Source organism: Cololabis saira, chromosome 20 (genome assembly GCF_033807715.1).
Source record: "Cololabis saira isolate AMF1-May2022 chromosome 20, fColSai1.1, whole genome shotgun sequence".
Classification (NCBI taxonomy): Eukaryota; Metazoa; Chordata; class Actinopteri; order Beloniformes; family Belonidae; genus Cololabis; species Cololabis saira.
In genome coordinates this window covers 6,952,732-7,013,987 of record NC_084606.1, presented here as the reverse complement: position 1 = coordinate 7,013,987, position 61,256 = coordinate 6,952,732, and the positions used below count along the sequence as shown (strand labels likewise).

General features: G+C 41.6%; 1 protein-coding gene across 1 annotated transcript; it reads left to right on the top strand.

Annotated features, from left to right (window-relative positions):
* The first annotated feature begins 524 nt into the window (after window positions 1-524).
* On the top strand, window positions 525-50,388 carry LOC133420388 (uncharacterized). Its single transcript, XM_061710077.1, has 18 exons — window positions 525-758; window positions 3,495-3,595; window positions 6,377-6,446; window positions 6,526-6,656; window positions 7,242-7,330; window positions 7,405-7,504; window positions 7,646-7,689; window positions 9,786-9,863; window positions 10,919-11,115; window positions 21,088-21,152; window positions 21,298-21,405; window positions 25,429-25,531; window positions 28,635-28,734; window positions 32,994-33,033; window positions 33,118-33,169; window positions 33,961-34,072; window positions 47,432-47,515; window positions 50,337-50,388. The coding sequence occupies exons 1-16, from the start codon at window positions 605-607 to the stop codon at window positions 34,065-34,067; spliced, it is 1,539 nt and encodes a 512-aa protein (XP_061566061.1). The 5' UTR covers window positions 525-604; the 3' UTR covers window positions 34,068-34,072; window positions 47,432-47,515; window positions 50,337-50,388.
* Window positions 50,389-61,256: the final 10,868 nt, after the last annotated feature.

Genomic DNA, 61,256 nt, shown 5'->3' with positions numbered 1-61,256 from the left:
ATTATGCACTTCGAGAAAAAAATCAAAATGTCGAGAAAAAAGTCGAAATGTCGAGAAAAAAGTTAAAATGTCGAGATTAATGTTGAAAAAAACAAAAATGTCATACATTCTGGATTCATTACAAATCAACTGAAATATTGCAAGCCTTTTATTATTTTAATATTGCTGATTATGGTTTACAGTTTAAGATTAAGATTCCCAGAATATTCTAATTTTTTGAGATAGGATATTTGAGTTTTCTTAAGCTGTAAACCATGAATAGCAATATTAAAATAATAAAAGGCTTGCAATATTTCAGTTGATTTGTAATGAATCCAGAATGTGTGACATTTTTGTTTTTTTAATTGCATTACAGAAAATAAAGAACTTTATCACAATATTCTAATTTTCTGAGACAGTCCTGTATACAGAATTTTGTTGAATAAAGTTTGGAAAAAAAACAAAAAAACAAGCAACTGTTGCTCCGCTGTAAGTGGGTGAAAGGTGGCGGAACGTTTCTCCTCGTTGTTCGCCGGACGGTTCTCGCAGGAGCACCGCCACCTTCACCCCCCGGGCGAGTTTTTGCAGAGTTTTCTTCAGAGTTTTTACAGAAACTTCACTAACGATGTCTGCTCGTGCACGCACGGCGGTGGCGCGCCTGTCCCGGGCCCGCGGGGGTCCGGGCCCGAACCCGGACCGGGTCTACTCATGCTCGGCCGGAACCAAACCGGTGCGGATCGGCTGCGCCTCCGGGTTCTGGGGCGACACCGCGGCCTCGGGTGAGATATGCCCCCGCGTTCCATTTACCTCGGAAATCGGAACTGGGAACTGGGAATGGTAACTCGGGGGTGGTGAAGCTTCTCCCACTTTCCCAGTAGGAAATCCCACTTTGAGGGGCGTTCCAGTTGAAAATTGCGACTGGGACCTGGGAAATTCAGACTTCCGAGGACAAATTGAACTTGGCATTATTATAATATCATAACATCCATGGGTGAGACTGGAGCTCAGCTGGGAAAATGTTGTTTTAGGTTTCCATTGTTTGTTTCTAGGGCTGTTCGATTTTGCCCAAAAATAAAATCTCGATTTTTTTTCTCTCAAAATCCGATTTTCGATTACGATTACGATTACTTTGTGAATTGACAAAAGGCAAAGAAATGATTTCAAATATGCAGTTTTTTTATTGAACATTTGCCCCATTGGGCTTTAAGTGCAAACGTTGCTCTTATTAAACCAAAAATGAATGAATAAAGTGCAAAACTCTGTAAAATAAGTTGAAAAAAAGTTTTAAAAAATCTAATAAAATATAAAGTTTTATCTCTGAAAAAAAAATCAGCACTTGCAAACATACAGTAAGTTATATTTCCAATTAAATAAAACAAGACATTTTCTAATTAAACTAAACTGGGTCTTTGCATGCTAAATAATAATGCAACCCATGAAGGAGGTAGAGGTGTGTAATGTCAGTCATTACAGTTGCTATTCACATTTTCAAGTTTTTTGCAAGGAACACGAGCCGGTCTACCCGGTGGCATGTTACAACGCCCCCTCCTACACTAAAGAGCCTCTCCGATGGGGCACTTGTTGCAGGTATTGAGAGGTATTTCCATCAATCATTAATATGTGTGCAGACAAGGTAAATTAAAAAAAAAAAAAAAAAAGTGAAAAATCGATTTTACGAGTTTCACGTTTTAACATCGTTCTAATTACATAATCGCGATTACAATTTAAAATCGATTAATCGAACAGCCCTATTTGTTTCCCTACGAAAGAAGGAAAATGTTACTTTTTGATAAATCTGTTTTATTTCTTGCCAAATTTCATATTCATAAGAGTACATTGCTTTTTTTTTAATTTTTTCATCCTTTATTAATCCAGGAAAGTCCCATTGAGATACAATATCTCTTCTGCCAGGGAGTCCTGGTCTATGGAGGATTTTTTGTGCCAAAATTAAATAAATAAATACATCATTAATTAATTGAAATTGGAATGAAATATATAATTAATTAATTAAATGTGTCATTAATTGATTAAAATTAGAATTAAATATGTCATTAATTAATTAAAATACAATTCTGACAGTTTTACATTTCATGATTCACACGCAGCAATATGGAGGATTTTTTGTGCCAAAATTAAATAAATAAATACATCATTAATTAATTAAAATGGCAATGAAATATATCATTAAATAATTAAATGTGTCATTAATTAATTAAAATTAGAAATGAAATATGTCATTAATTAATTAAAATACAATTCATTTTAAGTAAAAATATATATTTATTATTTCAGCATTTAATTAATTAATGACACATTTAATTAATGATTTCGTGGTGCGTGTGAATCATGAAATGTAAAACTGCATTTAATTAATTAATGACACATTTAATTAATGATTTCCTGTCGCTGAATCATGAAATGTAAATGTAAAACTGTCAGTTTCACTCGTCAAACTCAGTGGGCGGATTCCAAACCCCTCATTGGTTCCCCTGCACATCAAGTCAAGGCAAATCGAATCCACATAATGGATTGTTGCAGGGCTTCGGGACACATTCCGATAAACTAGGGCCGCGTTCAGACTGCAGGCAAATCTGATTCATATCTGATTCCTTCTCATATCCGATTTTCAGGGCTGACTGTCCACACTGTTTTTAGCAATTGTCCATATCGGATCTGGCTCTGTTCAGACTGGGCCACATCATTGACTGATCTGACGGGTTGCCGTAGCAACGACGTCGGAGCGGAGGCGTCACCCAGCGCGTGTATTGTGTGAAGTCATGTATTTTTATATATATATATAAAAAAATCCCAAAATATCTGTACCGTTTCTGATTGGGTCGGCACTGCGCAGAACAAAACCACAGGCAAACTAACAAACCAACCAACAAAGCTCAGAGTTAACAAAACGAACCAGCAATGAACAACTGGCAGCCCCGCTCTTTAACCTCTCCTCCTGATGAGCTGACGGGCTGCAGGTTCAGGCTCACAGCGCGACTGAAGGCTGATTTATGGTTCCCCGTTACACCGACGCAGACCTACGGCGTAGGGGACGCGGCGACCCGCACCGTACGTGGAAATGCAGCCTTTTTTTCTGCTATTAAAACATGATTTGTAATGTAAAGAATGACACTTGATTAAAAACAAGGACATTGTTCTGTGAAAAATGATTTGAACATATGTTTGAACATGTTAAGAGAAGGTAAATATTTCAAGTTGAGTATGTGTTGTAGCTCATTCCAAGCTTGCTTTTATGTTTTCCAGAAAGAAATGGAACTTTACTTAAAACTAATCACTAAGGCTAGGTTGCCACCTTTCAGAAATAGAAATCAGGGACGCCCTGATTTCAGCAGCGCAGGAGCCAAAAAAAAGCCCCAAAACTTCTAAACTGCATAAAAATGTGTTTATTTTATATGAAAAAACAAAGTGCTTTGATTTAAAGTTTAAAGTGCTTTAATAGCATTGAACTTGCATGGCTTTTCTGGTCTCCATGGTAACGCATCTGCATGTCCCCCCAGTGCCCCAGCTGGTCTACGGCGGGAAGCTGGACTTCCTGGTCTTCGACTACCTCAGTGAGATCACCATGTCTCTGCTCACCGCCGCCAAGAGCAAGGCGCCCGTGAGTGTCCGCCGGGCCGCACCTGCGTGTTGTCTGTCCTAACCAAAGATCCTCTATACAGAAGATAACACATTACCGTTACTGCCAATGGTATGAAATGGTATCCACTTCCTGTCTCCTAAGTGGGCGTGGCCGCCTCTCTGACCTCACTTCCTGTCTCCTAAGTGGGCGTGGCCGCCCCTCTCCCCACATCGTTTTGGAAGTGTTGTGAACATACAACACTAGATACAGTACAGCTTAAATATTTGCTCCTTATTTTGCCGCTCGTTTTTTTTTTTATCTGCTACCTTAATGTCTGATCTACATGACACTGGACGGATCATCCGGGCGGCTGTACAGACACTGCAGAATCTGGTTACTTTCCTCCTTCTCTGAGTTGGCAGGCTGAAGGGAGACCACTTTATATATGTTAAAGCAAGAAAAAAACCTGTTTTTCATGATACAGTAGGTCCGCTAAATTATTATCACAAGTTGCTGCAGTTGCATCTCTCCGCCAGCAGAGGGCGGTGTTGTTAGCTGCAGAACTCCACTTCAGCTGGACCCGTTGGTCCAAATACACAGAAACTTCAGTACCTACGTTGAAAAAAAGTTTTTATCTATTTAAAACTTTTTTCTTTTTTTTACTTTTGTGAGTGTTTATGCATGTTTCTGATCTTATATCTTATTAAAAACATGATCAAAGTGATGTGATTGTTTTGTTTGGCTCAAGGTTTTTACCTGCCACTGTTTATGTTATGTTTATGTGATAATTGATGGGGGCTCATGTTCTGGGTCTCTGGAAAGATCCTGGAGACAACTTCTGTTGTAATAGACGCTATATAAATAAAACTGAATTGAATTAATGATCGTGAGACTGAGGGCCAATCCCAATACACCCCCTACTTTCTACCACTACCCCTAAAAAAGAAGCCACAGATTTAAGGGCACTTGTAATCTTCCCAGGGGCCTGTCCCAATACTCCCCCTACCCCTACTTTGCAGCACTACCCCTAAATTTTGCTTGCTACGTCACTGCGTGGTTTACGTTCGGGTACGTAAGCGACTGCGTAGTTACGTTTGCACATACGTCGCACCATATCAGGAAGCCCAGAGATAAAAGCTGTTTTAATTTCAGCTGTAGCACTGTTAATATGCCACTTTATTAAGTTTTAATATTTTTTAAGGCGTAAAAGTAACCGTTAAGATCCCCAACCTGGGCTCAGTTTATCCAAATAACGCCTGTTAAGAAATTTGATCCGACGTTTAGGAGAAGAGCCGCCGGCTCGGAGCAGCATCAGCCGGAGTACAGACGTGATCGCCGGGTCAACCTGCGCCGTCGTCCCGGGGAGAAACCTGCAGCTCTGTGGAGAATCACCGCTGGCTGAAATAAATCATTTAGGAAGATAAATGTTGGTTTAATAGATGAAATCTAACAGTTGTAGCTACGCCTGTTAAGAAATTTGCTCCGAAAATTTCGGGATTTGTGCCTGCCTGCTCCGGAGCTGATTTATGGTTCCACGTTAAATCGACGCAGAGCCTACGGCGTAGGGTACGGTGTACAACGCGCGTCGCCGCGTAACCTACGCCGTAGGCTCTGCGTTGGTGTAACGTGGAAACATAAATCAGCCTTTATTCTGGCGAGGTTGGAAAAAGACTTCGCAACAACGGGCAAATGAGTGATTATGTACATTCACTGAGTGAATATTATGAAAGTAAAATATATATTTCTCGCTAGAAATGTAATCAAAACGCATTTTTATGCAGAAACTAACTCAAAATATTGATTTTATTCACAAAAAAATAAGAAATGTCCACCATGTTTTTTTTTTGATTCAGTCTGCAAATGACAACGAAAAGCATTCTGGGAAATCTTTTCTGGCCCTAGGTCAGCTAGTCAGCATCTGAAAATCCTCGATCCGTAGGGACAGATTACACATATACACACTACCCTCGTTTTCCGCACTCCCCCTACATGCAAAGAGGAATTGGGACACCACTACCCTCACGGGGACACGCAAAATTTAGGGGTAGGGATGAAAAGTAGGGGTAGTGGGAGGATTGTAACTGGGACTGAAAGTCAGACAAATACAACCTCAGCTGCAGCTCTCCGCCAGCAGAGGGCGGTGTCGTCTCTGCTGCAGTGGCGGCTCTTAGGGCTGGGTGATATATCAAGATTTTAATATATATCGATATATTTTCAAACGTGATATGGTACGAGACAATATAATTTATATCGATTTAAAAAAAATATATGATTTTGTGACAAATTGACTTGAATGTTTTATTTGAGATTTGCACAAATGTTTTGTTATTTGCACATCTGTCAACCTCAGTGGAAAAGTCTGCCTGTTACTGTCTACATTGTATTAATTGCACAGTGTATTTTAATTTAATTGTTTTGCAGGAAAGGGATATTTGTTTTATTTTATTCAAGAAGCATTTTTATTCTATATATGCAGGCAGTTTATTTTTATTTCATTTGTTTTATACATTTTGATATTGTGCAGACCTCTGTTAATAAAGGAACCTGTGTGACATTTGGCACGAGGTTTTGTATTAAAACTGACTGTTTTTTTAAGGGTTTACCTCAGAAAAAATGAAGCTAACAGAGATGCTAACAGAGATGCTATGCTATAATGCTTTGGGGGAAACCCCAATTATGGCACATAAAAAATATCGATATATATCGAGTATCGCCATTCAGCTAGAAAATATCGAGATATGACTTTTGGTCCATATGGCCCAGCCCTAGCGGCTCTCCGCCAGCAGAGGGCGGTGTTTCTCACCGGTGTCTCCTCCTCAGAACATGGGCTACGCTCCGGACTTCGTGCAGCTGGCTCTGGCTCCGTTCATCAACGACATCCACAAGAAAGGTGAGCTCAGCGCCGTGGAGCGGCCGGTGATTGACGGGTCTCTGTTTCCATGACAATGCTGACTCCGCCCCCCTGACAGGAATCCGCGTGGTCAGCAACGCGGGCGGCGTGAACCCGCTGGCCTGCGCCGAGGCCATACGGGAAGTGGTGAAGAAGGCTGGACTTGACCTGAAGGTCGCCGTGGTGACGGGAGACGACCTTGTCCCCCACGTATGACGCACACACACACACACACACACACACACACACACACACACATACACACATACACACACACACACACACACACACACACAGACACACAGACACACACACACACACTTTTTAGCATCGATCGTACACACTAAGGAGTTTCGGACTTGTCCTCATGTCCTTGTTTCCTCGTGTCCTTGTGTCCTCATATCCTCGTGTCCTCGTCTTGTGTCCTTGTGTCCTCATATCCTTGTGTCCTTGTTTCCTCGTGTCCTTGTGTCCTCATATCCTCGCATCCTCGTATCCTGATATCCTTGTGTCCTCATGTCCTCATATCCTTGTGTCTTCGTGTCCTTGGTTCCTCGTGTTCTTGTGTCTTTGTGTCTTCATATCTTCATATCCTCGTGTCCTCGTCTTGTGTCCTCATATCCTGGTGTCCTTGTTTCCTTGTGTCCTTATATCCTCATGTCCTCATATCCTCGTATCCTTGTGTCCTCATATCCTCATATCCTCATGTCCTTGTGTCCTCATGTCCTCATATCCTCGTATCCTTGTGTCCTCATATCCTCATATCCTCGTGTCCTCATGTCCTCATGTCCTCAGAGGAGCAGCCTGTCGGAGGTAAAGATGGCCGACGGTGAGGGGAAGCAGCCGCTGCCCAAGACGCTGCACAGCATGAACGCTTATCTGGGGTACGGACTGGGGGGGGTCCAGGTGTTTGTGTGTCTCCTGCCTCCTCTGACCTCTGACCTCTGTCTCTCTTCAGGGCTGAGCCGATCCGCCGCTGCCTGGACGGCGGTGCTGACGTGGTGGTGACGGGACGCTGCGTTGACAGCGCCGTGGCCCTGGGGCCCCTCATGCACTCCGTAGGTCTGGGGGGGGGGGCAGCGGACCGGGGGGGACCGGACCTGGGGGGACCGGATGACCGGGGACCGGACCTAGGGGGGGCCAGGGTACCGGGGACCGTGCGTTGGTTCTGGTTCTGACACGTCTGTTTGTTTCTACAGTTTGGTTGGACGAGACGTGACTACGACCTGCTGGCAGCTGGGAGGTATGAACACATGAACACATGAATACATGAATACACACATGGACACATGAACACATGAATACATGAATACACACATGAACACATGAATACACACATGAACACATGAATACACACATGAACACATGAATACACACATGAATACATGAATACACACATGAACACATGAATACATGACACATGAACACACATGAACCCACACATGAACACATGAATACACACATGAACACACACATGAACACATGAACACACACATGAACACATGAACACATGAACACACACATGAACACATGAACACATGAATACACACATGAACACATGAACACACACATGAATACATGAATACACACATGAACAAAACACACACATGAACACAACACACACATGAACACATGAATACACACATGAACACATGAATACACACATGAACAAAACACACACATGAACACAACACACACATGAACACAACACACACATGAACACATGAATACACACATGAACACATGAATACACACATGAATACATGAATACACACATGAACAAAACACACACATGAACACAACACACACATGAACACATGAATACACACATGAACACATGAATACACACATGAACAAAACACACACATGAACACAACACACACATGAACACATGAACACACACATGAACACATGAATACACACATGAACACATGAATACACACATGAACAAAACACACACATGAACACAACACACACATGAACACATGAATACACACATGAACACATGAATACACACATGAACACATGAATACACATGAACACAACACACACATGAATACATGAACACACACATGAACACAACACACACATGAACACATGAACACATGAATACACACATGAACACATGAATACACACATGAACACATGAAAACATGAACACATGAACACACACATGAACACACACATGAACACATGAACACACATGAATACACACATGAACACATGAATACACACATGAACACATGAACACATGAATACACACATGAACACATGAATACACACATGAACACATGAAAACATGAACACATGAACACACACATGAACACACACATGAACACATGAACACACATGAATACACACATGAACACACACATGAACACATGAACACATGGACACATGAATACACACATGAACACATGAACACATGAATACACACATGAACACATGAACACACACATGAACACACACATGAACACACACATGAACACATGAATACATGAATACACACATGAACACACACATGAACACACACATGAACACACACATGAACACACACATGAACACATGAACACACATGAACACATGAATACACACATGTACACACACATGAACACATGAACACACACATGAACACATGAACACATGAATACACACATGAACACACACATGAACACACACATGAACACATGAACACACATGAACACATGAATACACACATGAACACACACATGAACACATGAACACACATGAACACAACACACACATGAATACACACATGAATACATGAACACATGAATACACACATGAACACACACATGAACACATGAATACACACATGAACACACACATGAATACATGAACACATGAATACACACATGAATGAACACATGAAAACATGGACACATGAATACACACATGAACACACACATGAACACATGAATACACACATGAACACACACATGAATACATGAACACATGAATACACACATGAATGAACACATGAAAACATGGACACATGAATACACACATGAAAACATGGACACATGAACACACACATGAACACATGAACACACATGAACACACATGAACACGTGAATACACACATGAACACAACACACACGTGAATACACACATGAACACACATGAACACACACATGAACACATGAACACACATGAACACATGAATACACACATGAACACACATGAACACACACATGAAAACATGGACACATGAATACACACATGAACACATGAAAACATGGACACATGAATACACACATGAATGAACACATGAACACATGAACACATGAGGACCCACCGGGACGTCTGTCTCTTCAGTCTTGCAGGTCACCTGATCGAATGCGGCGCTCAGAGCACCGGAGGAATCTTCACCGACTGGGACAAAGTTCCTGACTGGTGAGTCTCGGCACCGGGGGGTCCTGGAGGACTGGGGGGTCCTGGTCTCCCCTGGAGGACCAGGGGAGACATGGGGGTCCTGGACCGGCTGTTCTTTTTGAAAACGTTTTGAATTTCAGTTTTTTTCTTTTTTTTTTTCTACCTTGTCTGCACACATATTAATGGTTGATACCATGCCAGTAAAAACCTAAGGCATATATATGTGCATTATTAGTATATTTAATATATATACGTGTGTATGTACATGTTTATGTGGTTGTGTGTGTGTGTGTGTGTGTATATGTGTATGAATATGTTTGTGTGGCTGTGTATGTGTGTGTGTGGCTATGTGTGTGTATGTGTGTGTGTGTGTATATGTAAATGACTGAGTGGCTGTTTATGTGTGAGCGTGTATATGTATGTGTGGCTATGTGTGTGTGTGTGTGCATGTATGTATGTATATATATATATATATATATATATATATATATATATATATATATATATATATATATATATATATGTGTGTGAGATTATCCTATCAAATCTCCACCTGAAGTGTATCTATAGTGGGGGAGAGGGGGGGCAACCCCGCCACCCGCGAGACCAGAGGCCGACAAGGAAGAACCCGGAACCCAGGCCACCAGCAACCCCACAGTTTATTTCTGAACTTCAAGTTTTCACAAAAGTTTGTAAAGTCAGAACTTTGAATTTTGAAAACTAACATTGGATCAAATTCCTGTAAGTCATTGATAAAGTTGGTGTTTGAGCAGGTGTATAAACGTTATTTAAACTATTCACTAAATCATGAGTTCGGGGTTTAATCTGCTAATTGATGACTTTATTCTCGGCCCCGCCCAGTGGCCCCTCCCAGTAGCCCCTCCCAGTGGCCCCTCCCAGTGGCCCCTCCCAGTGGCCCCGCCCAGTGGCCCTGCCCAGAACCTTGATATTCCGTCCTAGGTACAATCGTAGAAAACGTGTCACGGCGTTGCTTCGCTCGGACGTCTTGGGTCGTGTGACGATCTCGCTCCTCGGCAACCATAACCCGATCTCTGACAGGACCGATCCGTTGCCAGGGACAACATGGGCTTCCCCGTGGTGGAATGTTCCGGCGACGGCTCCTTCGTCCTCTCCAAACCTCCCAAGACCGGCGGCCTCGTCTCCTTCGGCACGGTGGCGGAGCAGCTGGTGTACGAGATCGGAGACCCGCGGCGTTACCTGCTGCCCGACGTCATCTGCGACTTCAGCCAGGTGGAGATCCAGGAAGTACCCGGTACGTGCGCACACACACACACACACATACATACACATAGCCACATAGACATATACACACACTCACGCACACACACATATACACGCACACACACACATATACACACACACACACACACACACACACATATACACGCACACACACACATATACACACACACACACACACACACACACACATATACACATATATAAACACATACACACACACACACACACACACATATATATATATATATATATATATATATATATATATATATATATATATATATATATATATATATATATATTAGGGGTGTCACGGTACACACAAGTCACGGTTCGGTACGGGTTCGGTACAACGGGAAAAAAAATACAAAAAGTCCCAAATGTATAAGACGAGTTTTTTCTTCCTTTATTTTGATCATAGCATTTGAAAGTTAAAGTTTGTTCAATTGGCTACAAAACTAAAAAGCATCTCTTATTAAAGTGTAAAATAAATAGAATAAAACATTTAACTTGTGCATTAGTGTTTTTAATTTTACCACGGACTGGTTTATGTGAGCGCGGGATGGGACATTGTAACGAGGCTCGAGCACTTTTAATAAATACTTGAACCCGGCTCCTCTACTGCTGCATATGGGCAGAGCCGTCTGGGGGCGGAGCATTCTCCATGGGCCTTATGATAGTCATTTTAACATTCAACAACATCATCCTACCCATCAAACTACATTTATTCTCACTTTTATTGAGCCAAGCCTATAGGCCTATACTGCAGAAAGCAGAGTAAAGTCACAAACTTGTTCAGAAGAACACACACACACACACACACACACACACACACACACACACACACACACACACAGGCCTGACAGCTGTCAATCACATGGCTCTGAAAACTCAGGTAGTCACGGACTGACTCAGTTCATTCTTTGATACAATTTAAATACAAAAAAAACATAACTGGTCTAAATTACACAATCTATTTAGATAGATATAGACACAGCGGTCTATAACATAATTTTTGAGCTCTATAACAGAGAATAGACTCGGCGGTCTCGTTCACAACAACACAAGCTCATTAAAATAGGCAGCTGGTCAAGAAACTGATAAATAAATTATTTATGAAGGTTACACTGACTCACCAACGGTAGTTGACTCTTCCATAACCCAAAATAATCCAGGTAACGTGGAAAACGGGGTAACATTCAAAACTTTGTACAAATGTAGTCCTCTTTTAAACTTTAGCGCTAATCTCCTTCACTGTGACTGTTAAGGCTGATTTATGGTACCGCGTTACACCAACGCAGCGCCTACGGCGAAGGTTGCGCGTCGCCGCATAACCTCGCCGTAGACTGCGCCGTACCCTACGGCGTATGCTCTGCGTCGATTTAACGCAGAACCATAAATCAGGCTTTACAGCCAATCCGCGTTGGCACACGGCCCTGATGCGTTCAGGACAGTTGTAAATTAAGAATTATAGCCTACAATTTATGATGATATATGAATTGCACATATATTTATTGATATGCACAGACTAGCACACATTTAGGTCTGTAATGGAACGTGACTGTTGATATTTATAAGGGGGAAAAAAAACGATGATTGATTTTTTTTTTTTTTTTTTTTTTTAACTCAGTCAGACGTATTCGCCCTATGACTGCGTGAACCGAACCGTGACCCCCGTACCGTGACGGGACGGGACGAATACAAATACCGTTACACCCCTAATATATATATATTCATACATGCACACATACACACGCATAGCCACACATACATATACACGCTCACACACACACACACACACACACATATATATATATATATATATATATATATATATATATATATATATATTCATACATGCACACATACACACACATAGCCACACACACTGTTTTGGGAGAAATCTCAAATAGGTTCTAGAGTGGTCGGCTGTACCCAAAATGAATCACACACACACTCGCCTTTGCTATAAGATATGAATACATTTATTAGCAAAAAAGCAAGCATTACATAGAAGACATCCACAAAACTACCCGTTTGTTAGGGTAAGTGTCGAATTACCCCTCCCACAACTCGGCAGTACACACAATATCACTCGTTTGCTAGGATTACGCTACAAGCTATCCCCCGCAAAACAGTGGCAATCAACACAGTTGCAATCATCACACACAGGTGAAAGGGTTAAACAGGCCTTCTTACCTCGACACGGAACTGGAGAGCCAAGGCAGTCCGGTTAAGAATAAGCCAAGGAAAAACCCAACGCCGGGCGTTTTGCCAGTACCCACGGCCGACTCTGGCTATACTTCCGGTTTCCCTGTCTTTTATACCTTTCCCTCAGCACCTTGCGGAGGGGGGGAAAAGGCCTATTCGCCCCCCCGTCCGCAAGCTCTCAAAACAAGTTTCGGCTCCCACGGGACCCAAAATCCCGTGCGAACCAGGCCCTTCCTCACAGAAAAACAGGCATTTGCTATGATAAACAGCAGGTGCGCGGCTGACTAAAAACTAAGGCCGTGTTTTGAGAATCTAGGGCATCTTCAGGACACAAAACTTATTTTTTCTCACTTCACACACACACACACACACACACACACACACACACACACACACACACACACACACACACACACACACACACACACACACATATACACACATACACATACACACACATATACACATATATACACACACACACACACACACACACACACACATATATACACACACACACACACATATATATATACATATATATATGTATATATACATATATATATATATATATATATATATATATATATATATATATATATATGTATATATACATATATATATGTATATATATATATGTATTCATGTAAACGCCAAACGGAATATCCCCATCAAACGGAACAGGAATTTGTTTTCACTTCATAAATGTAATGAAGGATATGAACATTTCTGTATTTGTAGACGGTAGAAAGTACCGGAATAACCAGATTTACAAGAAGGTGAGCGAAAAGTTGCGTGAAGCAGGATTTGATTTGAATTTGGATACAGGAAGAAGAAGCGGAAATGACGCTAATTGCGTCATCATGTTCTCCGCGCTTCGCTGGTTTGATCCAGATATCCCAAATGATTAATTACCATGTATACAGAATATTCCCAATGTTTCAGTAACCGGAATTTTAGCAATAACCCGAATTTTGACTGCATGTAAATGTAGTCACACACACGCTGAACCCGGTGCTTTCACAACCCTGCCCGAGTCCTCTGGTGACCTTAAACATCGGCGCCGTGGTTCACCCCGGCCCGACCCGTCACCCTCCGCTGAACCTCCGTATCAGCTGCTCCTTCAGGGAACTAAACAAGGATCCATCAGCGCTAGCAGCTAACCTCCACGTGAACCCCAGAACCTCCAGAAGCTCCGGCGGCGGCTGCTGAACTCCCCTCTGATAAGTGTGTCGGCTCCACCTCCTGCTGTAATTAATGCAGGAGTCCTCGGAGAGGACGCGCCTGCGTTCCCAGACCCCCCCGCTCCCCCCGTGCCCCGCTTGAGTAAATATGGCTGCAAATCTCTGGTGTTTGTGTAAATGTTTGGGATATTCAACCTGGAACCGGCCCAGTTCTGCACCGAGACGTCTCATGGAAGAACCGACGGGTTCATCCTGAAATCAGCTGCTGTTCCAGAGTTCAGGACACGACGCTCCGGTCTCTACGTCCACCAGGAACCGCGGTACCACGACCGCTAATGAGACGAATAAAACAAACAAGCTCCTGGAGGTTTCCTTTAACCCTCTTTAGATGTCTCCTTCAACCCTCCTAAAGCTTGAGTTATGGTTCTGCGTCTAAACGACTCCGTGCCTACGGCGTGTGGTACGCGTCAACGCAGAACACACGCCGTCACTGACACCGTCACCGACGTGCACCTCCCGAAAATTATAACTACGCGTCGAGGCGACGGAGACCACACGCAGACGGAGAGGGCTGTGATTGGTTCACTTGGTAGCAACGCATTTCCGGTTTCCGGTTTGAAGCAGTAGTGAACTTTCAGGGCTCTTTTCTTCGTTTATATGTGATTTCTTTTGTTTTGGTTTTTTGCACAATAGTTGTCCTTATCTCTTTGATTCACTGTGACTGGAAAAAGTCGGATAAACCATTCAGAAAAAGATCGCTAACTAGCGGCTGCGGGGGGTACTGCACCGCGACCAAATGGAGAGACGGAGAAGTCCGAAGGGTTCAATACGGCGTCACGGCTGCGGCGTGTGCTCTGCGTCGGTGTGACGCAGAACCTTAATTCAGGCTTTAGAGGTTCCCTTTAACCCTCTTTAGAAGTTTCCTTCAACCCTCCTTAGATGTTTCATTTAACCTTCCTTAGAAGTTTCCTCAAGCCCTCCTAAAAGGTTCCATTTAACCCTCCTTCGATGTCTCCTTCAACTCTCCTCAGATGTCTCCTTCAACTCTCCTTAGAGGTTTCCTTCAACCCTCTTAAAAGGTTCCCTTCAACCCTCCTTAGATGTATCCTTCAACCCTCTCAAAAGGTTCTCTTCAACCCTCCTTAAAAGTTCCCTTCAACCCTCAGAGGTTTCTTTCATCCCTCCTTAGATGTCTCCTTCAACCCTCAGTAGATGCTTCCTTCACCAGGAACCCTCAGTAGATGACTTCATCAGTGTCTCATGGTTCTGGAGGAGTTCTGGTCCTCTCTTCTTTCCAAGTGAGGTTTTGGACCTCTCTGAACCCTCGACCCCCCGGTGACGGTGGGTAGGGTTAAGGCCGAGCAAGAGTGACCTTCTGAGGGGTTTTGTATCTCACTGATTGGAAACTGTCCAGCTGTCTTCAGGTGAAAGGCAAGAGTTCACCGGGTTCACTGGGAGTTCACAGATTATCAGTCCATCTCAGGGCTTGGGAAAGTCCAACCGGACTTTCGCTAGTGGGACAGTTTGGTATTCTTTAAATGCGTCCATCTGTCAACTCTCTGCTCCTTATCTGGTGAAGGGTCACAGTGTGAGCAAAGATCACCAGACCTGCCCTCCTCAGAACCTCCTCAGAACCTCCTCCAGCTCCTCCACCTCCTCCAGCTCCACCAGCAGACCACCAGGCCTTCTCAAGCCTGTAAAGTCATTGAGGTGCTGGAAACATTCCCCTGACATTTGGTCCATACTGACCTGAAGACACGGTCCCCTCCCCTGGACTGAGATCTGGTGACTGTCGGGAACCTTTGGGTACAGTTGGCTCATTGTCGGGTTAAAGGAACCGGTCTGAGATGGTTTGATCTTGTTTTCGCCCTTCCTTCCTTCCTTCCTTCCTTCCTTCCTTCCTTCCTTCCTTCCTTCCTTCCTTCCTTCCTTCCTTCCTTCCTTCCTTCCTTCCTTCCTTCCTTCCTTCCTTCCTTCCTTCCTTCCTTCCTTCCTTCCTTCCTTCCTTCTTTCCTCCCTTCTTTCCTTACTTCCTTCTTTTTCTCCCTCCCTTCCTTCCTTCCTTCCTTCCTTCCTTCCTTCTTTTCTCCATTCCTTCCTTATTTCCTTCTTTCCTTCCTTCCTTCTTTTCTCCATTCCTTCCTTATTTCCTTCTTTCCTTCCTTCCTTCTTTTCTCCATTCCTTCCTTATTTTCTCCCTTCCTTCTCTTCTTCCTTCATTCTTTCCTTCCTTCTTTCCTCCCTTCTTTCCTTCCTTCCTTCTTTGCTCCATTCCTTCCTTATTTCCTTCCTTCCTTCTTTTCTCCCTTCCTTCTTTCCTTCTTTCCTTCCTTCCTTCCTTCCTTCCTTCCTTCCTTCCTTCCTTCCTTCCTTCCTTCCTTCCTTCCTTCCTTCCTTCCTTCTTTTCTCCCTTACTTCCTTCCTTCTTTCCTTCCTTATTTTCTCCTTTCCTCCTCTTCTTCCTTCCTTCCTTCCTTCCTTCCTTCCTTCCTTCCTTCCTTCCTTCCTTCCTTCCTTCCTTCCTTCCTTCTTTCTTTCCTTCCTTTTCTCCCTTCCTTCTCTTCTTCCTTCCTTCATTATTTCCTTCCTTCCTCCTTTTCTCCCTTCCTTCCTTCTCTTCTCCCTTCCTTCCTTCTCTTCTTCCTTCCACCCTTCTTTCCTCCCTTCTTCCCTTCCTCCTTCCTTGACCCGGAGGGTTAAATGATGCTCATTTATAGGGCTGGGGATCCATTCAAATGTCAAGAATCGATTCGATTCTGATTCTTAAGATTCAGAGTCGATTATCAAGATTTGATTTGATCCGATTCGATTCCGATATTGATTTGGGTTACTGTTAATAAAACTGTTTTTTGAGCTGTTGCACACGTATAAATACTGATACTACATATGAATACTAGTATTATATTGAGATTCAACAGCAAGTATTGCAGCTAATGATGCTGTAAGGAACAATCAGCTCCCAGAATGCTGATAGAAACTGCTTTCAGAAACATCATGTGGGTCAGAATTACCAAACAGATCCAGGCAGCAGTTTTATTTTTTAACACATTTTTTGAGAATTTGGTTTTTAGAATTTTATACAAATGTAACCCCAAGACAGTATATAAAGTAATGAAAAATAGACAATTTATGTAATTATAACTGAAAACCTGAATGTTTTCATACCTTTAAACATATTTAAAGGCAAAAACATTGCACCAGTTATTCTTGTCGCCAACAAAACTTTCCTTTTTTTGGCATAAACAAAAAAAAATACCAAAAGTTGTAATGATGAAAACAAAAATTGATCTTTAGACATATTAATCGATTTTTAGGAATTAATATGAGAATCGATTTTTTCAAAACAGGCCTACTCATTTACTGACCAAGAGGCTTAACATTCCCTTCCTTCCTTCCTTCCTTCCTTCCTTCCTTCCTTCCTTCCTTCCTTCCTTCCTTCCTTCCTTCCTTCCTTCCTTCCTTCCTTCCTTCCTTCCTTCCCTCCTTCCTTCCTTCCTTCCTTCCTTCCTTCCTTCCTTCCTTCCTTCCTTCCTTCCTTCCTTCCTTCCTTCCTTCCTTCCTTCCTTCCTTCCTTCCTTACTCCTTTCCTTCTTTCCTTCCTTGTTTCCTCCCTTCCTTCCTTCCTTCCTTCTTTTTTCCTTCCTTCCTTCCTTCCTTCTTTTCTCCCTTCCTTCCTTCTTTCCTTCCTTCTTTTCTCCCTTCCTTCCTTCTCTTTTCCTTTCCTTCCTTCCTTCCTTCCTTCCTTCCTTCCTTCCTTCCTTCCTCCTGCTCTCCTTCCTTCCTTTCTTCCTTCCGTCCTTATTCCTTCCTTCTTTTTTCCCTTCCTTCCTTCTTTCCTCCCCTTCCTTCCTTCCTTCCTTCGTTACTCCTTTCTTTCTTTTCTCCCCTCGTACATTCTTTCCTTGTTTCCTCCCTTCCTTCCTTCTTTTTTCCTTACTTTCCTCCCTTCCTTCCTTCCTTCCTTCTTTTCTCCATTCCTTCCTTCTTTACTCCTTTCCTTCTTTCTTTTCTCCCCTCGTACATTCTTTCCTTGTTTCCTCCCTTCCTTCCTTCTTTTTTCCTTACTTTCCTCCCTTCCTTCCTTCCTTCCTTCCTTCCTTCCTTCCTTCCTTCCTTCCTTCCTTCCTTCCTTCCTTCCTTCCTTCCTTCCTTCCTTCCTTCCTTCCTTCCTTCCTTCCTTCCTTCCTTCCTTCCTTCCTTCCTTCACCAGTCGGACTACTCATCATAGTTAACCAGCAACACCTGAACTACTAGTTGATTTTTCATCAGTTCTTGTTTTAAAAGCTGACGTTTGAGGATAATGTGATTGTTTTAGGTCGTAAAGATTAATTGTAAAACTACGTTGACACACAAACAGAACCTCCAACAATATGAAACCGTTTCATGATGTAAAACAAAAACAGTTTCCCTCAAATCCCAGTAAACAGCTCTTTGGACTGAACTGCGATGTGTTTAAGCGGGACTTGAACTCTGAGCTGCTGCTGTTGCTGCAAATGTAAATATTTTAGTCTAATTGAGCCTGGCTGAACTGTGGAGGGCTGTTTGACCGGGGGACGACCCGTCTCTGTCGCCAGCGGTTTATCTTTAGACATGAGCGAGGGGGAAAGTGAAGAAGAAGACGAGTGGCCGGACGAGTCCGCGGCCCGGTTCACCCAGGGGTGAGCAGCGCTGTCCTGTTCTCAGGCGGGTGTCAGGGGGGGGACGATGGAGGGGGGGACGAGGGACACTAACATCTCCCGTGTGTTCAAGGCCAGCGCCGTCACGGGTCCAGAAGCCCGTTTGGTGACACTTTCCACCATCAAACTGATGTCTGGAGACTTCTAGAGTCTTCTTTCTCGTCATGCTGATCTTTTAAGTGGACTGGTCCCACCCATGACATAATATATTAATTCTCTAAATCCTAAATGCACTAGTTTATAAAAACTTTTTTTTTTGTGAAAAGCGTAGGCTAGGGATGGGCGGTATGGACTAAAAAATGTATCACGAGAATTTCTGGCATTTATCCCGATAACGATAAAAATGGCGATAAAAAAAATACCAATTCAACTCCACCTTTGTAACTATAAATCTATCACCACATTCAGTCTTTGGAGCCAAAACACTGCTCTAAAAGATACTAAATGCTACTAAACTACACCAATTAAATTGAATTGATAAAAACCAATTAAATGCAAAACTGTAACGACTCAAGCTCCTCATTCTCAGATCCGACATGTTTGTTACACAAACACGTAATCGATAATCGTCATCAACGAGAATGTATTATTTTTACAGCAAGATGACAAATTCTTACCGTGGGGAACGGTAAAATATCACCCATTCCTAGCGTAGGCGTCATAAGCTTAGGCTTCAGTTTACACCTTTTGGTCCTTGGTTTTTAGTTAAAATTGTGTATATATATGTATATATATATATATATCTCTATATAAAGGGGTGTAACAATATATCGTACCATGAAATTTTGCGATACAAAAACGTCACGATACGTGTCGTGGAGGTGACAAAGTGTATCGCGATATTGGGTTATTAATATTAATCTATTGTGTTGACTAGTAACGACCGCGCCTCGACCCGGTGACCAAAATCTGACTCCGCTCAGAAGAAACTAGTACCGTTTTGCGGTCCCGATCACGGAACTCTTGCAGGTTTTGAGCTCTGAACCTTTACTTATGTAAGGCTGGTGTAGAGTTAAGCCTTACCTTATTAAATTAAACCTTTTTCAGGTCGTGAGTAGGATAAACACGGGGACAACTTCTGCTGAGTTCCAGTGTACTTTAATGTCCCTCAACAGTGTAGGATTTTAGAACATCAACACAGCACCTAGTGCCGTACTGTGGCGTATCACTCCGCCCAATCTAAAACAGACTAATCACTACAGATAAACTGACTAGTGTCATTATATTCCCTGATTTACATCAGAATATAAAGAATATATTTATAAAATAATCAACCCTGAATTACCAAAATAACCTTCTTAACAAAAATAAATCTCCTCTTACACTTATAAGGTGAGCATGAATCAATCTTTTTTATGATGTAAAATTGTATGTATTTATTTACTTTTATTTATTTATTTAATTTTAGTTGTTACATTTCTGGAAAAGAAAAAAGTCAAATCATACATGAGAGAAACTATTCCGTTTGTGGCAAAATATTTGTACTTGTATGAAACTGAAGATGCATAATGCAAACCTGACATTTACTTTTAGTTCAGTTTGTGGAAAATGGTTGGCCTGGCTTTCTCTTTAAAACTTAAACACTTATAAAGCATTACAAACTGTAACAATAGGACAAATGCACAGCATTGTTTTGTATTTTGTGTCTTTCAAATAAAATAATTTTTTCCAGTCATATGTTCCTCATTCAAGGTTGTTAAAAAAATACTGCTATAATATCGTATCGTTATCTTGAGATTAGTGTATCGTTACACCCCTAATATATATATATATATATATATATATATATATATATACCAAAAGATTATATATTTTTTGTATAACACTGACGATTTACACCTGTACTTTGACTAAACTAAACTAAAATGTATGTTTGTTTCTCTGGCTGGGCCGGGTTAATTGTGTGTTCAGGTGTAGACGGTGGAGCCGTCAGAGTCACCGGGGCTAAAGGCCTTCCTCCGTCACACGACTACAAGGTAAACCGCCGGCCGAGCGTCCCGACCGGAGTAACCGGAGTGACCGGTGTGACCGGAGTGACCGGAGTGACCGGAGTAACCGGAGTAAACGGAGTAAACGGAGTAAACGGGAGTAAACGGGAGTAAACACCTCCTCTTCCTGCAGGTGTGTGCCACCTACATGGACGGGTTCAGGGCCACGGCCGTGTGTCCGGTCGGGGGGGCCCAGAGCGGTGGAGAAGGCCAGACGGACGGCGGAGAGCATCATCAGGAGGTTCGTCTGAGGGTTTCACACCTGTCCCGTTTGGAGCAGTTGTTCCGGAACAGGGAGCCTTTCCCCCTAAAGAACCGGATTCACCAATATGTTCTTAAGAACAATCTTAACCCTTGTGCTGTGTCAAGGAAGGAAGGAAGGAAGGAAGGAAGGAAGGAAGGAAGGAAGGAAGGAAGGAAGGAAGGAAGGAAGGAAGGAAGGAAGGAAGGAAGGAAGGAAGGAAGGAAGGAAGGAAGGAAGGAAGGAAGGAAGGAAGGAAGGAAGGAAGGAAGGAAGGAAGGAAGGAAGGAAGGAAGGAAGGAAGGAAGGAAGGAAGGAAGGAAGGAAGGAAGAATAATAGAAGGAAGGAAGTAAGGAAGGGAGAATAATAGAAGGAAGGAAGGAAGGAAGGAAGTAGGAAAGGGAGGAAGGAAGGGAGAATAATAGAAGGAAGGAAGTAGGAAAGGGAGGAAGGAAGGGAGAATAATAGAAGGAAGGAAGTAGGAAAGGGAGGAAGGAAGGGAGAATAATAGAAGGAAGGAAGTAGGAAAGGGAGGAAGGAAGGGAGAATAATAGAAGGAAGGAAGTAGGAAAGGGAGGAAGGAAGGGAGAATAATAGAAGGAAGGAAGTAGGAAAGGGAGGAAGGAAGGGAGAATAATAGAAGGAAGGAAGTAGGAAAGGGAGGAAGGAAGGGAGAATAATAGAAGGAAGGAAGTAGGAAAGGGAGGAAGGAAGGGAGAATAATAGAAGGAAGGAAGTAGGAAAGGGAGGAAGGAAGGGAGAATAATAGAAGGGAGGAAGTAGGAAAGGGAGGAAGGAAGGGAGAATAATAGAAGGGAGGAAGTAGGAAAGGGAGGAAGGAAGGGAGAATAATAGAAGGGAGGAAGTAGGAAAGGGAGGAAGGAAGGGAGAATAATAGAAGGAAGGAAGTAGGAAAGGGAGGAAGGAAGGGAGAATAATAGAAGGAAGGAAGTAGGAAAGGGAGGAAGGAAGGGAGAATAATAGAAGGAAGGAAGTAGGAAAGGGAGGAAGGAAGGGAGAATAATAGAAGGAAGGAAGTAGGAAAGGGAGGAAGGAAGGGAGAATAATAGAAGGAAGGAAGTAGGAAAGGGAGGAAGGAAGGGAGAATAATAGAAGGAAGGAAGTAGGAAAGGGAGGAAGGAAGGGAGAATAATAGAAGGAAGGAAGTAGGAAAGGGAGGAAGGAAGGGAGAATAATAGAAGGAAGGAAGTAGGAAAGGGAGGAAGGAAGGGAGAATAATAGAAGGAAGGAAGTAGGAAAGGGAGGAAGGAAGGGAGAATAATAGAAGGAAGGAAGTAGGAAAGGGAGGAAGGAAGGGAGAATAATAGAAGGAAGGAAGTAGGAAAGGGAGGAAGGAAGGGAGAATAATAGAAGGAAGGAAGTAGGAAAGGGAGGAAGGAAGGGAGAATAATAGAAGGAAGGAAGTAGGAAAGGGAGGAAGGAAGGGAGAATAATAGAAGGAAGGAAGTAGGAAAGGGAGGAAGGAAGGGAGAATAATAGAAGGAAGGAAGTAGGAAAGGGAGGAAGGAAGGGAGAATAATAGAAGGAAGGAAGTAGGAAAGGGAGGAAGGAAGGGAGAATAATAGAAGGAAGGAAGTAGGAAAGGGAGGAAGGAAGGGAGAATAATAGAAGGAAGGAAGTAGGAAAGGGAGGAAGGAAGGGAGAATAATAGAAGGAAGGAAGTAGGAAAGGGAGGAAGGAAGGGAGAATAATAGAAGGAAGGAAGTAGGAAAGGGAGGAAGGAAGGGAGAATAATAGAAGGAAGGAAGTAGGAAAGGGAGGAAGGAAGGGAGAATAATAGAAGGAAGGAAGTAGGAAAGGGAGGAAGGAAGGGAGAATAATAGAAGGAAGGAAGTAGGAAAGGGAGGAAGGAAGGGAGAATAATAGAAGGAAGGAAGTAGGAAAGGGAGGAAAGGAAGGGAGAATAATAGAAGGAAGGAAGTAGGAAAGGGAGGAAGGAAGGGAGAATAATAGAAGGAAGGAAGTAGGAAAGGGAGGAAGGAAGGGAGAATAATAGAAGGAAGGAAGTAGGAAAGGGAGGAAGGAAGGGAGAATAATAGAAGGAAGTAGGAAAGGGAGGAAGGAAGGGAGAATAATAGAAGGAAGGAAGTAGGAAAGGGAGGAAGGAAGGGAGAAAAGATGGAAGGAAGGAAGTAAGGAAGGAAGAAGAATAGAAGGAAGGAAGTAGGAAAGGGAGGAAGGAAGGAAGGAAGAAGAATAGAAGGAAGGAAGTAGGAAAGGGAGGAAGGAAGGAAGGAAGAAGAATAGAAGGAAGGAAGTAGGAAAGGGAGGAAGGAAGGAAGGAAGAATAATAGAAGGAAGGAAGTAGGAAAGGGAGGAAGGAAGGGAGAATAATAGAAGGAAGGAAGTAGGAAAGGGAGGAAGGAAGGGAGAATAATAGAAGGAAGGAAGTAGGAAAGGGAGGAAGGAAGGGAGAAAAGATGGAAGGAAGGAAGTAAGGAAGGAAGAAGAATAGAAGGAAGGAAGTAGGAAAGGGAGGAAGGAAGGTAGAAAAGAAGGAAGGGAGAAAAGATGGAAGGAAGGAAACAAAAGAAGTAAGGAAGGAAGAAGAATAGAAGGAAGGAATTAGGAAAGGGAGGAAGGAAGGGAGAAAAAAAGGAAGGAAGGGAGAACGAAGGAAGGAAGTAGGAAAGGGAGTAAGGAAGGGAGAAAAGATGGAAGGAAGGAAAGAAGGAAGTAAGGGAGAAAGGAAGGAAGTAGGAAAGGGAGGAAGGAAGGAAGTAGGAAAGGGAGGAAGGAAGGGAGAAAAGAAGGAAGGAAGGAAGGAAGGAAGGGAGAAAAGAAGGAAGGAAGTAGGAAAGGGAGTAAGGAAGGGAGAAAAGAAGGAAGGAAGGGAGAAAAGATGGAAGGAAGGAAAGATGGAAGGAAGGAAAGATGGAAGGAAGGGAGAAAGGGAGAAAAGGAAAGAAGGGAGGGAGGAAGGAACGGGGGAAAGAAGGAAGGAAAAGCAAAGAAGGTAATAAAGGACAGATGACGAAAGGGAGGTAGGAAGAAAAAGGAGTAAAGGAGGAAAAGAGGAAAGGAAGAAGGAAGGAGAGAGCAGGAGGAAAGAAGGATAGAAGAATTGGGTCATTTTGACCCAAAGACAGTACAAGGGTTAAGAAATGTCTTAAGATCTAAAATTAAGAAGTTCATAAGAAAGTTCTTAAGTGCAATTCCTCAATATTTTCTTAAGAACCGTCTTAAGAACTGTCATTTCTTATGAATTTCTTATTTTTCCTACTTAAGAACTTCTTAAAATATGTCATTGCATTGCACGCGCCAACAAACAACATTTATAGGTAGTTTAACCGTCAGTCACTCACTAAACATGGAGAAGGAGAAAAAGAGATGCAGGAACTTTTCAAGGTTATGGTGGATGAGATTAATGTGTTGAAAAAAAATACTATTGGGGAAAATTACTAATAATTAACTACCACGCTAACTAACATGCTAACAAACAGTTAACAGGCTCTTTGTGTAATTAATTACAAAGTATATCCTCAAACTATGACCTACTAGTCTAAACTTGTCTAAAATGTGTTGAAAAAGGTGATTTTAGATGCTTACCTTTTCACAGAAGACATTTTAAGACAGATCAAGGTTGTGTTAAAGTTAAGAAAAAAGTCAAGAACAAATTTGAGAACTTTGTTCTGCGCTTTGCGCCCTCTATGTGAAAGGGCTTATGACCATTGTTGTTTTTCCCGCGGTACAGAAGAGGAAACTCCTTCCGCGTTCATTTCTGACCAATGAGAGAACAGTTGGTTCATGGCATTTGTTATCAGCTTTGAACCGCTACAGACGGTTGCCTTGTGAACACAAACCCCCACAAACCAAAAACGTAACAACTGTATCGATTTGGCCCCTGAATCGGAACAAAACAATCAGCTAGACGTTTGTGGTGAATTTAGCGGAATTTAGCGGTTGCAGCTGAGAGTTCCTTCGTGGTGACGTGGAGAGTAGCGATCAACCGCCAAGCTTTTAAGTTGAAACCATCAAAGCTCCTTCCTGTCGTCTGTTAGGACGAGACGCATGTTCGGGCAGCTGGGATTGGACGACTTCAGCTCCGTCAACGTGCAGGTCCTCGGCGCGGAAGACACGTACGGATCCAACGCCCGCAACAAGGTAACGCCCACCTGGCTCTCAACAAGGTAACGCCCACCTGGCCCTCACCAAGGTAACGCCCACTGGAGCAAACCAGGTCCCTTGGGCCTCGTTTGGGCGGCAGTAGCTCAGGTGGTAGAGCGGGTCGTCCAATGATCGGAAGATCGGCGGTTCGAATCCCGCTCTGTCCCAGTTTGCTGTCGTAGTGTCCTTGGGCAAGACACCTTACCCACCTTGCCCCGTGTGAATATGTATGAATGTTTGGTGGTGGTCGGAGGGGCCGTTAGGCGCGATATGGCCAGCCACGCTTCCGTCAGTCTGCCCCAGGGCAGCTGTGGCTACAAACGTAGCTACCACCACCAGTGAGAATGTGTATGAATGAATAATGGTCTCTGTAAAGCTCTGGGTGCCTTGAAGGGAGCTATATAAAACCAAGCCAGGGACCAGGACCTGGACCAGGATCTGAAGGGTTTTATTTGTCCTGACTGTTTCATGTGTACATACCGTATTGGCCCGAATATAAGACGAGGTTTTTTGCATTGAAATAAGACTGAAAAAGTGGTTGTCGTCTTATATTCGGGGTCTAGACGTTATACCCATTCACAACGCTAGATGGCGCCAGATATCTTTAAAGTGAATGCTGAATTTAACTCCCCAGGCCAAAGCGAACCCCTGTCACGAAGAAGAAAAATAAAAAATAGTATAAGAAAGAAAAGAGAAGAAAATAAGAGAAGAGATAACAGAAAGTGGAGAAACGAGAAAAGTGGGTGGAAGACTGGCAGTTTAACCGGCAGCTGAGGAGAAGTTATGATGCAAACTTCAAGATGATGATTTGAATGAGGCAAAATAACATGCTTTTCCTCTCAAATATATTGTTATAATCATTTGTTTCAGATGTACTGTAATTATTTTCTGTATTAAATTGAATTTGGTGTTCAAAAAATCTTTTTTCAAACTTGAGTCTTGGAAAAAGAGGGGGTCGTCTTATAATCAGGGTCGTCTTATATTCGGGCCAATACGGTATGTTTATCTTCTGTTCAGATGTCATTTAGATCAGTGATCTCCAACCCCCGGGCCGTGGGTCATCTGGTACCGGGCCGCACAGAAGGAAAAAATAATTTCTGTATCATCCCCTGATGATGGATGACTCTCAAACTGATGGTTCACAATGGTTCTTTTTGTGTCAGTTAGACTCCACTTTAGCATTCCCAACACTAGTTTAGTCTTTCAGACACACTTTCTACTGCCGTTAAACTTTTACTGTTAAAGTCCAAAGCGCCGGATGTTTACGAGGTCTCGGTGAGACGCCTTCAAAATAAAAGCACTAAATCTCAGTCTCCTTAATATATAACAAATAAAATAAAAGCCTGGCTTTAAATAACGTTAATGAGAAAACAAACATAAAAACACATCGATATAAATACTCATATTAAAGGTAATTTATAATTTCCATTATTAGTTTATCAAAAATGATGTATTATTAATGTATTATTATTATTATTATTATTATTATTATTATTATTATTATTATTTTTATTATTACTATAGAGAAAATACCACAGTTTTTAATGCCGATCTTGTCATTTTATTTAGTTTTTATCAGCTACACCCTTAGATTGTGCCGTGAAAATATTGTCAGACATTAAACCGGTCCTGGTACAGAAAAGGTTGGGGACCACTGATTTACATGTTCCTGCTGTTTCCTCTTTTCTTCTCTTCTCTCCGTCCTCCCTCTGGACTGAACCGTGTTCTGAACCAGAACCGGGTCATGACGGGTCTTAATCCTGTTTCAAGCCTCTGAACTCGCCTTTGTCCCCCTTTTCTTCTTGATTGGACACGGAGCCTCCGTCCATCCCTCCTTCCAGCCCTCCGTCCATCCCTCCTGCCCTACATTCACTCTCTTTAGCAGAAGCAGCTCGGGGTCAGAGGACAACACTCGTCCTCCAGCCTCTGCTCCTCTTGTTTGTCCTTCTTTTCCACCACCGTCCTCCTTCATTCTCCTCATCAAGCATGAAGGAGCTCAGAAGGGTTCGGACAAACTCCCAGGATGCACCTGGGGGGGCTGTGAGGAGGTGACGCTCCTTGAAAGAACCGTCCCCTAAAACAGTGGTTCCCAACCTTTTCCAACTCAGGACCCACTTTTATGTCTCAAAAATGTTCGCGGCCCACCTCCGAACTTTTTAATTCTCCCTGTTGCTAGCCAGCTATCCATCTTTATACTCCACTTTCAGGTATCAGAATCAAACGTAAATAAGTGCAATGCAGTCCCGCTGCAAAGTGGTCCGACCGATAACAACAAAAGTTCCTATCGCTCATTTGCTTGTCACTTGTCTAATACTTGAAGGAAAACAAAACAAAATAATGAAAATATTTAAACATTTTTAATATCATTTTAGCCATAACTGAGTTTTAACAATTAAAACATTATTCTGTATATTTTTATTTAATTATATTCCCCCCCCCCCAAAAAAAAAAAAAATCATACTTTTTTGGAAATGATTTGGCGGCCCACTTGCAATACCTCCGCGGCCCACCAGGGGGCTGCGGCCCACAGGTTGGGAATCACTGCCCTAAAAGAACCGTCCCCTCAAAGAACTGTCCCCCCTAAAAGAACCAAGTCTGGGACATGGTTTTGGGTAAAAAAAACCTCAACATACAACTATTTTCATAGTTACTGCTGATAAAACTGTTGAGTTATTGGGTACTTAGCATTGCCCGTATTGGCTGAAATTTGTGTTTAATAAATAATTGCAATGTGAATGAAAACAGATGTTCCACTGATCATAAGACCTATCCAACAGGTGATTCTTCTTTTTTTTTTTAAACTTTATTTTTTTGTATTTTGACATTACAGAATACTATTCTTTCTTTTACATAATATATACGTTGTACCAGTAAAAATAACAAATACAGTACATATAAACAACCACAGCAGACAATAGACATCTAGTATAAGCAGGTTGGAGTAGCAGCTTTGGTTTGGGCTCCTTTCATGTTCATAACAGTCTTTATATGATAATCCCTCGTTCATGTAGCATCATGTTGACATCATGATTCTTGATGCTTGCTTGATTGATTGAACCCCCGTCAGCCGTATTTGACCTCCAGGTGTTGTGTCTTTCAGGACTCCAGGGAGGCCGTGATCTGGATGGCCGTCCATCACAAGCAGAAGAAAGCTCTGGAGTTCTTCGCCAGGGAAATCGCTCCTGCAGGAACCGGCATGGGTACGACAAACCTGCACCCACAACCTTTACCGCTACGACAAACCTCCACCCACAACCTTACATTCTGGATTCATTACAAATCAACTGAAATATTGCAAGCCTTTTATTATATTAATATTGCTGATCATGGCTTACAGTTTAAGAAAACTCAAATATCCTATCTAAAAAATGTGAATATTCTGGGAATCTTAATCTTAAACTGTAAACCATAATAGGCAATATTAAAATAATAAAAGGCTTGCAATATTTCAGTTGATTTGTAATGAATCCAGAATGTATGACATTTTAGTTTTTTTAATTGCATTACAGAAAATAAAGAACTTTATCACAATATTCTAATTTTCTGAGACAGTCTGAGACAAATGACTAAAATGTGACTAAAACTAATAAGCATTTTCGTCCGAAAGACTAAGACTAAATGTAAAAGGGCTGAAAGCAGCAGCTCGATCTAAGCGGACACGTGTCGGTGAAACGGGAAAAAAGAGGGTTTACTCTCTGATTCCTCGGCCTCGGACGTGAGTCAACACTCAGAGCTAAATAAAACTCACATGTGAACCAAATGAGTTGAGTGTAAATATTTAGACTTGCACAGGTCTGAGATATGTCCGTTGAGCCGTGTGGAGATTAGAGTAACGGCCCGTGCTGCAGCGGCTGCAGCGTGTTTACTGAAGGAAACGGAGAGCTGGCTGGTCCAGATGTTGCAGCTGGATCGGAGGGCGGGGGTTCCCTCAGTCACGACCGGCCGGGCCGTGTCGGCCTGAACTCTCCCCGACTCCCACTCCGCCGTCCTCGCCGTCCTCGCCGTCCAGGGGTCGTGAGGACAGGCAAGTTTATTTGTACAGCACAATTCAACACAGGGTCATCAAAGGGCTTTACATCAACAAGTAAATGGGTCAATGACGTGACGCCTATAATTTCTGAAAAACTGATTTTTATTCAATTAAAAAAAGTTTTAAATGGATAAAAAAAATACCAGATATATGAACTACCTCTCCCACATGTTTGGAGGCTTTTTAGTGCCAAAATTAAATAAATAAATACATCATTAATTAATTAAAATGGGAATTAAATATATCATTCATTAATTAAGTGTATCATTAATTAATTAAAATGGGAATTAAATATATCATTCATTAATTTGATGTATCATTAATTAATTAAAATGGGAATTAAATAATTAATTAATTAATTAAATGTGTCATTAATTAATTAATTGTCATTAATTAATTAAATACTGAAAAAATTATATATATGTTTTTACTTAAAATGGTATTCTAATTAATAAATGACATATAATTCCAATTTTAATTAATTAATGAAGAATTTAATGAATTAATTATATATGTCCTTCCCATTTTAATTAATTAATGACACATTTAATGAATTAATAATATATTTAATTCCCATTTTAATTCATTAATGAAACATTTAATTAATTAATGATATATTTCATTCACATTTTAATTAATTAATGACACATTTAATTAATTAATGATATATTTAATTCATTACCATTTTAATTAATTAATGAAACTTTTACTTAATGAATGATATATTTAATTCCCATTTTAATGAATTAATAATGTATTTATTTATTTAATTTTGGCACAAAGAATCCTCCATACACATATGGACTCACTTGAATTTTACAAAAAATACTAGTTATTTGGGATTCTGTTGTTATTTTAACCCTTGTGCTGTCTTTAGGTCAAGGGAGGGTGAAGGGAGAAAAGATGGAAGGAAGGAAAGAAGGAAGTAAGGAAGAAAGGAAAGAAGGAAGAAAGGAGAAAAGATGGAAGGAAGGAAAGAAGGGAAGAAGGAAGGAATGGAGAAAATAAGGAAGGAAAAGCAAAGAAGGTAATAAAGGAATGAATGATGGAAGGGAGGTAGGAAGAAAAAGGAGTAAAGGAGAGTAAAAAAGGAGGAAAAGAGGAAAGGAAGAAGGAAGGAGAGACCATGGCAGAAGGAAAGAAGAATTGGGTCATTTTGACCCAAAGACAGTACAAGGGTTAAGATTCAAAATGTCCGACCATGACTCTTGTTTTGAAAACTTTTTTTGAAATCACTCTAAATATATTTAAATCAATCTTCTGCCCTATCTGGCATGATTTCCCAAGTATCTTGTAGTGTGTAAGATTACAACACATTTGTATTTATATTTCCATCATAATATACAAACAAAGTTTGACTGATGCCCATTTTATGGAATATCATGTGGCGCAACCATTAAAAAAACAACCATTTTTGTATAATACTAAAAACTTGTAAAAATAAAAAAGATGTCAAGATGTTAAGGAAATTAATTAATTTTAATATGAATCATGGTTGCAACACATGACCTTTTTTAAGGCTAGAGCCAATTCATCTTGACAAAAAACTCTGAAATCACTTAATTTAAAAATGTTATATGAATTTCTGTTTACACAACATTCTTAATGTTTGAACTACTGCAATAGATATTCTTTTTTTATTATTTTAAAATGGACCTGTTGAAAATTCTTATTCGTCATTGACCCATATACAGTAAATATAAATAAATAAAATGATAAGAAAAGAGGTAAAATAATAAAAAGCACAAGTTGTTAAACAGTAAGGGCAGTAGAGTCCAGGTTCATCTCATTCTTAGAAAAGCAAGAATTGAGTTTCTATACGGTCAAAACGTACAAAGACCGAGTCAAATACAGTATTACAAAAGTAATCTGTAACAATTCATACGGTGAATTAAACCAATTTGACAATTCTACGCCACACACTGCAAAAACTCCAAATCTTAACAAGAATATTTGTCTTATTTCTAGTTAAAATGTCTCATTTTAGTCAAAAAAAAATCTCATTACACTTAAAACAAGACTCATCACTGGAAAAATCAACAATTTTCACCTGTTTCAAGTAGATTTTCACTTAAAATAAGTAGAAAAATCTGCCAGTGGAACAAGATTTTTTTGCTTGTAATAAGAAGATAAATCTTGTTCCACTGGCAGATTTTTCTACTTATTTCAAGTGAAATTTTACCTGGAACAGGTGGAAATTGTCAAATAACAAGTTATATTTCTGGTATTGACTCTTGTTTTAAGTGTAATGAGATTTTTTGACTAAAGATTAGACATTTTAACTAGAAATAAGACAAATATTCCTGGTAAGAGTTTTTGCAGTGAAATGCCTGTTTCCAGGTCTTATTTCACGTAACTGACGAGAATTACGTTTCTATACGTTCAAAACGTACAAAGACCGGTTTCCTGATGTAATATGGTCCAGTTTTCTGGTGTAATATGGTTATTAATGTTTTCAATATATATTAAATCGTTTTATATATCTGTTGCATTTCTAGCTGGCGAAGTAAGCAAAACTAACTTGGTTTCCATGTTTGAATTGTGAAATGTTCTATCTGTTCATGTTCATTAAGCTGCTGCTATTCATTTCATCCATTCAGAATGTTGCACTAAGGTTAAGCCAAAAAGTATTTTAATTTTCTTGTGTTTGTGAGTTTGACTGGATGTCGTTCAACTACCTCTTTTGAAGTTTAATTTATTTATTTTTGTTATTGCACTATTGTGCACTTTTTGTTTTAGTTTACAATTTCATGTTTTTACATTTTGTGGCATCAGAGCTGATAAGCTTTGTTAAAATAAACAGGACTGTCTCAGAAAATATGAATATTGAGATAAAGTTCTTTATTTTCTGTAATAAAATAAAAAAAAAAAAAGTCATACATTCTGGATTAATTACAAATCAACTGAAATATTCCAAGCCTTTTATTATTTTAATATTGCTGATCATGGTTTACAGTTTAAGATTAAGATTCCCAGAATATTCAAATTTTTTGAGATAGGATATTTGAGTTTTATTAAGCTGTAAACCATGATCAGCAATATTAAAATAATAAAAGACGTGCAATATTTCAGTTGATTTGTAATGAATCCAGAATGCATGATATTTTTGTTTTTGTAATTGCATTACAGAAAATCACAATATTCTAATTTTCTGAGACAGTCCTGTATGTCCATGTTTTTCTCCAATGGACAAGAAAAGAAACTTGGGATAATTTGAGTTTTAGTCCTTTTTTTTTTTTTAATTCATTGCCAAAATGTATCTGAACGGGAAAAAGTATCGGAAATGTATCGGGAGCCAAAAAAAGTGATCGGATTGGGAAAAATCAGGATCGGCAGATACTCAAATTCTGGCTTGATTTGTAGCCGTCAGTGACAGGAAGCTGCTGCTCCTGCAGGACCTTAAACACGTGTGTTCTGTGGTCCCTGCAGCTCCGGGTCTCACCGGCATCGTGGGCGGACGCCCCCGAGTGTGAGTTTGGACGCACCACATCCCCAGCACAGGCTGGTGTGTTTTCCAGCAGCCTCACTGTCCTCTGGTTCCTCTGGTCCACAGGTCCCCCGTCCTCAAGCCCTTCTTCTTCCTGCACCCCAAGTCGGAGCTGAAGGTCAGTGTCAGGTCCACAGTTGTTGGTACCCGCTCTTTAGTGCCTGTTTGTGTGGAAATATTCACAATCACTTAGAACAATCAATTAGAACAATAATTGACTGGCTGGATTTTAGTTTTGAAATTATTTACTTAGGGAACATACCTATGGAGGCTTTTTAGTGCCAAAATTTAAATAAATAAATACATCATTAATTAATTAAATGTATCATTAATTAATTAAAATGGGAATGAAATATATCATTAATTAATTAAATGTATCATTAATTAATTAAAATGGGAATCAATTAATTAATTAAATGTGTCATTAATTATGTCATTAATTAATTAAATACTGAAATAATTAAATGTTGTATGTTTTTACTTCAAATTAATTGTATTCTAATTAATTAATGACTAATGATTCTTTGCCGTACATGTTGTGTACGGCGACCTTGAGTGCCTAGAAAGGCGCCTTAGAAATACAATTTATTATTATTATTATTATTATTATTATTTAATTCCAATTTTAATTAATTAATGAAACATTTAATTAATTAATGATATATTTCCTTCCCATTTTAATTAATTAATGGCACATTTAATTAATTAATGGCACATTTAATTAATTAAGGATATATTTAATTCCCATTTTAATTCATGAAAAATTTAATTAATTATATATTTCATTCCCATTTTAATTAATTAATGGCACATTTAATTAATGAATGACACATTTAATTAATTAATAACACATTTGTTTAATTAATAACACATTTAATGACCCTTTAAAGCATGTTAACGTCTGGGCAGGTGGACATTCACATCGCTGGGGAGCTGGTCGACTCCTTCGCAGACGTGGGACCAGACACACCTGGAGAGGACGGAGCCGCTCACACTTCAGCCCAGGACGAAGCTGAACCAGGTGAACCAGCGTGCAGGATTACTACTACTATTATTATACACAGTACTGGAGTTGAGGGGGATGAGGGGGGACGGCGTGAAATAAAAACGGTCCAAATCATCCCCCCTGAAATAAAAACGGTCCAAATCATCCCCCCTGAAATAAAAACGGTCCAAATCATCCCCCCTGTAAAACTGTCATCCCTCCTTTCCATCCCTTATGTCATTTCATCAATGAATGTGGTTTTACTGCTATTTCAACATTTAGAGTCATCACCAGAAAAATAACTTATTTGATTTATTTTCACCTGTTTCAAGTAAATTTTCACTTGAAATAAGTAGAAAAATCTGCCAGTGGGACAAGATTTATCTTCTCATTACAAGCAAAAAAATCTTGTTCCACTGGCAGATTTTTCTACTTATTTTAAGTGAAAATCTACTTGAAACAGGTGAAAATTGTTGTTTTTTCCAGTGATGAGTCTTGTTTTAAGTGTAATGAGATTTTTTTACTAAAATGAGACATTTTAACTAGAAATAAGACATTCTTGTTAAGATTGTGAGTTTTTACAGTGATCCATTTTACTTATCCTGTGAAGGACAGAGTCATATTGATAAGTTCAGAAAAGTGTTTTTTATTGTTGTGTTTTGATGTATTTGATGTAAGCCCAGTGGATATTTAAAGCTTACAGAAGGCTGCATTTAACTGCTGCTATGTCATTCCTGCAGTATTTCTGCAGGTGTTTTGGTCACTGCTATTATTTGTAATATATTATATTATTTGTAATCAGCACTAATTATCTGAAATTATCTATAAAATCCACCATCCCCCCTGAATTTATTTTACAACTCGAGTACTGATTATACAACTACAGTCCAGAAAGGGACTTGGTGGGTCTTTGAGAATCTTCAAGGAGGTTCTAAAGGCTCCGTATGGATCGAGTGGTTTACAAAGGTCCTAGAGAAAGAGCCAGTGGTCCAGTGGATCTATGAAAGGTTCTGGGCTCATTTTGTGGTCAGTATTGGTGCATAAAAACCTAGATCTCTGGATATTGACGAGGTTCCCCGGAGCCCTGAGGCCTGCAAGGTCCGGGTCCTTCAGGATTTCCTTGTGGATGTTTTTGTTGCTTTGGGACTGCAGTTAAGAAGTTATTGGAATTCCTCAGGGGTTCACAGGCCTCAGGCGGGTTTTACTGCCACTGGAGGGTTATAAGGTCCTCCCAGAGGCGGACATTGTTCTCCAAGCAGGTCAAGGTTTTTAAGGTGGCCCAGATAGTTCTTAAGGAGGTTCCAAGGATCAGTTGGAATTTTCAATGTTTCCAATGAGGTTGAAATGGCTCTTCTTTTAAAGCAGGGGTCGGCAACCCAACATGTTTTAGAGCTGTTGGACCAAAAACACAAAAAACAAATATGTCTGGAGCCGCAAAAAATGAAAAGTCTTGTATCAGAATTAGAATGAAGAAACACATGCTGTATGTATCTATATTAGTTATAACTGGGGGAAGATTTTTTTCATTATGCACTTCGAGAAAAAAGTTGAAATGTCGAGAAAAAAGTCGAAATGTCGAGATTATTGTTGAAGTACAATCTCGAGAAAAAAGTCGAAATGTTGAGAAAAAAGTCGAGATGTCGATGAAAGAAGTCAAAATTTCATGAAAAAAGTCAAAATGTTGAGAAAAAAGTCGAAATGTCGAGGAAATAGTCAAAATTTCATGAAAAAAGTTGAAATGTTGAGAAAAAAGTCGAAATGTCGATGAAAAAAGTTGAAATGTCGATGAAAAAAGTCAAAATTTCATGAAGAAAGTCAAAATGTTGAGAAAAAAGTCAATCTCGAGGAAATAGTCGAAATGTCGAGAAAAAAGTCGAAATGTCGATGAAAAAAGTCAAAATTTCATGAAAAAAGTCGAAATGTCGATGAAAAAAGTCGAAATGTCGAGAAAAAAGTCAAAATCTCGAGAAAAAAATCGAAATGTTGAGAAAAAAGTCAAAATCTCGAGAAAAAAATCGAAATGTTGAGAAAAAAGTCGAAATGTCGAGAAAAAAGTCAAAATGTCGAGAAAAAAGTCAAAATCTCGAGAAAAAAATCGAAATGTTGAGAAAAAAGTCAAAATCTCAAGAAAAAAATCGAAATGTTGAGAAAAAAGTCGAAATGTCAAGAAAAAAATCGAAATGTCGAGAAAAAAGTCAAAATCTCGAGAAAAAAATCGAAATGTTGAGAAAAAAGTCAAAATCTCGAGAAAAAAATCGAAATGTCGAGAAAAAAGTCAAAATCTCGAGAAAAAAGGCGAAATGTCGAAATGTCGAGAAAAAAGTCCAAATCTCGAGAAAAAAGTCGAAATGGCCAGGAAAAAATCAAAATTTCGAAGAAAGGAAAAAGGAAGAAAAAAAGAAAAAGAGAAGAAAAAAAAGAAAAAAAAGGAAAAAAAAGGTCAAACATTTTTGAAAAGTTCCAGGAGCCACCAAGGCGGCGCTAAAGAGCCGCATGCGGCTCTAGAGCCACAGGTTGCAGACGCCTGTTTTAAAGCATTACAGAAGATGTTCAGCTGTTCTTCACGGGGGATCCTGCAGAGCTGGAAGAACCTTTGGGCTTCTCAGCATCTGTTAGGGTGTAACAATATATCGTGCCACGAAATTTCACGATACAAAAACGCCACGAAACGTGTCGTGGAGGTGACAAACTGTATCGCGATATTGGGTTATTAATATTAATCTATTGTGTTGACTAGTAACGGCCGCGCCTCGACCCGCGGACCAAAATCTTCCTCCGCTCAGAAGAAACTAGTACCGTTTTGGTCCCGATCATGGGACTCTTGCAGGTTTTGAGCTCTGAACTTTTACTTATGTAAGGCTGGTGTAGAGTTAAGCCTTACCTTATTAAATTAAACCTTTTTGGGGTGGTGAGTAGGATAAACACGGGACAACTTCTGCTGAGTTCCAGTGTACTTTAATGTCCCTCAACAGTGTAGGATTTTAGAACATCAACACAGCACCTAGTGCCGTACTGTGGCGTATCACTCCGCCCAATCTAAAACTGACTAATCACTACAGATAAACTGACTAGTGTCATTATAGTCCCTGATTTACATCAGAATATAAAGAATATATTTATAAAATAATCAACCCTGAATTAACAAAAATAAATCTCTTACACTTATAAGGTGAGCATGAATCAATCTTTTTTTATGATTTTTTTGATGATTGTATGTATTTATTTACTTTTATTTATTTATTTAATTTTAGTTGTTAAATTTCTGGAAAAGAAAAAAGTCAAATCATACATGAGAGAAACTATTCAGTTTGTGTCTAAATATTATTACTTGTATGAAACTGAAGATCCATAATGCAAACCTGACATTTACTTTTAGTTCAGTTTGTGGAAAATGGTTGGCCTGGCTTTCTCTTTAAAACTTAAACAGTTATAAAGCATTACAAACTGTAACATTAGGGCAAATGCACAGTATTGTTTTGTATTTTGTGTCTTTCAAAAAAAGACAATTTTTTCCAGTCATATGTTCCTCATGCAAGGTTTTTAAAAAGATACTGCTATAATATCGTGTATCGTATCGTGAGATTAATGTATCGTTACACCCCTAGCATCTGTACAGGAAGATTACCAGGTTTTTTACCAGATTACCAGAGCTCAGGGAGTGGGGGGAAAACATTGTCTTTGCTGGTCTTTTAGGGGCTCTTAAAGACTTTTTAAAACCTCTGCCAGCAGAGAGAACCAGATTCATACGCTGTATTTACATTTCTAAAAGTTATTTTCCTCAAAATAAGAAAAAAAAAAACAATTTTAAATGAAGTTACATTTGAAGTAGTGCAAAAAAAACAGAAAGCGGTGAAACGTTGAGGAGTTGGTGGGAACAGTTTGAGACGTCCACAGGTTTGTGTGTCCGGTGGCTTTGGTCCAGAGAAGAACAAGCTGTGCCACTTTTCATCCTTTCACTCTTTCAATCCAGGGCTTCCTTCACATTGTTGTGCTCCACTCTCAGCAGAGCTCTCGGTTCTGAAGGGCCGAGTCCCAACTCCATGTTGGAACACCAAACACCCGCATGCTGGAACCGTTCCCCCTCATTTACATACGCTCACAAAGAACCAACCGCGGAGGTAGAGAGACCGACGCGCTCTCCGACGACATCACCTGTAGTTCCTGAAACGTTCCTCTACGACATCACTGGGGGCGTGTCCAGTTCCTCTAGTCCAGGGGTGTCAAATACGGCTCGAGAGAGATTTTCATGCGGCCCGCGAGAAGTTTCCAACGCAAAAACCGAAATGTGAATTTACTAAAAAGGAAGGCATAAATAATTGCCATGAATCGCAGCATATCCGATAATATATTTCTTCTACAAATCCATCGTTATTCCACAAATAGAGCAGTTTTTGAAATGTTTTTAGTTTTCTAGAATGCATTTGCCGATTTTATTTCTTTGTAGACGGTTGTTTATTTTTATTAACTGACTACTATTATATATTTTCGCAGGAAAAATATCACTGCTAAAAAAGATGATAGAAGATATTTATTCGGAGAATTTCTGTTTTGAATACGAGGATAGTGACAAAGTAAAACAGTTAAAAAAGAAGTGGTGACTTTTTCGGCACACTGGCGTAAATATCCGCGCCAATTTTTAAAAATAAATACACTTAATTGTACTGTAAAAATCTCTAAATCACAAATAAAACACTCTCGGATGTAATAAGAAGATTTTGCTTTTAATTAAATTTCCTATAAAAAAGCAAAATATAAAAAAAACATACTTGTTTCTGTTTATCTTTGTAAAATTATATTAAAAGTATCTTACACAATTTGAAAAAAAAACTAGAAATTTCAAGAAAAGATCCTGAAGAAATATATTTTACATAATTAAAGTGTAAACAAAGTGCATATTTCCTTTAAAATTAACTAAACTGATATTGGATTAGATAACAATAGTAAAAAAAAGAATTCGAAAAAAAAATTTCCGCACCGTTTTTGTTATTTTTTTTTTTTTTTAACTTTGTTTTTATTAGGCAACTTCACATAGAATACAATATCCAAATATTACAACTGTTTCCTTTTTTTTTTTTTTTTTTTAAACACACTCAGCTGTTCCATACATAAAAAAAAATAAAATACAGTATATCCCTACACACATCTCCATACACATAAGTATCAACAGTAGCAGCATGAAGGGAGCGTCGGACAGTACAAACAAAAACAAAAACCCGCCAGGAGGTCTGGTGGGAAGTGTAGGACAGAAAATCTAGAAATTACCGAATTATAATGGTTTGGGTCTACTGCTCCATTAACAGGGGCATTGCCGGGCTCCATCTCTTACAAAATATATCTGATTGCAGTCTCAAAGAATAAGTAATTCTCTCCATTTGGTAGATGTCCCTTACTTTCTCCACCCACAAGTTATACGTGGGCGGATCTGGTTTTAGCCAATTTATAGTAATGCATTTTATAGCCGCTGTAAGTAGTATATGCAATAGATATGCTTTGGCTCTGCTCCCCAAACCCTCCGGTATAGCTCCCAGCAGCATCACCACGGGGTCGACTGTGACAGGCTGATCGAAAACTCGTTTCAAAGCTTCAGATATCTCCAACCAGAAGGGTTTTAATTTGGTACAGGTCCAGAATATATGAGAGTGGTTCCCGATGTGTGCCCCACATTCCCTCCAACATACATTTGAATAATTTTGACCCATTTTGGCCACTATTTGAGGTGTCCTAAAGAATCTGGATATTACTTTCCACTTAAATTCCCTCCAGGTATTGGAGTTGGTTACCAGGTGTGCTTCGCTACAAATATCCACCCACGAGTCCGGTGCTACTTCTATGCCTAACTCAGCCTCCCATTTTTCTTTTATATATACAGTATTATTTGGGCTTAGATCCAAGAAGACTTGGTAAAATTCTTTGATTACCTTGCCCTCCCCAAATTCAAATTTTAGCAGCATCTCTTCAATGGGAGTAGGTTTCATGGCTCTCTTCCAATCTTTATGTTTTGTTAGAAAATCTCTCAGCTGCAGATATCTGTAAAAATCTGTTTTTGGGAGCCCGTATTCTGTCTGCAGTTGCTCGAATGATTTAAGTCCATCTTTCCCAACCAATTGGTGTATACTGGTTAAACCGTAATCCGTCCATTTCCTAAACCCTGAGTCCAAGCGAGATGGTATGAAATCTTTCATGTATGCTATATGCGTCAATGATGAGATTTGTTTAGGTAGGCCAAAAGTAGTTCTTATCTTTCTCCAAATTTTCAGAGTGGCTCTAGTCCACTCACTCATTTGGACTTCCATCAGTGGAGTATCTAAAAAGGGCATAACATGTAGGGGTGGGGAGCAAAGGCTTTTTTCAATATTTAACCACCTGGTACTCTCAATGTCATGTAGCCAAACTGTTAGTGGTTTCAGCTGTGCCGCCCAAAAGTAGTGCCTGAGGTTTGGGAGTTTAAGCCCCCCCCCTTCCTTAGATAGCTGTAGAGTTTTTAGCCTTACCCTCGGCCTTTTCCCCTGCCATATGAATGTAGAGATAAGTCTGTCCAGTTTATCAAATACCATTTTAGGAATGTCCACAGGAAGCATCTGAAACGGATACAGAAGCCTAGGTAGGACATTCATACGTATACTCTCTATTCGGCCCAGGAGAGAAAGGGGGAGTGCTGACCACCGGTGTAAGTCATCACTAATAGTTTGTATTAATTTCTTGTAGTTGGTCTCATATAATTTGTCCAGGGATAAAGGAATAAAAATCCCAAGATATTTGATGCCATTATCAGGCCACCTAAATTCACTCTGAGTCTTAACTGTCTGTGGGATTTTGCTACTGATGTCTAATGCCATTGTTTTGTCCACGTTTATTTTATAGCCCGAGAAATACCCGTAATTAGAAATAACAGATTTTAGATATGGGATTGTCGCTGCCGGTTCTCGCAAATATAGTAACACATCATCGGCATATAAAGAAAGTTTGTGCTGTTCACCATCGATTGTAATGCCCTTTATATTTACGTCATCCCTGATCAATTGTGCAAGCGGCTCAATGCTGATTGCAAACAGTAGTGGCGATAGCGAGCATCCTTGTCTGCAGCCCCGTTCTAAAGTAAATCTGTCGGAAAGAAAGCCATTGGCCTTAACCGCCGCCTGCGGACCATTATATAGCGTTTGTACCCATTTTATGAAATTGGGGCCAAATTTAAATTTCTCCAGAGTTTGTATCAAGTATTGCCAAGAAACGCGATCGAATGCTTTCTGGGCGTCGAGAGATAGCAACATCACTTCCTGTTTCCTCACCGACGGGTGGGTCATTATGTTTAGCAGTCTGCGGATGTTGTCCCCATAATATCTCCCTGTAATGAAGCCTGTCTGATCAGGGTGGATAATACTAATGATGACGTTGTTTACCCGTTTAGCTAGGATGGCTGTCAACATACGCATATCTGTATTCAAGAGTGAGATGGGTCTATATGACTGGCATTTAGTCGGGTCCTTACCCTCTTTGTGTATCACTACTATTGTTGCTTCTCTCCAAGAAGGGGCCAAGCTGCCACATTGTAATGCGTGATGATAGGCATTTAGTAGTAGGGGAGAAACAACGTCCTTGAAAGTCTTATAAAACTCATTAATGAATCCGTCCGGGCCCGGGCTTTTATTATTTTTCAGTATGGAGATTACTTGCAGCAGTTCCTCTGCCGTAATTGGGCGATCTAACTCCTCCGCAGAGTCCTCTGATAACTCTGGTAATTTGATGTTTTCCAGGAAACGTTTTAGTTCGTCGTTGTCTGTGCACGTATCTGTGTTTTTATATAAAGTTTTATAAAATTCTGCAAATGAGTTTGAAATCTCGTCTGGTTTTGTTAATGTCAAGTCACCGGATTTTATTTTTTGTACTACATTAGAAGATTGTTGTTTTCTCAGCCTCAGGGCCAATAATCTACTGGCTCTGTTTCCAGACTCGTAGTATTTTTGGTTAGTGAACCTCAGGTTGCCCTCAATCTTTTCAGAGAGGTGGTTGTTGAGGTCTCTTCTTGCTTGTTTGAGAGTATTTAATACATCCAAATTGGGCGTGCTTTTATGCTGTCTTTCCAAACCTCGTATTTTTCCCTCTAGTTCCTGGCGTTTTGCTTCTCTCTTCTTCTTTCTCGCACTGGCATATGAAATAATACAGCCCCTCATGTACGCTTTAGCACAATCCCATAATATAAGAGGTGACGTTTCAGGCGATGTGTTTATTTCAAGGTATTTTTTCAACTCAGAATTCACAAACGTAACAAAATCCTTGTCATTCAGGAGGGAAGCGTTTAGTCTCCATTGTTTGGTTGTGAATCTGTGTCCTATATCCCAATCTACTGAAATTGGTGCGTGGTCTGAAATAGTGATCGGGTATATGGTTGTATCCAATATCCTATGCATTTCAGCTTTAGGGGTGAAGAAGTAATCTAATCGAGAATAGGACAGATGTCTATTAGAAAAAAAAGTAAAGTCTTTAGCGCCAGGATATTTACTTCTCCAAACGTCTGTTATCCCTGTCTCTGTAGACAAATGTTTTAACATTTTGCTCATCCTGGAGGGAGGTGTTTTGGGTATGGGTTGTTTATCCCTAAATTGTGACATCACACAGTTATAATCACCCCCTTTCAAAAGGACGCCGGAGCTATATTGCAATGTTATATCAAAAATTGTCTTAATAAATTCAGGGTCGTCTTCATTGGGGGCGTAGACATTCATAAGTGAAATTTGTGTGCCATCAATTGAGCCATTTATTAAAATATACCTTCCCTCTGAATCCTTATGAACTGAATCTAGTTTAAAGTTGACCAGTCTATGTATAAGAATTGCAACTCCTCTTTTTTTTCCAGATTTATGAGATGAGAAAAACACTTTGTCAGCCCACGATTTTTTTAATTTTTCATGTTCAATATCTGATAAGTGCGTTTCCTGTAAGAGTGCTACCTGACATTTATATTGCTTTAACTGGTTTAGGATTTTCTTCCTTTTCACTGGGTTATGTAAACCCTTGACGTTGTAGCTCAAAACCCTCAGCGAACCCATCTATTGGTCATGTTAGGTTGGATATCTAAGGCAATTTTTCCCATATTCAATATTGATATCGTTGGGAGCCTCTGTGGGGAGCGGAATGCAAGTGGGGCACACACGGGAAGGACTGCGTTTGGGTATAATACTAGTATTGGAGGTTTGATGATATAAATGACGGTGGTTGGAGAGAAGAGAAGTACCAAAAGAGTATTAGCAAACATAGGGCATGCTAAGATATAGTAATGGATACAGTAGCATAGTTGTAGTAGTGATAGTACAGCTGAGTTGTGGAGGAAGCATTCGCGCATTGAAACGATAGAAATATTCATAAAAAATAATTAAATAAAGACATGAAGTTGCCGTTGCCGAAAATATTTCAAAATGAACCCCTCGAAACATGGGGGAAAGAACACTAAAAGCCATAATGAAAAGAAAACAAATGCCAGAAGCAAAAGGCATCTGGAACCAAGGAATCACCGGGACCTAGTCCCAGGCCGCAGGACAAAGCTAGCAGCTAAACGAACACAAGTTCGACGGGTTTCACGAAACCCAAGAGTTAGAACAAAGAGAGCTATGGAAGCTCCCACAGAGCTGGAAGTGGTTGAAAGAATAAAGGTATTAATGAAGCTAAAACGAAGGTTGTGAATGTACTATTCTTCATATAAATGCACTTAAAGCCAATCTCGTAGGTAAAAAACAACTGGAATAGAAGGGGATAAATATAATGAAGGGAATAGAGGTAGGGCAAGACGGAAATAAAAAATACTAAAGAGGGAGATATACAATTAGAGGAAGAGAAAAAAAAAGGAAAGAAAAAAAAATATATATTTTTGTATTTTTTTTTAATTATATTTTATTATTTATTTTATCCCCCCCCCACCCACCCTAAATTAGCCTTAGACTTAGACTGTCAGAATATTCATTTCTTTATTATCATATATTATTATTAAGGAATATATATCCGTACAACAGAAAAGGTCAATAGCCGTAATTTGCAGAAAAGACAGACGAAAGAGGAGAAAGAAAGAGAAGGAAAAAAAACGCACAGAAGGGGCAAATGTAAAACCTCATTAAAGTAAGATGACAGTACCCCCCTGTGTGCAATAACGGTTGGTACATTCAGGGTCGCATCCAGAGTACTGGTTATATTAGAACAGACGCACCTGCGCCCTCTCGCCTCTAGGTCGCACCCCAGACCATGAGTTCACCACAGAGACGAAACCCGTGTAATAATAGTATAATAGACCTGCGGGCGGAGTGCGAGCCCACGAGCCGGCGCGCCAACGGGAGCGCATCTCCCGCCGGCGCGCGCGCCCATCAACCCACACCCGCGCGCACAAACACATACGTAGGTGAAAAGAAGAAATATAAATCACGGATGAAACGAAATTAGATGGAGACTATGATAAAGAGTAGGCGCAGTGGCTAAAAAGTCCCCTTCCCTCCCATTCATGCGGACGCTAACAAACAAACAGGCACTGAAAGTAAATCCACATTATGCAGACGCAAGCCTGCGCTCAGACACGCACATCACTCACGCGCGCACAAAAACACACACACATCCACACAGACATCTCCACGCACACGCACAACGCCCTCCCCTCCCCGAAAGAGAGAATAAAAAAAAAGAGAAAAAAAAGGACGAGATCTATGCAGCGAAAGACGGGATAACTAACATAAACACAAATACGTCCCGAAGTGAATCATATCGCACGGATAACACACATTATATTAGAGCAGGCAGAATACAAAAATATAAAATAGGTAGAAAAGTAAAAAGTAAAATGTCTCAGTCTATTAGCAACTTGAGAGGCGGAGACGTGATTATTCCAGCCGCACCAGAGCAGCATCTCAGCATATGTAAACTGTCATTTTACCTCTCTTATAAGGATACACACAGTCAGGTGGCAGGTGCAGGCTCCACCGGCACGGCCGGTCCCGTTATGGACTTGGCATAAACCAAAGCTGCATCCGCATCCCGAAATTCCTTCTCGACATTGTTGTAAGTGACAACAAAAGTAGATGGAAACTTAATCCCGTAGCGAACATCTCGGCGGTTCTTCAGCAGCAGGCGGGCGGGTGTAAAGGCACTCCTAGCCTTAGCAATGCTTTCTGGATAATCTGGAAACACTGCCACGTTCCTGCCCTGGTATTGAAGCCTCCTCCCGTCTCTCGCCGCCCGCAGTATCTCGTCTGCGTCCCCCTCGTTGTGCAGTTTGGCGATGATCATCCTCGGTCTGTCCCCCGGCTTCCACTTCGTCAGGCTTCGGTGCGATCTGTCGACACGAATATCCCGGTCCAGTCGGAAAAGCTCCTTCAGAAGTGCCGAGACCGCCACGGGTGAACTCGAACCTGGAGCCTCGTCGACCCCTGAAATCCTCACGTTCCCCCTCCTCATCCTCGACTCCAAATTCAAGCTCTGCTTGTTCAAAGTCTCTATTTGTCCCTCGAGTATTTTCACCGTGTCTCGGAGGGTAATGACTTCATCTGACCACGTTGACAGGCCGCCTTCGACATCCACGAGTGTAGACTTCACCGCGTCCATTTCTGAGCGAAATCCAGCATTACTGCTTGCAATTTCAGACCTAATTGCCTGCATTTCGCTCCCCAACTTCTCAAAATCAGCCGCCAGGGCATTCTTCAATTCTTCCCGCAGTACCGTGGAGATATCTTTCCGAAGGGACGCAATTATGTCCGCCTTTAGCTCCGTAGTGTCCATGGTTAAACTTTTCAATGGGCCGGTCGCGTCCGGAGGGCCGTCCGCGTCAGCACTCGAGCTCGGGGTGGAATATACAGTAATAGGCCTCGGGCTCGCGGGCTTGTACTTATACTTCCTCAAGTCGTAGGACGCCATCCATCTTACTTATTTCCTCTCCAACTGCACATTAATCCCTTAACTAACCTTTCGGCAAGTTTTTGCTTATTTAAACCTTCCAGAAAATAATAATTAATTACACTCCGTGGGAGCTCCGCATAACACGTCTTACTCCATGCGTTGCTCAAGAGCGCCCCCCCGTTTTTGTTATTTTGAGCGTGCGGCCCGCGATTAAAAAAACTGGTCAAATCCGGCCCGCCAAGCAAAATGAGTTTGACACCCCTGCTCTACGACATCAACCCAAGAGTAACCGAGGGGGTCGACCTTAGTGAGCCCTTTAGTGGTGACCGTTCCCCATGAACCAGACCACCACCTTCATGGACGATGCTGGTCTAATCCGGCTCCAGCAGGTGAAGCCGCCTTCATTTGATGAGGAAGATAAAAGTTCCCAACCGAACAGATGTCATGCATGTGAGATCTAACTACGGAAACTAAAACTGGATCACCTTTGGATGCAGATCCATCGAAATGCCAAGATTAATGTTGAAGTACAATCTCGAGAAAAAAGTTAAAACGTCGAGAAAAAAGTCGAAATGTTGAGAAAAAAGTCGAAATCTCAAGAAAAAAGTCAATGTCGATAAAAAAATCTAAATCTCGAGAAAAAAGTCAAAATCTCGAGAAAAAAGTCGAAATGTCGAGATAAAAGTCGAAATGTTGAGAAAAAAGTCGAAATGTTGAGAAAAAAGTCGAAATGTCGAGATAAAAGTCAAAATTTCGAGAAAAAAGTCGAAATGTTGAGAAAAAAGTCAAAATTTCGATAAAAAAGTCAAAATGTCGATAAAAAAGTCAAAATGTCGAGAAAAAAGTCAAAATCTCGAGAAAAAAGTCGAAATGTCGAGATAAAAGTCGAAATGTCGAGAAAAAAGTCGAAATCTCAAGAAAAAAGTTAAAACGTCGATAAAAAAGTCGAAATGTTGAGAAAAAAGTCGAAATGTTGAGAAAAAAGTCAAAATCTCAAGAAAAAAGTCAAAATGTCGAGAAAAAAGTCGAAATGTCGAGATAAAAGTCAAAATTTCGAGAAAAAAGTCGAAATGTCGAGAAAAAAGTCAAAATCTCAAGAAAAAAGTCAAAATGTCGATAAAAAAGTCAAAATCTCAAGAAAAAAGTCAAAATGTCGATAAAAAAGTCAAAATCTCGAGAAAAAAGTCGAAATGTCGAGATAAAAGTCAAATTTTCGAGAAAAAAGTCGAAATGTTGAGAAAAAAGTCGGATGCAGATCCTCGTGGTCGGTAGAGGAGGTTATTGAGGATCTTAAGGGGTGTGGGAAATATTTGAGGTTTCTACTTCCTTCAGAGGGGAACGTAGGCTTTGCAGGACTTTAATAGATCCTTGAGTGTTTTAGGGACTTTAGAAATGCTCCTTGAGGATCTGGGTCTTGTGTGGGGAGTTCTGGCCTGCAGTGAAAGGCCCGGTGAACAGACGACCCCCCCCAGCAGAAACCCCCAGCCCCCCCAGCCTTTGTTTGACCAAACACTTGTGTCTGTGGTGCAGACCTGCCCGGCGGGCCGCACAGCTACCGGCTGGAGGAGCTGGCCTACACCCGCAGCGGAGACAAGGGGGACTCCGCCAACATCGGTAAGAACTAAGAACCAGCCAGATCCGCTCAGCAGTGACTGCGTTTACATGCATCAATAACCCTTTTAAAACTAGTGCCGTGGATCCATTCAAATGTCAAGAATCGATTCCGATTCTTAATATTCATAATCGATTATCATGATTCAATTCAATTTTGATTTGGCTTAGCGTTATTTAAAATGTTTTTTGAGCTGTTGCCTGAATTATATGACTGTAAAATAACTAGTGAAATAATAATTTCACAATAATTATTGTGAAATAACTAAGAAATAAATAACTCAAACAGGCCTTTCAATATCCATTTAAAGTGCAAAAAAGAAAGAAATTGCAACAGTTCATGCAGTAAACAAATCATTTTAGCTTATCTAATTTATTCTGTCACCACGCACACATATTGCCATGAAGCACCTGGCATTTTTCAGAAGTGGCGAAAATGATGAAGAAAAAAAAAAATCGATCTTAAACATAAGAATTAATTTTTAGGAATTAATATGAGAATCGATTCAGAATTGGAAAATCAATTTTTTTCAACACAGGGCTATTTAAAACCCCAATATTGGCAATAACCTGAATTTGCACGGCCATGTAAACACCAATAACCCCTTTGAATAACCCGAATTTGCTAATATTCGGGTTTTTAAAAACCCCAATATGACCCCTGGGTTACTCCTTTTAAAACCTGAATATTCAGTCATGTAAACGCCAAACGGAATATCCCCATCAAACGGAACAGGAATTTGTTTTCAGCACATGTTCTGTTCACAAGGAATCCTGGGGCCGGATTCACCAATATGTTCTTAAGAACGATCTTAAGAAATGTCTTAAGATCTAAAATTAAGAAGTTCATTAGAAAGTTCTTAAGTGCAATTCCTCAATATTTTCTTAAGAACCGTCTTAAGAACTGTCATTTCTTATGAATTTCTTATTTGTATTCTTATTATTTCGTACTTCATTACATTTATGAAGTGATTAGTCTCCTCCTGGTCTTGGTTTCTCTGTGTTTATAAGAACTTCCTGGACTCAAAAGACCAGGGGCCTGTACTACGAAGCGGGATTTGGGGTTAGCGAGGTAACTTCAGGTTTAACCCTGGGTTTTCAGGACTACGACGGTGGTTCACTTCTCACCGGGGTACATCGCCATGGTAACTTATGCTGAACAGCTAACCTGCTCCGGAGCAGGTTATGTTCGAGATACAGATCGCCGGGTATAAAAGCACCGCCCACTGACCAATCAGCTCTCTTGGAAAATGGCATGCCCTTTCAAAGAGAATCCAGTGGAGCTCGGTGCGCGGATCGTGAGAGGAAAAAAAAAAAGACTGGGCTGACTTTCAACAAAAATTGAATTAGTCAAGAAACTAAGCAATTCCTTTCATACCCAAGTATCAACACTTTATCATTTCTTTTCTCCTGACAGAGAGGTATGTGAGTACGTTTGTCTTTGCTGTAGATACCCTCACTCCGTCTTTCTAAGAAAACTACTTTTGCAAATAAACCTTTATGTACAAACTGTAAATATACTGTAGAAACAAGGTATGAGTCATTTGAGAGAGGATGAAATGTCAGACCTCGTTTAATTTGAACACGACATGAACTTTTAGTCTAAATATTAAGTTAAATCACAGTGTAATTTATCCTTTGCTCTTCGCTACTGAAATAAGCGGCTCTGACAGCGGACTTCTCCATGCTTGCGATTGGTCATGCGCTGAAAACACGGCCCCTTTTATGTGCACGCGCTCATATCCAGATTGGAGAAACCTGGGTTGATATACCGAGTTGATAACCACCGTCGTGTGACCGCTTAGCGTGATTGCAATTGTCCCGCTTAGTGAATCTGGATAAGGAAAAGATATCCTGGATATGTTGAACTTGCTTCGTAGTACAGGCCCCTGGGGCCGGATTCACAAAACATTCTTAAGAAATTTTTTTTTCTTAAGTGTCATTTTTTTCTTAAGTTCAGTCTTAAGAAGAAAAAAGAGAAGAAGTCACACTCCAAAAAAGTTCTTAAGTATTTTCTCAACTTTCTTTTTAAGTTTCTTCTTAAGAAAAAACTTAAGAATAAATGGTATTCTTGAAATAAAAGTTCTCAAATTTGTTCTTGACTTTTTTCTTAACTTTAAGACAACCGTGACTAACCGAAAAAAATTTCTTCTGTGAAAAGGTAATAATAATAATAATAATAATAATAATAATAATAATAATATTAATAATAATAATAATAATAATAATAATAATAATAATAATAATAATAATAATAATAATAATAAGCCTCTAATATCACCTTTTTCAACACATTTTAGACAAGTTTAGACTAGTAGGTCATAGTTTGAGGATATACTTTGTAATTAATTACACAAAGAGCCTGTTAACTGTTTGTTAGCATGTTAGTTAGCGTGGTAGTTAATTATTATTAATTTTCCCCAATAGTATTTTCTTTCTCACATTAATCTCATCCACCATAACCTTGAAAAGTTCCTGCATCTCTTTTTCTCCTTCTCCATGTTTAGTGACTGACAGTTAAGACCAAACTACCTATAAATGTTGTTTGTTGGTGCGTGCAATGACATATTTTAAGAAGTTCTTAAGTAGGAAAAATAAGAAATTCCTAAGAAATGACAGTTCTTAAGACGGTTCTTAAGAAAATATTGAGGAATTGCACTTAAGAACTTTCTTATGAACTTCTTAATTTTAGATCTTAAGACATTTCTTAAGATCGTTCTTAAGAACATGTTGGGGAATCCGGCCCCAGGTTTCTCTGTAAATTTGCTTCTACATGTTGAAGTTGATGTTCTGACGACGTCTTGTTTCCCTCCATCTCTCTCAGGCGTGGTCGCCCGTCATCCTCTCTTCTTCCCGTACCTGAAGAAACACCTGACCTCCTCCGTGGTGGAGGAATACTTCTCCCACCTCATCCAGCCGGGCCTGAGCGGCGCCGTCACCCGGTGAGCAGGGCCGGGCCGGGCGGGGCCGAGCGGGGCGGGGCGGGGCAGGGCTTCCTCTCGGGGGGTTGGGGGTTAGAGTCTGAGCTCTGCTTCACGTGGACCAGGTCCTGCTGGAAACCGGACCATCCCGGTCCAGTCGTCAGGTCTTCCGGGGTCAGCTTTAGTTTTATAACCTCACACGTCTAAAGCAGTGTCTCCCAACCTGGGGTCCGGCCCCCCCCTGGGCCCTGGGGGGAGGCAGAGATCTCTGGGGGGGCGCGAAACTTTATCTGCTTTGAAATTATGCAGTTGTAAAAATTATATTTGCGCATGTTAAAAAAATACAAAAATCATAATAACACACCTAATGGAATACAGTAATCCAAGTCTGTATAAACCCAGGTAGTGTTTTAAAATGACCAAAATATATTTCTAAGTTATTTAGCAGGATAAAAACTTAATAAATTATTATTATATCATTATTCAACATTTTTTGCGCTCATATTAAAAGAGACATTTTTCAGAAATATTTTTATGTCCTTGCAATTATTTTTTGTGCATATTTTATACATTGGTGACACAAAATGAAGGTGAGAAAAACAAAGTCATATGTATACAGGGTGTGTGGCAGGGTGGAGAGGTTGACGGGACACGCGCACCTGTGTCCCATCCACCTGAGTGGCTGCCGCGCCTCCACCCTGCCTGCCTTATAAGGCAGAGCTGGACAGCAGCAAGGAGGTCGGAGGAGCTGCTGTCATGCTGTGATGCTTGTGCACATGTTGGTTTTGTGACGAATAAAAGGGTCTGCACGAAGCTCCGTGTCCTCTCTATCCTGTCGGTCGGGCCCCGTCGCACTCGCCCTGCTGCACTGGCGCCCAACGTGGGGCCTGACGGGATGGAGAAGGGAGGCACGGAGTGGGCCCTGGACGCGCTCGCCCATGCCATGGCGGACCTGGCCGCCCTGCTCCGGGACCAGGGCGAGCATCAGCTCGCTGTGCTGGCGGCGCTGATGCCCACGGGGCGACCCACCCCTGCGCCACGCTTGAGGGTCGCCGCAGCAGCGCGGGAGGAGCTGGCGGCGCCGCAGCTGAGAGGCCGGGAGGCAGAAGCTGCGGGCCACCAAGCGACGGCTCCCGAGACGGCGGGGCCAACGGAGCGGCCCACCCCGGCTCCACGCCTGAGGTTCGCCGCGGCAGCGCTGGCGGTGCTGCAGCCGACCGGCCGTGAGGCAGTAGCTGCAGGCCGCCAGGCGACGGCTCCTGGGACAGAGTCGGAGGTGTAGTCGGCTGCAGAGGTGGAGGCGGACGAGCAGGGCGCTGTGACGGAGGAGGCGGTCCTGGACACACCAGCTCCAGACCAGGGCTGCGCCGTGGAGGAGGCGGTCCTGGAGGCGGACCAGCGGCCGGCGCGGGTCCGCGGCACGGAGGAGGGGGTGGTCCTGGACGCACCGTCTGACCCGAGGCCACCATGGGCCCGGTACCGAGAGCGGCTTTCTCGGCGGTCGGTCCGTCGCCGAGGACGGTGGGGGGGGGGGGGGGGGGAGGAGTAGGCTCGGCCGGACGGACCCCGGCGCGAGTTTGGCGTTGGGGGTGTGTGGCAGAGTGGAGAAGCTGCAGCCACTCAGGCTGACGGGACACAGGTGTGTCCCATCAGCCTCTCCACCCTGCCAGCCTTATAAGAGGAGAAGCTGCTGCTGAGACTGGTGGACAGACTGAAGATGGAGCTGCTGCTGAGGAGCTGTGTGTGGGTGATTAAAACGGCTAAATAAAAAAGGGTCTGCACGAAACTCCGTGTCTCTCCATCCTTCGGTCGGCCCCGGTAGCACTCGCCCTGCTACAAGGGTAAACCAAAGAGAGATGTATCAAAAAAATTAATTAATAATTAATTAATGTTCAATTTTTCAATTAAAGATTTGTAACAAATAACTTTACTCTTTTGGTGCTAGTACGTACGGGTCGGGGGGCACGGCTGCTCTTAGACACAAGTAGGGGGGACAAAGAAAAAAGGTTGGGAACCACTGGTCTAAACGGACGCCTCTTCCTCTGGGACCACTGCTGATGTCGTGGCCTCTTGGCGTTGTGTTAACACCAAGCTTTTAAATCCTGGGGAAGTTCTCTAACAAGGCCCAGTTCCAGGTCTGGACCCGGTTCTGCCAGGAAACGGCGCGCTGGCGGCGCCGGGACCCCCCGGACCTGCTGGAGCTGATCTGGCTCCGATTGGGCCCAGACATGATCAAAGCCGGCGCCGCGGGGCGGCCCCCCGGGCCCCCAGGCCCCCGGGCCCCCGGGCCCCTGGGCCCGGGACCCAAACTTTACAAGCTCTTACCAGGAGGTCCTGGTTCTGGGACCCGAGGGTCAGAAGGACAAGCGTTTTTATTTAAACCAGATTCCTGCGAGACGCCGCGACTCTGCAGTAGCTGGAACAGGAGGAGGAGGGACCCCGGGTCAGGGCCCGGACCCCCGGGGCCCCGGAGGTCGGTATGGGACCTGGAGGGGTTCTACCCGGACCCCGGAGTGTTGGTGCTTGGATGAGACTGGGATCCGGACTGGACCGGACCGGACTGGTCCAGACTCCAGTTCTTGGTTTAGGGCTCCAACAATAGCTGGCTAGCGGCCAGCGGCGCTAGCATGTTAGTGATTAGGACGACTGCTCCGTTAGTCCCCACTAACACACACACACTCACAGACACACACACACACACACACACACACACACACACACACACACACACACACACACACACACACACACACACACACACACACACAGACTCACACACTTCTTGTAAATCTGAGTTGAGCAGAATTCATGTTTGTCTGCTCAGTAACAGATGTGGCTTCCTGTGGCCGCGTTGCCGTGGTTACAGATGTGGCTGCGTTGACGTTAGGGCTGAACGATTAATTGCATTTGCGATAATATCGCAATGTGATAAAACGAGATTTTCTAACCGCAAAGGCTGCGATTTGACCGGTCACGAGATCTGGTCACGTTGCCAGCAGGGGAAAAAGTCAAGAGTGCTGCACGTCCGCGTGTAACCTAAATCTACCATGGCCTCAGTGTTAGGGCTCGGCCAGGCGGGGCTTTATAAATATATTGGCTTTATAAATGTATTAAATATATGAGCGTGGAGTCGGCGTGCGAGGAGCTGCGCACGCCGGCGGACAGTGGAGCCTGATTTATGGTTACATAATGGCGTTACACCAACGCAGGGCCTATGGCGTTGGTGTAACGCGGAACCATAAATCAGGCTTGAGTCGCGCTGTGAGCCACACCAGCTCGTCAGCTCATCAGGAGGTTAAACAGGGGGGCTGCGAGTTGTTCATTGCTGGTTCGTTTTGTTAACTCTGAGCTTTGTTGGTTTGTTTGTTAGTTGTTTGCTGGTGTTTTTTTTTCTCTCTGTGATTTTTGAGTTATTTGTGAAGAAGTTCTGAGTTCCCTGTGAGGAAGGTTTTTTTGTTCCCTGTGGGAGTTTTTCTGTGTTTTTCTATTAAACTACGCCTCGTTTTGGATAAAGTTTAACCCGGTTTGGTGTCGTGTGATTGGGTTCAGAGAGAACGACCCATAACCAGGGGTGCACACAAGCCGGGACTCGAGGGCTAGTCTACTGCATGTTTTAGATGTTTCTCCGTCTTCAACACACCTGATTCTAATCACTGGTCGTCATCAACATGTCATCAAGGTTTACACAACTCTGTTGGTGACACAGCCTTGTCTATCAGGGTTGGGTTGAGGCGTTGCTGTGGTTACAGATGTGGCTGCGTCACCGTGGTTACAGATGTCGCCGTGGTTACAGATGTCGCCGTGGTTACAGATGTCGCCGTGGTTACAGATGTCGCCGTGGTTACAGATGTGTCTTCCTGTGTTCCAGGTTCAGTCTTCCGGGGATCAACGGCCTCAACTTCGTCCTGCGGAGCTCGCTGGGAGGGGGAGGGGTGGCCTCGCTGCGCAGCGACCCCCAGGTAGCACGCACGCACGCACGCACGCACACACACACACACACACACACACACACCGCCCCAAACCCCCACCGGTCTGGTAACGTCTGTATAAACCAAACCATATTGTATAAACCAAAATTAAGAATATTTAGTATGATAAAAAGTTGTTATAGCTGTGAAAAGTATGTTTGTGCCTCGTTATCTAAAACACAACGATCACTATGTTCCCAAATCCGGAATCTTATCTGCACCTTGAGACAGGACGTTATCGAGGGGTCCCAGAAGAAGAGAGGATTTGTCCTTACTGTGACATTAATGATATTGAAAATGAGTTCCATTTTCTATTTTATTGTCCTCTGTATCATGAGCTGCGTCAGAAATTATTTGATAGGTGTAAGATCTTGGATTTGATGTGGGTAAGCGATGCTGAGAGGCTCAAATGGATTTTTGATTAAAAAGTATTTGCACTTGCTGACTATTTGGAGAAAGCGTGGGATAAACGAAGAAAAGTAACATATATGTAAAAATATCCATACTGGTTTTTGATTTATTTATTTATTTAGTTTTTCCGGTGCTCATTGTGCAGCTCCCAATTAAGTGAGTGTGATATTGTATATTGATGATTTTCTGTTTCTGGTGTCTTATAATCCTGTAAGGGATGGGTCTTCGGACATGACACAAAAATAAAATTCATTCATTCATTCATTCACACACCGCCCTCCCCCCCAAACCCCCGCCGGTCTGGTAACGTCTGGTTCTGGTTCCAGGGTAAAGCCTACGGACAGATGCTGCTGGACCTGAAGCTGCGAGGCCTGCCGGACCTCAAGACCCTGGTGGACTGAGCGGTTGGGGGGGCGGAGCCCCACCTGACCCACCTGTCCGTCCCCCCACCCCCTCCATCACCCCCCCCTCTGGTCGTCAGGGACAACCACTCACGTACAACCCAAGCACCTCCTCCGTGGGGACGTCGGTTCCTGTATTAAATGTTTTCCACTTGTCAACAGCCTTTGTCCTTGTTTCAAACCGTTTGCAGATGTTTAAAGCAGCGGCTTGTCTAGGATCATTGCTGATGTCCTTCCCTCTCGGCGTTGTGTTACCTGCAGGCCCCAAAGCCGACCAAACTTCTGCTTCCACACCCCTGCTGGAACCATGTGACCTTTGTTCTGTTATGATGCAGCAGTGGGCGGAGCTACGGTTGTAACTGACGTTTTTACACAAACTCGTCTGCATCGTCTGGTTTTACAGATTTGATTTTAAATCTTTGATTGTCGGGTTTAGTCTTGATTGTTGGGTTTAGTCTTGATTGTTGGGTTTAGTCTTGATTGTTGGGTTTAGTCTTGATTGTTGGGTCTTGATTGTTGGGTTTAGTCTTGATTGTTGGGTTTAGTCTTGATTGTTGGGTTTAGTCTTGATTGTCAGGTTTAGTCTTGATTGTTGGGTTTAGTCTTGATTGTTGGGTCTTGATTGTCGAGTTTAGTCTTGATTGTCGGGTTTAGTCTTGATTGTCAGGTCTTGATTGTTAGGTCTTAATTGTCGAGTTTAGTCTTGATTGTCAGGTTTAGTCTTGATTGTTGGGTCTTGATTGTTGGGTTTAGTCTTGATTGTTGGGTTTAGTCTTGATTGTTGGGTTTAGTCTTGATTGTCGAGTTTAGTCTTGATTGTCGGGTTTAGTCTTGATTGTCAGGTCTTGATTGTTAGGTCTTAATTGTCGAGTTTAGTCTTGATTGTCAGGTTTAGTCTTGATTGTTGGGTTTAGTCTTGATTGTTGGGTTTAGTCTTGATTGTCAGGTCTTGATTGTCGGGTTTAGTCTTGATTGTCGGGTTTAGTCTTGATTGTTGGGTCTTGATTGTTGGGTTTAGTCTTGATTGTCGGGTCTTGATTGTCGGGTTTAGTCTTGATTGTTGGGTTTAGTCTTGATTGTCGGGTCTTGATTGTCGGGTTTAGTCTTGATTGTCGGGTTTAGTCTTGATTGTTGGGTTTAGTCTTGATTGTCGGGTCTTGATTGTCGGGTTTAGTCTTGATTGTTGGGTTTAGTCTTGATTGTCGGGTCTTGATTGTCGGGTTTAGTCTTGATTGTCGGGTTTAGTCTTGATTGTTGGGTTTAGTCTTGATTGTTGGGTTTAGTCTTGATTGTCAGGTCTTGATTGTCGGGTTTAGTCTTGATTGTCGGGTTTAGTCTTGATTGTTGGGTCTTGATTGTTGGGTTTAGTCTTGATTGTCGGGTCTTGATTGTCGGGTTTAGTCTTGATTGTCGGGTTTAGTCTTGATTGTTGGGTTTAGTCTTGATTGTCAGGTCTTGATTGTCGGGTTTAGTCTTGATTGTCGGGTTTAGTCTTGATTGTTGGGTCTTGATTGTTGGGTTTAGTCTTGATTGTCGGGTCTTGATTGTTGGGTTTAGTCTTGATTGTTGGGTTTAGTCTTGATTGTTGGGTCTTGATTGTTGGGTTTAGTCTTGATTGTCGGGTCTTGATTGTTGGGTTTAGTCTTGATTGTTGGGTTTAGTCTTGATTGTTGGGTTTAGTCTTGATTGTTGGGTTTAGTCTTGATTGTCGGGTTTAGTCTTGATTGTTGGGTTTAGTCTTGATTGTTGGGTTTAGTCTTGATTGTCGGGTTTAGTCTTGATTGTTGGGTCTAGTCTTGATTGTTGGGTTTAGTCTTGATTGTTGGGTTTAGTCTTGATTGTCGGGTTTAGTTTTGATTGTTGGGTTTAGTCTTGATTGTTGGGTCTTGATTGTTGGGTTTAGTCTTGATTGTTGGGTCTTGATTGTCGGGTTTAGTCTTGATTGTCGGGTCTTGATTGTTGGGTTTAGTCTTGATTGTTGGGTCTTTATTGTTGGGTTTAGTCTTGATTGTCGGGTTTAGTCTTGATTGTTGGGTCTTTATTGTTGGGTTTAGTCTTGATTGTCGGGTTTAGTCTTGATTGTTGGGTCTTTATTGTCAGGTTTAGTCTTGATTGTTGGGTTTAGTCTTGATTGTTGGGTTTAGTCTTGATTGTTGGGTTTAGTCTTGATTGTCGGGTTTAGTCTTGATTGTTGGGTTTAGTCTTGATTGTCGGGTCTTGATTGTCGAGTTTAGTCTTGATTGTCGGGTTTAGTCTTGATTGTCAGGTCTTGATTGTTGGGTTTAGTCTTGATTGTTGGGTCTTGATTGTCGGGTTTAGTCTTGATTGTCAGGTCTTGATTGTTGGGTTTAGTCTTGATTGTCGGGTCTTGATTGTTGGGTTTAGTCTTGATTGTTGGGTTTAGTCTTGATTGTCGGGTTTAGTCTTGATTGTTGGGTTTAGTCTTGATTGTCGGGTCTTGATTGTCGAGTTTAGTCTTGATTGTCGGGTTTAGTCTTGATTGTCAGGTCTTGATTGTTGGGTTTAGTCTTGATTGTTGGGTCTTGATTGTCGGGTTTAGTCTTGATTGTTGGGTCTTGATTGTTGGGTTTAGTCTTGATTGTTGGGTTTAGTCTTGATTGTTGGGTTTAGTCTTGATTGTCGGGTTTAGTCTTGATTGTTGGGTTTAGTCTTGATTGTCGGGTTTAGTCTTGATTGTCGGGTTTAGTCTTGATTGTCGGGTTTAGTCTTGATTGTCGGGTTTAGTCTTGATTGTCGGGTCTTGATTGTCGGGTCTAGTCTTGATTGTTGGGTTTAGTCTTGATTGTCGGGTTTAGTCTTGATTGTTGGGTTTAGTCTTGATTGTCGGGTTTAGTCTTGATTGTTGGGTTTAGTCTTGATTGTCGGGTCTTGATTGTCGAGTTTAGTCTTGATTGTCGGGTTTAGTCTTGATTGTCAGGTCTTGATTGTTGGGTTTAGTCTTGATTGTTGGGTCTTGATTGTCGGGTTTAGTCTTGATTGTTGGGTCTTGATTGTTGGGTTTAGTCTTGATTGTTGGGTTTAGTCTTGATTGTTGGGTTTAGTCTTGATTGTCGGGTTTAGTCTTGATTGTTGGGTTTAGTCTTGATTGTCAGGTTTAGTCTTGATTGTCGGGTTTAGTCTTGATTGTCGGGTTTAGTCTTGATTGTCGGGTTTAGTCTTGATTGTCGGGTCTTGATTGTCGGGTCTAGTCTTGATTGTTGGGTTTAGTCTTGATTGTCGGGTTTAGTCTTGATTGTCGGGTTTAGTCTTGATTGTTGGGTTTAGTCTTGATTGTTGGGTTTAGTCTTGATTGTCGGGTTTAGTCTTGATTGTCGGGTTTAGTCTCGATTGTCGGGTTTAGTCTTGATTGTTGGGTTTAGTCTTGATTGTTGGGTCTTGATTGTCGGGTTTAGTCTTGATTGTCGGGTTTAGTCTTGATTGTCGGGTTTAGTCTCGATTGTTGGGTTTAGTCTTGATTGTTGGGTTTAGTCTTGATTGTTGGGTTTAGTCTTGATTGTTGGGTTTAGTCTTGATTGTTGGGTTTAGTCTTGATTGTTGCGTCTTGATTGTTGGGTTTAGTCTTGATTGTTGGGTTTAGTCTTGATTGTCGGGTTTAGTCTTGATTGTCGAGTTTAGTCTTGATTGTCGGGTCTTGATTGTTGGGTTTAGTCTTGATTGTTGGGTTTAGTCTTGATTGTCGAGTTTAGTCTTGATTGTCGGGTCTTGATTGTTGGGTTTAGTCTTGATTGTTGGGTTTAGTCTTGATTGTTGGGTTTAGTCTTGATTGTTGCGTCTTGATTGTTGGGTTTAGTCTTGATTGTTGGGTTTAGTCTTGATTGTCGGGTTTAGTCTTGATTGTTGGGTTTAGTCTTGATTGTTGGGTTTAGTCTTGATTGTCGAGTTTAGTCTTGATTGTCGGGTCTTGATTGTCGGGTCTTGATTGTTGGGTCTTGATTGTCGGGTTTAGTCTTGATTGTCGGGTCTTGATTGTTGGGTCTTGATTGTCGGGTTTAGTCTTGATTGTCGGGTCTTGATTGTTGGGTCTTGATTGTTGGGTTTAGTCTTGATTGTCGGGTTTAGTCTTGATTGTCGGGTCTTGATTGTTGGGTCTTGATTGTCGGGTCTTGATTGTCGGGTCTTGATTGTTGGGTCTTGATTGTTGGGTTTAGTCTTGATTGTCGGGTTTAGTCTTGATTGTCGGGTCTTGATTGTTGGGTCTTGATTGTCGGGTCTTGATTGTCGGGTCTTGATTGTTGGGTCTAGGCTCTGCCGGCGACGGGCCGAGAGGCTGCAGCTTCTCACCCCCCAGGAGAGATTGTAGCATCACTTTTGTGGGGTGAGAGTGTTTGTTGCCCCCCCTGACCTCTGACCTCCCCCCGACCTCTAACGACCTCTGACCCCCGGCCCGCCTCCTCCACCCCCAGCAGACCTGCTGCAGAGACTCTCCGCCCGGCAGGAATGTGGCGCTCCGTCTGCAGAGCCGCTCCGACTTCCCGACACTCCGGTGGTAATTGCTAGCAGACGGAAGCCCCCCCGTCCGTCCCCCCGTCCCTTCCAGTCGTCCTTCTGTCCTTCTGTTCTTGTTTACAGTGAATTCCTCCGCTCGTGTTTGACCTCCTAAGGAGGAATGTCAGAGTTCCCAGCAGAGCCTAATGCAGAAAACCTGGAAACATGAAAGCTGCTGCCCCCCGAGCCGTCCGCCGGCCAATCAGGGGCCGGGGAACCCGCAACCGCCGGCTCCCAGACACATTCCTCCGCCGGAGGATTGAAAGCAGAGCCGGGGAAGTCGGACCCGCACGGCGACGGGCTCCGGTCCTGCCGGGGCCGAGGCGTCGGGACCAGATAGTCCATGTTCCAGACCAGATATCAGCACCGCTCAAGGTGACAAAACGTACTTATGATTATTGAAAAGATCCACGTCTGTAGATGATATTCTGGAATGATAACCTTCCTGAGTGGCAGCTGGATCATAGATACCCACCCCCTTCAGAAATTACATTTAGATGCTGCTGCATGTCCTGGTTTAGACTCATGTACAGGAAATCTGTCAATGTTTCACTTAGGGCTGTTCGATTAATCGATTTTAAATCGTAATCGCGATTTTTTTTTTTTTTTTTTACCTTGTCTGCACACATATTAATGATTGATACCATATTAATGATTTATGGAAATACCTCTAACCTATGGAAATATAACTTAATGTATGATTGCAAGTGCTGATTTGCTGATTTTTTTTTTCCAGAGATAAAACTTTATATTTGATTATATTTTTTAAAACGTTTTTTCCAACTTATTTTACAGAGTTTTGTACTTTATTCATTCATTTTTGGTTTAATAAGAGCAAAGTTTGCACTTAAAGCCCAATGGGGCAAATGTTCAATAAAAAAACAGCATATTTGAAATAATTTCTTTGCCTTTTGTCAATTCAGAAAATAATCGTAATCGTAATCGAAAATCGGATTTTGAGAGAAAAAAAATCGAGATTTTATTTTTGGGCAAAATCGAACAGCCCTAGTTTCACTATATCGTCTTTGGTATCATTTTAAAGGAGACCTGTGAGTATTCCAGTTTTTGTATTTTGTGTCTCTGTTGTTCCTAGATGACACAGGGCTAAATGATTATATATCCTTTAGGTGAAAATGGTGTAAAAATGTGTGTTGTTTATAGTTTAAAGAGCTGCAGTGACCTCTATGTTGGTCAGAAAGATTCACACCTTAGCTTGAATTAATGCTTAAAATTAATGCTCTCTGTCACCTCGGTGTTCGGAGCGCCGTTAAAGCAGAACATTAACCCTGGTACTGTGTTCGGGTCAAAATTACCTAATTCTCCTTCCTTCCTTCCTTCCTTCCTTCCTTCCTTCCTTCCTTCCTTCCTTCCTTCCTTCCTTCCTTCCTTCCTTCCTTCCTTCCTTCCTTCCTTCCTTCCTTCCTTCCTTCCTTCCTCCCTTCTTTTCACCCTTCCTTCCTTCCTTCTTTCCTCCTGCTCTCTCCTTCCTTCCTTCCTTCCTTCTTTCCTTCCTTCCTTCCTTCTTTCCTTCCTTCCT

What these genes read in the sequence shown, in the direction of transcription:
- LOC133420388 (XM_061710077.1), top strand. Translation starts at nt 605, where the DNA reads ATGTCTGCTCGTGCACGCACGGCGGTGGCGCGCCTGTCCCGGGCCCGC. An exon ending in TGGGACAAAGTTCCTGACTG is followed by an intron (nt 9,864 to 10,918) that starts GTGAGTCTCGGC and finishes ATCCGTTGCCAG; the next exon opens with GGACAACATGGGCTTCCCCG. An exon ending in GCGGAGAGCATCATCAGGAG is followed by an intron (nt 21,406 to 25,428) that starts GTTCGTCTGAGG and finishes GTCGTCTGTTAG; the next exon opens with GACGAGACGCATGTTCGGGC.